At 37.6% G+C, this 61,347-nt stretch overlaps 2 protein-coding genes across 2 annotated transcripts; one reads left to right on the forward strand and one right to left on the reverse strand.

The window, feature by feature from the left end:
• The first annotated feature begins 33,021 nt into the window (after positions 1-33,021).
• On the forward strand, positions 33,022-53,186 carry LOC132276093 (uncharacterized). The gene is made up of 5 exons (XM_059777357.1): positions 33,022-33,135; positions 33,215-33,284; positions 33,451-35,021; positions 49,872-50,093; positions 52,048-53,186. Exons 3-5 carry the CDS (start codon positions 33,453-33,455, stop codon positions 52,963-52,965), a joined length of 2,709 nt encoding a protein of 902 aa, XP_059633340.1. The 5' UTR covers positions 33,022-33,135; positions 33,215-33,284; positions 33,451-33,452; the 3' UTR covers positions 52,966-53,186.
• A 693-nt stretch (positions 53,187-53,879) lies between these two features.
• Positions 53,880-60,147, reverse strand: LOC132276094 (uncharacterized). The gene is made up of 2 exons (XM_059777358.1): positions 58,787-60,147; positions 53,880-54,230 (listed from the first exon to the last, which is right to left on the reverse strand). The coding sequence occupies exons 1-2, from the start codon at positions 59,908-59,910 to the stop codon at positions 54,224-54,226; spliced, it is 1,131 nt and encodes a 376-aa protein (XP_059633341.1). The 5' UTR covers positions 59,911-60,147; the 3' UTR covers positions 53,880-54,223.
• Between the last annotated feature and the right edge of the window lie 1,200 nt (positions 60,148-61,347).

The raw sequence follows: 61,347 nt of genomic DNA on the forward strand, positions 1-61,347 counted from the left end.
AGGAGTTGAACAAGGTGACTATTTGTAATAAGTATCCTTTGCCAAGGATTGATGACTTGTTTGATCAGTTAAGGGGAGCCACATACTTCTCCAAGATTGATTTTCGTTCTGGGTATCATCAGTTGAGAGTTAGGGAGCAGGATGTCCTTAAGACAGCGTTTCTCACAAGATATAGTTCTTATGAGTTTCGTGTCATACCTTTTGGGACGACTAACGTACCAGCAGTGTTCATGGATTTAATGAACAAAGTCTTCAGGGCTTATTTAGATCAATTTGTCATTGTCTTCATAGATGACATTTTGATTTATTCTAAGTCGGAGGACAATCATGCTAGACATCTTCAGATTGTGTTACAGACGCTTCATGAACACCGGTTGTATGCCAAGTTCGAGAAATGTGAATTTTGGCAGCTGGAAGTGATGTTTCTGGGTCACGTGGTGTCAGAAAAGGGGATAGCGGTGGATCCGGCCAAGGTTTCAGCGGTGGTTGAGTGGGGATAGCCTACTTCACCTACTGAGATACGAAGTTTCCTCGGTTTGGCGAGATATTACAGGAGGTTCATCCAGGGGTTCTCAAAGATAGCGGGACCAGTCACTCATCTGACTAAGAAGGGTGTGCGGTTTATGTGGGATGAACATTGTCATAAAGCTTTTAATAAGCTGAAGACTAAGTTGACTTCTGCACCGGTTTTGTCTACCCCACAGAGTGGAATAGAGTATCTGGTTTACACGGATGCTTCTTTGCAGGGTCTTGGATGTGTTTTGATACAGGAGGAGCGATTGATTTCTTATGGATCTCGAAAGCTTAAGCCTCATGAGCTTAATTATCCAACGCATGATTTGGAGTTGGCAGCTGTGGTCTTTGCTTTACGTATTTGGAGGCATTATCTGTTGGGTGAGTCCTTCAGGTTATTTAGTGATCACAAGAGTCTGCAGTATTTGTTCACTCAGCGGGAACTAAAAATGAGACAGCACAGATGGTTGGAGTTTGTAAAGGACTATCACTTTTGTATACAGTATCATCCAGGGAAAGCGAATATGGTGGCAGATGCACTCAGTCGCCGACCTGTTGGTAGTTTTTATGCTTTATTCACCACCGAGTGGAATGCTTTGAAGAGTGTGGATGAGTTATCAGATGCTTTTATGGCTTGCATGGTGGTTACACCTTTCATCATTCGCAAGGTTCTGCAAGCACAACTCACTTATCAGCAGTGTATTAACAAATTTGCAGAGATAGCTGCTGGGGAAGTTCCATTTTACTATGTTGGGACTGATGGAGGCTTGAGGTACAAGGGACGCTTAGTGGTACCTTCTGTTGGCGATTTGAGGAAAGATGTGATGACTGAGACTCATCATTCTGAGTTTTCTATTCATCTAGGGGGAGACAAAATGTATCAGGATATGAAGCGACAGTTTTGGTGGGTAGGTATGAAACAGGACATTGCTATTTTTGTCTCGATGTGTAGTACCTATCAGATGGTTAAAGTTGATCATCAGAGGCCGCCAAGAGCTTTACAGCCACTACCAATACCGGAGTGGAAATGGGAAAGCATTTCTATGGATTTTGTGGAAGGATTGCCCATTTCTTTCAAGGGTCATAATTCCATTTGGGTCGTCGTGGACAGATTGACGGAATCAGCTAACTTCCTACCTATTCACACTGACTTCACTACAGAGCAGTTGGCGAGGCTTTACGTTTCAGAGATTGTAAAGCTGCATGGTATTCCAGTGTCTATTATATCGGATAGAGATTCGAGCTTTGTGTCAGGATTCTAGAAGAGTTTTCAGCAGGCTTTGGGTACAGAGTTGCACCTTAGCACTGTTTATCATCCTCAGACTGATGGACAGACTGAGAGGGTTAATCAGATTATGGAAGATATGCTTCGGTCGTGTGTGCTTGATTTCAAGGGCCACTGGGAAGATTACTTACCGCTTGTGGAGTTTGCTTATAACAATAGTTTTCAAAAGACTATTAGGATGGCACCATTTGAGGCGTTATACGGCCGACCATGTCGATCGCCTGTTTGTTGGATGGAGGTTGGAGAGAGCAGATTCTTGGGTCCTGAATTCATCAAGGATACTTCGGAGAAGATAACTCTTATTAGGGATCGCATGCGTACTGCCCAAAGTAGGCAGAAGAGTTATGCTGATCGTCGCACTCGTGCGTTAGAGTTTCAGGTTGGGGATCAGGTTCTACTCAAAGTGTCTCCTATGAGAGGAGTAATGCGCTTCGAGAAGAAAGGAAAGTTGTCACCACGGTTTGTCGGTCCTTTCATGATTACAGATCAAGTTGGGGCTATAGCTTATAGGTTGGCATTGCCGGATAATTTGGATCGCGTACACAATGTGTTCCATGTTGCGGAAATTTCTGCGAGATGAAGATCGGTATCCGCATATCAATGTTGGGGAGATAGAATTGCAACCGGATGCAACATATTTGGAGCCACCGAGTCATATTGTTGACCGTAGGGATCAAATCCTTCGTAATAGGGTTATTCCTTTGGTGCATTTTCAGTGGAGTCATCACAATGAGGCTGAGTCTACTTGGGAACGGGAAAATGTCATTCGCTTGCAGTTTCCTAAAATTTTGGAAAAAGGTAAGAGCGAATTCCGATGACGGAATTCCTTTTGTTAGGGGGGAAGAATGTGATACCCCTAATTTCAGAAGGACAAAACTGGTATTTAATTTATTGTTTTAATTGAATTTTTAATTATTTAGTTGCTTGTGTGTTGGACTTAATTGATTATTTGATTGTTAATCGATTACATGTTTGTTTGTCTTGTGTTGTTTAAATTACTTGTGGATTGGTTTATTTAAATGGTGTTTTATTTTCTTTTATTATTATGGTTTTAAGGGAATTATTTTAATTGGTTATTTAAATTGTATTTTGTTTTTTTAACTTAATTATATTCTAGCGTTTTAATTATTTATGTGGCTTTGTAATTTAAATGTAATTTAGCTGCTTCATTATTAGGGTTTTATGTTATACACTGTAGTTGGGTTAGAGCTGACTTGTTGTTGGTTTAGGATTTAATGTAGGGTTTAGATTGAAACCTATAAATACATAAGCATACGTCTGCTAAGGGTTACAAAACAAACCCTATTCAGCCTATTCACGAATACTGTGAAACGGAGAGTTACAGAGAGGAATACAGAGAGCAATAGAGAGGGAACTTTGAGTGTTTAATAGAGAGGCTCAAGGAGGAAGGAGTGGGCTGTTTCTGGGTTAGCCAAGAGTAACAGAGGCGTGGAACAAAGTTGGAAGTTCAGAGACGTGGATTAGAGTTTCAAATCTGAAACTCAAAGGCAAGTTTCTGTTCTTGCTCTTTCCCTTTAATTCGTGTTCTGCGCATACCTAGCTAGACTCCAGGGGTTTAAATACATGCTAAAATTGATTTAATCATGCATGCTTAACTGGATTAAAACAGAGGGTATACGTTTTTAGTTTCAGTTTCTTATTTTGAATGGTTATGGAAGCTTTGATGCATAATTGTTGTTTAAGATAAATCTTTGCATGTTAAAATACTTATAATAATTTAGTATGGACGTAAGGGACGTAGGTTGAAGCTTAGAGGCCTTAACAATAGAGTTCTGGGGCTTACAAGGGCTAAACGGACGAAGAAGACGGCTTCAGCATCAACTTAGCCGACTCAGTTGGGAACTGAGTCGACTAAGTTGGCAACTTAGCTTGCTCAGTTAGCAATTGAGCCGACTAAATTGGGCCGCGACTTGGATTTTAGTTTAAATTGCCCAGAATTGTGTTGGAACCTATTTTGATTAATCTAAATGGGTTAAATGGACTTTGGAGGGTTCTAGGAAGCATAATACACTTCTTATATTAAAGGAATTGGGCAATGTGGATTTATAAATAATTTTTATAAATTATTTAAGGGATAGTTTGTTGTTTAATTGTTTAACAGTTGTTTAAAATTGTTCTAAATGATGTATATTATTGTTTTAGACCTTTAAGATTATAGGTAAACAATGATTCATAAATGGATTAAGTTATGGACAGTGTACAATTAGGGGAGGATCCTACATGTTGAGCTTTGCAAATGCTAATCAGTTTACACTTTAGAACTTGGAGGATTATTATATATGAATTAATTTTAATTAATCATATTTGGATAGGATTATAAGTAACATGGATTACCTGAATTTAACCATGCTTGTGTTGGATCAAATTAATATTCACTTTGCTATTCAACTACATAAGTTTATGGATATTTTGGAGGATGTGAACGCTTATACTTGTTTAGCTGTTTACATCATTGGAATTGGATTTTTAGGCTCTCTAGTGACTGCCTAGTTTTGATATACATGTGTTAATTTATATTGATGCATGTTTTGAAGGATGGTTGTTGGATGTATATAATAGTGTCGTTTATTTAACTATGCTATCTGGAGGATTGTATGTATCGGTATAGGACGGTGACATACTAGGTATGGACTAGTTCAAATACTGTGTTCTACCTAACTTGGATTGAGTTATGGACTAACCATAAAGGTTAAGTACATCTCATATTTGAGTCATATCAATTGTGAATTGAATGACCTACTATGGTTTCAGGATGGATTTGTTATACATATATCAGACCACTATACAGATGGATGGTATTTTGTATTAGGAGGAGTACGGACTTTATATATATATTATATATGTGCCATGGTATGAGTCTGAGTCTCAGGACCATGGTTAGGGCGCGTATATCGCCTAGGATGGATAACTGGACATAGGTGTTGTTCCTTGGTAGGTCTAGGTACTCATGCCCACCTTAGGGTGCGTATTCGCATGTTGCCTTCTATTCAGGCTAAGACAGACCTATTGGACTAGCGAGCGTCCAATAGTGTGTACTGTATATTCATATATGGATTACTCTAGATATTGTTGAGTCTATCTAGGATGTATCTACGTATCGGATTCCTATTTGGATTGTAGTAGAATAGGACTTGCATGTGGGCCTGACCCACTCTTTTATTTTTCAGGTGTTCCTCAGTTCCAGGGTTAGAGCTTGGACGTGCAGAGCAGATATAGACACTCATTCCTATGACTATGTAGGAATACTCTCTATGTTTAGCTTTAGATTTTACTTCAGTTGTCTTAGTTTCAGTTTGGGATTTTAATAAGGGGTCCACTGGATGGATTCCCGAGTTGTATGGATTGGAGGTTTTGGGAAGTTGGATTTTATTATTATGATTTAAGAATTTTATTATTTAGTATTCGTTCGACGTTATTATTTATTTCTTTAATTCATTATTTTGTATTCCGTGTTCGTTATTAAAATATTAATTGTTTGATATTCCCTCGGGTTCGGGCTTAGGCCTGATTAACTCGTGTCTCAGATCCGAGGGGTATCATAGAAACCTCCGAGGAAATGTGTAGGGGAGAGTTAGAACAATCCAGAAAATATAGTTCCATGGGTGGAACAAGGCACACCAATTACTGCATTAAGGTCGTCCTCCAGAGTCTCCAAACCTACGCAGCGTTTCTTGCATTCTTTACACTATTTGTTGTTGTCTGATGGTGGTGAACCGGAGAGTTATGATGAAGCAGTACCGATTAGTGATTCAACCAAGTGGGAGTCAGCTATCCAGGATGAGATGGACTCACTCATGTCAAATCAGACATGGGAGTTAACTGAACTACCAAAGGGAAAGAAGGCTTTACATAACAAGTGGGTCTACAGAATCAAGGAAGTACATGATGGCAACAAGCATTACAAAGCCAGATTGGTTGTGAAGGGATTTCAGCAAAATCATGGTGTTGACTACACTGAGATTTTCTCCCTTGTTGTGAAGTTGACTACAATCAGATTGGTGCTTGGAATTGTGGCTGCAGAAAATTTACATTTAGAGTAGTTAGATGTGAAGACTATCTTTCTCCATCGTGATTTGGAGGAAGATATCTATATGAGACAACCACAGGGATTCACAGTGCCAGAAAATCAGTGTTTAGTATGCAAGATGAAAAATAGCTTGTATGGTTTGAAGTAGGCCCCCAGACAGTGGTACAAGAAGTTTGATGGATTCATGTGCAATAATGGTTTCACGAGATGCTATGTAGATCATTGTTGTTATGTTAAGAGGTTTGACAACAGCTACAATATCTTATATATTGATGATATGTTGGTTGCTGGGTCAAGTCTCGAGAAGATTAAAAATCTGAAGAAACAATTGTCTATGCATTTTGAAATGAAAGATTTGGGTGAAGCAAAACAGATTCTTGGTAGGAGAATTTGCAGAGACAGAGTGGGTGGTACACTGAAGCTGTCACAAACAGAGTATGTTAAAAAGGTTCTCAACAGGTTCAGCATGCAAGATGTAAAACCAGTGAACACCCCATTAGTTAGTCACTTTAAACTAACTAAGGAACAGTCGCCCAAGATAGATTAAGAACGAGCATACATGGAAAGAGTTCCATATGCCTCAGTTATTGGCAGCATAATGTATGCCATGGTTTGTACTAGACTGAACATAGCACATGCAGTGGGAGTTGTGAGCAGGTACATGAGTAATCCAGGCAAGCATTATTGGGAGGCGGTAAAATGGATCCTTAGATACTCGAAGAGTACCACAGAAACATCACTATGTTTTACTGGGAAAGGAGTTGCATTGCAAGGTTATGTTGATTCAGACTTGGCTGGTGATATGGATAATAGGAAGAGTACTACGGGGTATGTGTATACTTTGGGTGGTACAGCAGTGAGTTGGGACTCTCAGTTGCAGAAGATTGTAGCTTTATCAACCACAGAAGCTGAATATGTTGCAATTACAGAAGCTAGCAAGGATATGATTTGGTTGCAGGGTTTTTTGGAAGAATTGGGTAAAAAGCAAGAGAATAGTATTTTGTACAGTGATAGTCAGAGTGTTATTCATCTTGCTAAGAATCTGGTGTTCCATTCTAGAACAAAGCATATACATTTGAGGTACCATTTCATACGCTTACACTTAGAGGATAAAGTTTTATCACTTAAGAAGATCCATGGGAGTAAAAATCCAGCAGATATGTTAACTAAGGCAATGACAATTGAGAAACTGAAGCTTTGTTTAGCTTCAATTGGTGTTCAAGCTTGAGGACAAAGGAGTTTGTTGCTGTGGTATTTTGCTATGTATGAAGGCATGTGGGAGTTAACAGTTTGATGTTTATCAGTCTCCAAGTGGGAAATTGATGGGTAATGTGGAGCCTGATAGATACTGTACACCAAGGCCCAACTTATTTGGAGAGTATTTTGGTTATATCGCACTTGTTATGTTGCCCTAGTGCGAGGGTATTTATTCATACTGAACTCTCTGTATCTGTAACCGTTTTTTATCATCATAGTAAAATCCCTGCAACCCTTGGACGTAGCCCTGAATTTTGGGTGAACTAAGTAAAAATCTGTGTGTGTTCTTATTGTGTGTGTGTTTGATCTATTTCTTGTGTTTTTCTGTTTAATTTCGCAACATCGATAACCACCGTCCTATTCGGAGCTACAGCCCCAACGGTTTGCGATGTTGGAAGTTATGCTGGTTGACTCTAATATATTTGGTTTTTTCAGGTGTTGCTATAGAAATTTATTTAGGGATTTTATTTCAGAAGAATTGTTTGGTGGTCTCACAAGGCCTTGGCATGTTCTGCACACTGGTTTTTGGTCTTGAGCTCGGCAAGAACGGGGCGACTGTGGATTGAGATTGGTGATAGTGAGAAAAAAGAAAAAAAAAAAAGTAATGACAGGTTTAAAAGAAAAGAGAAACTACAACAATCGTTACCTATTAAAAAAAATGAGTAGTGCTACGCGCACCCTCTCTTTAGCCATATGATGTTTCTATCTCTCCTGACCCTCAACACAGTTTCTCTTCTCTCTCCTCTGTCGGCAAAACATATTCTCTCTCCTCCATATGTCTTTCAACAAACACACTGCTCTTTCTTCGTCTCTACAGATGACTCTCACTCTTATTTCTCCTCTTCTCTTCTGGGTCTCTCTTAAAAAAGAAAAAGAAAAAACTCCCTAAAATGGCAAACCCACTCGTAATCTACTACAAAACTTTTTTTTTTTCTCTGAAAAACCTCCCATCTCCAAAGCTGTTACTCGAGTTGAAGAAACATGGGTACGTGACTATAACTGTGGCATTAGTGAATAATGGTGATGTTGTGCAAAAATTAAAGGTTCAAAGGTTGGGGATGCTATATATGAAAAGTTGGTTAACAGAGCAAAGAGAAATTTGAGTAGGAGTGAGATACAATATAAAGATGGCTAATAAAATGGGTTTCCGAGATACAGTACAAACCTTCTCTCTAGATTTTCTCTCTCTGGCCTCTTCTCTTTCTAGCCTCTTCTCTCTCTCTGGCTTCTTCTCTCTATGGCCCAGTTCCAGGGTTTTCTCTATTTAATTTATGAATTGCATTTCATTCATTCATTTGATATATCTTTTCATGAATTGTACATAATATATATAAGCTTGATTCTAGACATAATCCCTAAAATCAAGCAACATAATCCCTAGAATATCTTCTATATATGGTCAAATATACAATCTTTGACATACCTAATTCAAACATTTGACATTCTAGAAATCTTTGAATTCCTTAATTCAACACTCCCCCTCAAGTTGGTGCATAGATGTCCCACATGCCCAACTTGTCTAAAAACTTTAAGAACACCCAATTTGACACTGCTTTGGTGAGGATGCTAGCCAACTGATCCTCTGATCGAATCTCAGGTAATTCCATAAGCTTTCCATCCAACTTTTCCTTAATGAAAAATCTGTCTACCTCAACGTCCTTTGTACGGTCATATTGAATTGGATTATGCGTGATATCACATGCTGCTTTATTATCATAAAATAGTCGGATATAGGTTGTTTAGATAGATAACCCAAATCCCGCAAGAGGTTTCTTAGCCATAATGCCTCACAAAGTACATTTGTCAAACCTCTGAATTCAGCTTCTACACTTGAGCGAGTTACAACATTTTGTTTCAGAGATTTCATATCCTCGTTCATAACTGTTTTCCATCTGGGGTCAGCTAAGGCTTCCTGCACACTGTTAGGAATAGATATAACAAATAATAGATTCACAAATGACATGTTTGATTCTGACAAACCATGGTTAGACACATAATGACCTATAGGGTATTTTACTTTACTAGAAAGTTCAGGTTCATATGTAGGTTTAGGAATACCTCTGGTGTGACGCTGTGGCAACTGTCTTTTGTGTGGCTCAGGAACATCTTCAGTAAGCGATTGCTGTGATATGTCGACCGGAGGTGGAGCCATATTTTCCAAGAACTCGGTTTCAGGCTGAGTTGGAGATAGATCTACTTCTTTGGTTATAGGGTGTTCATCACCACTTTGATCTAATGTCATACCACTTGAATCCATTTCCTAATTGTTTTCAATCTGTGAGTCATCACCACTGGAATCTAATGTTATACCACTTATATCCAAGTTGCCCATATCTTGATTATCACTTTCATTATAATCTAGAGTTTGAATTTCCTTTCTGGTACTCCCCCTGAAATTCAGGTTTGGAGAAGTACATTGTATCTTCATGGAAAACAACATCCATCGTGACAAATAATCATCGTGTTGGAGGATGGTAACACCGATATCCTTTTTGATGAGTGGCATATCCAACAAAGACACATAGCAATACTTGAGGAGTTAACTTGGTACGTTGATGCTTGTGTAAATGAACGAACACCGTACAGCCAAAGACATGAGGAGTTACATTTGAGATAGCTGGGGCAACAATTGCATCAGTAAGGGTTTGGAATGGAGTTTTGAAATTGATGGTGCTGGAGGGTACCCAATTGATTAAATAAACTGCAAAAATGAGCGCTTTTCCCCCAATAAGATAATGGCATATGGGCTTTGATTAACAAAGCTCTGACAACCGCCAACAAGTGTCGATTTTTTCGCTCGGCCACCCCGTTCTGTTAAGGTGTGTTGGAGCAACTTGTGTGATGAATCATTCCTCGTGCTTCAAATAACGTTGAAATTCAATACTCTGATATTCTCCACCATTGTCACTGCGAAGAACTTGAATCTTTCTATTGCATTGAGTTTCAACCCTTTTATAAAACTGTTAGAATATCGAGTTCACTTCACTTTTGGATTTCATCAGACAAAGCCATGTCATCCTGGTACAATCATCAATAAACGTTACAAACTAACGTGACCCACCCAAAGTAGTGACTTTAGATGGACCCCAGACATCAGAATGAATAATCATAAAAGGAAATGGACTTTTGTTTAATTGTAATGGAAACGAAATACGATGGTTTTTCGCAAGTTCACAAATATCACAATGAAAACTAGAAACATTAACTCTCACAAATAAACTGGGAAATAATTTTTTAAGATATCTAAAGGAAGCATGTCCAAATCGGCGATGCCGTAACCATATTTCTGTCCTTTTTGTATTTTCAGAACCACCCACTGTCAGAGCTTGTCGTAGACTTTCAGTACTCTTTGATTCCGAGTCCAAGTAATACAGCTTCCCCTGTCTAATACCACAACCAATCTTTTTCCTGGTTTTGATGTCCTTAAACACACAAAAATTAGGCCAAAAAATTACAACACAAGATAAGGTAGTGGTTATTTGTGAAACTGACAAAAGGTTAGAATCTAATGACAGAACAACTAAAACAGAATCTAAATTGAATGTATCATTTAGAAACAAAGATCCTTCCCCACTAACTAGGGTCGAAGTTCCTTTGCAGTAGAGATAAATTTTTGTGTGGAGGGATTGAGTGATGAGAACTTTATTCCTAAAGAAACAACATGGTAAGATCACTGCACTCATTGTATATGTGGATGACATGGTGGTTACAGGGAATGATCCTAAAGAAATGAAGGCCCTTAAGAATTACTTGTCCAGAGAATTTGAAATGAAAGATCTAGGTCATTTGAAATACTTTCTTGGGATCAAAGTATCTCGATCTAGTAAAGGGATCTTTCTATCTCAAAGAAAATATGCTTTAAATTTATTACAAGAGACAGGTATGACAGCATGTCAACCAGTTGATACACCAGTGGAAGTCATATGTCATGTGATCTGTTGAACCAGAATCAATTATCCATGCATTATTCAAAACAGGTGTAGAAATATTTAAAACCTTACCATTGTTTGCAGCTGTTACCAATGCCGAGGCTTTGCTAGCAACTTCATCTTCCGTCTTTGTTTGGACAACTGCTGCAGTGGAAGACTTTTGTTGATTTTTCTTTGCACGACTAGGATCCCACCATTTTGGATATCCCACTAACTCAAAACAACGACTTTTGATATGACCAGTCTTACTGCAATGAGTGCATTTGTAGGAAGACTTGTCAATACCATTGGTTGGTCTATCACTGTTGGGTTGTCTTCGATCTTGTTTACCCTAATTAGATATGTTGAGCCACCATGATACTGGATTCAGATGCTCTGGAATCACCGTTCAAAGTGGTAATTTATTTATTTATTTTTTAGAACTGGTTTATCACAGAACCAGTTTTCAAATCCTATTACAAAACTGGTTTAGTTTTGAACTAATCCAGAATTGTGTGTGTGTGTGTATATATATATATATATATATATATATATATATATGTTTTAAAAGAGAGAGGCTTCGCGGAAGAGAGGGACCGAGATCTAGTTCGGCTTTGGTGGAAGCGGCAGTGAGCTTGAAGAGCTCGGCTGTGCACGGTCCTTCTATGAACTGTGGTAGAACGAACCGGTGAGGCACGGGCTCGACCTGACAGACCGATGGCAACGACGGCTTTTGGAATGGCGACAGCGGATGGCAGAGAGCAGTGAGATCTATATGTGACAGAAAAGATCAGCGGGACCTGCGATCAGAATCGATCTCGGCAGATGGCGACAGAGATCGTCTTCGTCTTGGGATGAGATCGGCTTGGGCCAAGATGGAGATCCGTCGATGTCAATGAATTTACTGGTGAACAGATCCAGCTGCGGCGAGCACGGATCTGGCGGTAAAAATGGGTCGCCAGAGAACGAGTCACCGGATTTGGCGGAGATAACTGACTCGCTTTGATGAAACAGGGTTTTGATATTTTGTATGGTATGGGTTTTGAAATTCTGTGGATTTTGTATTTTGATAAAGAGCAAATATGAAATATTTGACAGGAAGTGAGAGGGTAAAGATCAGAGACATGACTCTGATACCATGTTTAATTTATGGATTGCATTTCATTCATTCATTTGATATTAGGGCTGCAAGTTGGGCTGGTGTGATACCCCTCGGATCAAAGACACAGGTTGATCAAGCCCAGGCCCAAACCCAAGGGATATCAAACAATTAAATCGAACACAGAATAGAAAATTAAGAATTTAAATAAAGAAAACTAAAAGAAATATAAATAAAATCCTCCAACAATAAATAATATTAATTCAATCCTCCAAAACCTTCAAGGTTACAACTTGGGAATCCAAATAATGAACCCCTAAAGAAAAATCTCAACTGAACTGGAACTGAAGACATCAAACTAGAATCATCGAGAGAAGTCCTCATAAGTAGATGAATGAGAGACTGTCCTCGATAAGCACGATCAAGCTCTAAGGCTAGAACCGTCCTGCACTTGAAAAGAATAATAGAAGAGTGGGGTCAGGCCCACGAGCAAGTTCTAATCTAACTGCAATCCATACAGTGACCCGATATACAGATACACTGTAGACACCTCACAATACCTATCTAGTCTATACATATAAATATATCCACACTAAGGGACATTCACTAGTCTATAACAGGGGTCTCAACCTGAATAGAAGGCAACATGCGAAAACGCACCTAAAGGTGGGCATGAGTACCTAGACCTAACAGGGTACACCTCAACTTATTATAACCAGCTACGCATCCACTACATATACGCACCCTAACCAATGAGTATGAGACTCAAGCTAATCTCGTGGTACCATAAACATATATATAAAGTCCGTCCAAAACCAGGGTATGTAGTTCAAATATTTATTGAACTGTCATACAATAAACAAACTAGTTAGTCTCTCAACTTATTTAGTTGATATGACTTAACTACCATCCATTAATCCAGGAAGCCATTCAACTTAGTCGCAGTTGATCTGACTTAGTCACAATTAGGATTTAATATTTTTCAATCCATCCTTTAATCCATTAGGGTAGGTTTAAGCGTTTTGAGCTAAACTGTCCCCAGTATGTCACCGTCCCATACCCGTGCATAGAATCCTCCATATCCATGTAAATTACAAAACATAAATAATAAGCTAGTAATTTATAGTCCAAAACCAATATCCAAATCATTGCAGAAAAGTGTTTAAAGTTTCAGCAATTTAAATCCAAGAATTAAACCATGTAATTGCTGGAAACGGTTTAATAATTCACAACTAGCATCCAGAGCAAGAATAGATCAAATCTAATATATCAATGACTCTATCATGCATTTAAAATGAATTCTACAATCATATTATAGTCCAATAAATTGCTAAATTAATTTAAACAACTTAATTCTTTCTATCCGGTAACAGCGTACTAAGTTGTGCACTAGTATTCTGTTTTATCTTTTAAAACAGAGCCATACACTATGCTACAAGTCCAATTTTTTAATTAAAAGACTTCACCATGCATTTAAAACAAGTTTTATAAACACATTAAATCCCATTTAATTGCTGTAATTTAATTAAGCAATTATCTTGTCTTCCATCCGTTAATAGCATAGAACATTAATTAACTGTATACTGTTAATCCCAAAAATTTAGAATTAAACTTTAATTAATTTAGGGTCTTAATAACACCCAAAAACAACTTCTTAGTCCCTCTGTGAAGACCCAGACCCATTAGGAACAGTTTCCATGCTTAACAGTACAAACAGTTCGTAAAAACAAATAACAGAATGGATAAACTGAAGGGAGCCTGCTCTAATTTTTGAAGAGCAAGCTCTTTTGAGCCTAGAGCCGGCTCTAGAAGTCTTAGAGCCGGCTCTAGAAGTCTTAGAGCCGGCTCTACTTGTGTGGGAGCCGGCTCCCACTTCTATGGAGTCGGCTCTCACCTCTTTTGAGAGCCTTCAGTCCCCGGTGCTTCGTTTCAGCTTCTCTGCTCCTTCTTCGGCTTATTCCTATCACTCTGTTGGTTTTTAAAACTGATCTTAGGAGTTTTATTTAAGCCTAGAATTATCCCCAAGATGTGTTTACAATAATTTGAAATCAATTACAGAGATTAAACAAAGCCATTAAACTAGCATGCTTGAAAAACAACACTGAAACTAATTTAAGAAATTTCAGTTCTATTCCAACCCCTCTGTTCCTCATCACCACTGAACCTAAGGATCTTATCTCATCCCAGTAACATTCCCATGGTTCATTTCCAGTAGTTGAAATCAATTACAAAGTCTAAAGTTACAACAGAGTTAACATGCTTACAGAAAAACAACTGGAATGAGACATGTAGAAATTGTAACAGTTTTGATTTTAACACAACCAGATCATTAATATAACATATATTAAACATGTAAATTCCAGTTACTGATTGATTAAACCCTAGAGATTATCTAGGTGCACAGAACACGAGCCAAAGAGAAAGAGAAAGAGAAGAACTTGCCTGTAGTTTTGGTTTCAAAACTGTATTGCCGTCTTCCTAATTTCCAGCAACCCCTGACCACCTTCAAACCTCCTATGGTTTTGGTTTAATCCACCACTACTCACCCTTGGTCCTCTCTGTTCTCCTCCTAAGTCTTGTTCTGTTTTCTATCGTTCAGTTCTCTCACAAGTCTCTGTTACCTCTATGCCTCCACACAGAAACTTACGTTTTTGTTTTGTTGTTTCTTTAAACCCTAAAGCACCGTAATACACCTATTTATAAACTTAGACATTAAACCCTAATCCATGTATAATTCGGCCCATAGGCAAACCTAGGTAAAACAATGTCGGCTGCCTATGAAAACTATATATGTGCAACCAACCCTACAGTCACGTTAAATTAGCAACCAATTACATTTAATTAAATTCTTCAAATAAAATTCAGGTAATGAAAACATTAAATGCCACAAAATAATTAATTCAATTTATTTATATCATTAAACAAGTAATCACATTAATCCAACAAATAAATCAAATAATGCAATTAAATTACAAATAAATCACATAACACTAATTAATGCAATTAAACAATCAAATAATGCAAGTAAAAGAATTAATGAAATTCCAGAACTATCCTTTGTAAATTTAGGGGTATTACAGCTGGCCCAACCTAGCCCAGTCCCCACCCAACCTCAACCCAAATCGGGTTGGGTTGGGCCAACCCGAATTGTACCCAACATGGGTTATGGTCAAAACCCAGCCCAAATTTTTTCAGGCCGATCGAGTCGGGTTGACGGGTTAAGTTTTTTAAAAAAATAATTTTATTTTTTTCAAATATATATATATATATATATATATTATATATTATATATATTTGATTATATTACTATTAAAAAATAAAAAAAATTCTTGGGCAAATCGTTTCAACCTCCCAAATTACCTCTAGGATTCTTAACTCTCTCTCTTTCTCTGCAACTGCAAACTACAAAATCTACAAGAATCAGAAGTTCAAAACCCATATATTTCAGATCTGTCTACAAGAATCAAAAGTTCAAAACCCATATATTTCAGATCTGTCTGCAAGAATCAAAAGTTCAAAACCCATATATTTCAGATCTGTCTGCAAGAATCAAAAGTTCAAAACCCATATCGGCATATCATTTCAGATTGTTCAAAAAATCAGATCTGTCTGTAAACGAAGCATGAGATCGGGTTCGTGTATGACGGTGAAAGGGATAGGTGAAATGGTGAAGTATAAAGGGACACAGATGAGAGAGCAACAGTTGACGGAGATGATAGAGAAAAAAGTGATGGAGGCTAAGGAGGTTTGTGGTGGTGAACCGACCTTCGACGAGTGCAAGGGAGGGCGAGGGACGATGACTGAGGGCGAGGGACGATGGCGGCGGCAGTGGATCAGCGGCAGCAGTGGCGGGGACGGCGGCTGAGAAAGAAAGAAAGAAGAGAGAGAGAGAGAGAGAGAAAGAAGGGAGAGGAGAGAAAAAGGAGAAATATTTATTTATTTATTTTTTTAATTTTGGGTTTCGGGTTGAGCCCGAGACCAACCCAAATATGTCTGGGTTTTGACAAAACCCAACCCGAACATGAGCCCGATTTGTGAATTGTATATCCAACTTTCAAAATCTCTGGGTTGGGGTTGGGCTGGGCTGGGTTAGCCCGCCCAAGTTGCATCCCTATTTGATATATCTTTTTATGAATTGTACAGAGTATTTATAAGCTTGATTCTATACATAATCCCTAGAATCAAACAACACAATCCCTAAAATATCTTATATATATGGTCAAATATACAATCTTTGACACACCTAATTCAAACATTTGACATTCTAGAAATCTTTGAATTCCTTAATTCAACACTCTCTGGTTCTTCAAAGTCAGTATTGTTCACCATTTTCAAGACCCACTTAACAGTGCTCTCTCTATCAAGCTACAGACCGCCATTCTGAAAGTTAATTTACTTACCGATTCAATTCCTCGCCGGTAAATCCTTACTCGCCGGTAAAGTTAATTGGCGCCTTGGCTCTTCTATCTCAAGCTGCAGGTTCAAATCCTTGCTTGCCGGCTCACAGTTCCGACCACGCCATCGTGGACCTCTCTGCAATTCCTCGCTGGTAAGTGAGATACCCCTCAGATCTGAGACACGGGTTGATCAGGCCCAAGCCTAAATCCGAGGGAATATCAAACAATTAATATTTAACGAACACATAATACAAAGAGAATACTAAGAAATAAATAATAAAGCGAAAAAAAATTCTAATTGAAAAATCCTCAAAAAATATAATTGTTAAAATCCAAAAATCCAAAACCTCCATTAAGTTAACAACTCGGGAATCCATCCTGTGGACCCCTAATAATATCCCAAACTGAAACTGAAACAACTGAAATAAAATCTAAAACCAAACATGGAAAGTAGTCCTACGTAGTCGAAAGAATGAGTGTCTGTATTTGCTCTGCACGACCAAGCTCTAACCCTGGAACTGACGAGCACTTAAAAAATAAGAAAGTGGGTCAGGCCCACATGCAAATCCTATTCTACTACGATTCATACAGAAACCCGATACACAGATACATCCTAGATAGCTCAACAATAGCTAGAGTAGTCCATCCATGTATAAGTACACACTATAGGATGCTCACTAGTCCAATAGGTCTGTCTCAACCTGAGTAGAGATACCAAGCAAATCATAAATAATGTGGTCATGTGTACCTAGACCCACCAGGGAACAACACCTCTATCCATTTATCCATCCTAGGCGATATACGCACCCTAACCATGGTCCTGAGACTCAAGCTCATACTATGGCACCATTGTGATTACCCTCGATTCTAGAGCCACGGGTGATTAAGTCCGGCCACAGATCTGAGGGATACCAAACAATCAATATGTAAACAAGCAAGAGTAAAAAAGAATTTTAAATAAAATAATACACAGAACAGAAATCTAAATATAAAAATCCTCCAATAATAAAAGTCTAGTAAATTTTAAACCTCCAAATCTGTACAACTCAGGAATCCAACTAATGGACCCCTAATTATCCCGTACTATAAATAAATTTACAAAATTAAAATCCAAAACTAGAATAAGAAAGGAAATCCTGTGTAGTCGGAAGAGTGAGTGACTGTATCTGCATCACTACGATCAAGCTCTAAGCCTGGTACTCACGAATACCTGAAAAATAAGGGTGGGTCAGAACCACATGCAAGTTCTATGCTACTACAATCCATACATAAACCCGATACGCAGATACATCTTAGAGAGCTCAGCAATAGCTAAAATAGTCCGTATAGATATAGATACACACTATAGGATACTCACTAACCTATAGTCATCACACCTGAGTAGAAGGTAACAAGCAAAACGCTGTAGCGTAGTCATGCACACTTAGACCTACTAGGGAACGTCATTAGGTCCAGTTATCCATCCAAGCGATATACGCACCCTAACCGTGATCAGGAGACTCAAGCTCGTATCACGGTACCATAGGTATACATATAAATTCTTTCCTAATGCAAAAAGATAAAACAGACATCCGTTATGTCGTTCAAACTATTTTAGTTGACAGGACATGCATCCATGTAGGATTTAACTGTTTTTGTTAATCCATTCCGTATGTATGAAGAGATAGGACTTAGCTTTTTTATCTAAATCATCTCTGATTTGCCACCGTCCCATTCCGGTGCATATAATGCATATGATCCAATAATGATGCACACTCACATGAACACCAAGTAAATCCAGAAACCAACATAATAGAAACCAAATATTAATAAGATTCTATCATGCATCCAGTATATGATTATAATCATAAAAACTCCTTTTAAACTGTTAGAGTACTGATAAACATTTTAAATTATCTATATCCATCCAATTGACAATACAGAAATTAAAACAGTTCATCAATTAACATTCATAGCATTGTATAATGATTATCAGAATTATGAACTGAGGACATTATACTAGAAATCCCAAACCATACTCTCATACTAGTTCATTTAAATCACTGAAACAAAGATTAGTAATGAAATCCTCCACAATCCTTGACAGCATGTAAATTAATATCTAAATTTCATGACGTTCCTTTCCAGATCACACACCCACATTCCTGGGTCTTATATATGCGTTATATATCTTTGATATAACATCCTTAAAACATCTTTCATTTCAGTCCATTCAATTGGCTAAACAAACTAGAAATTTAAGTCTTCCTCCTTCCTGGACAACATGAACATTAATCTTTAAAAATTCTTGATGTCCATTAATATTAACACACTAGCATATACTAACTAATTTAAGGTTTTAATAGGTTAATTTTAAACATTTAAAACCCCATATCACTTTCCAGAAATTTCATTTAAGCCCTTGTAATAAAAAAAAAAAACAGCAAAACGCACTTACTGTGCATTTACAAAAGAGGAGCCGGCTACACAAAAGTTTGGAGCCTGCTCCATCCTCTTGGAGCCGCCTCTACAATAGTGTGGAGCCTACTCCATTACAATGGAGCCTGCTCCATTGAAGGGTGGAGCCTCCTCCATTCTCTCAGCTTCCATTTTTCCTTCTCCGTTTCCTCTGTTTGCCTTCTCTGCTTCCGGCAAAGCTTCAGTCCTCTGTCCCACTTTTGTTAAAGATTTTTAAGGTTCAATTTAAGTCCTAACAATCCTAGAAACTTCTCCAATTCCAGTATGAAATAATTGACAAAAAACATAAACCATAATCGAAACAGTTTATGCTTCCTCTATTTGCCTTCTCCGCTTCCGGCAAAGTTCAACCCTCTGCTCTAGAATTTTTTTAAAATTCTTAGGGTTCAATTAAGTCCCAATCATCCTAAAGACTCCTCAAATATCAACAAGCATTGCTTGACAAAAAATTAAAACCGAACAAAACAGTTTATGCAAGGAACACAATTTCAGTTCACCTAAACATACAAACAGTTTAAAGTCTGTTACCATGCATCAAAATTCCATTTTAAAGTTTAATTAACTTCCTGGAGACTATATAGAATGCACAGAACACAAGTTTACAGAAAGGAGATAAAATGAAACTTGCCTTTAGGTTTCGGTTTGAAACCTTAAAACGTCGTCTCTATAATCCGGCAACTCCAAGACTATTCCTTCATCCTCTGTCCACTGCTCTCTACCTAGGTTGCTCCTTGGCTCAACCCACGAGCAATTCCCTTTATTAATCTCCTAAGACCCTCTTTGTTTATTCTCAAAACCATTCCAGAGCCTCTGTTTTCCCTTCTCCAGATAATACGTGAATAGGGTTTCTCAAACCCTTGCAGACACATATATTGGTATATATATATAGATTTTTATTAACCTCACATATAATAACAAAACACATTTAAAAGTCGGCTAACCTACTTCGTACAAGAAACCCTAATCTTAAACCCAGCCTACTTATCCGTCGGCTACCCTAATTACATAAAATAAAACCCTAAACTCAAAACATGCGCAAACACAGCATTAAATAATTACATTCATTACAATTAAATAAATAAATAATTAATGACATTTAAAACCAATAAACAAAGGAAAATATAATACCCCTAAAATTAAAAAGGATATAATTGGGATTTTACTATTTATTTTAAGTGTTTTATGTGTTTATGTGTATATGTGTTTAGGTTTAATTGATTAAATTATTTGTTCGTTTTTTATTTGATTTAATTGTTTAGTCTTTAATTGATTTAATTGTCATTTGGGTTGTTTTTGAATTGTTTTGTTGGTTAATTATTTTATGTAATTTAATTGTGGTTTTAATTGATTGGTTAATTGGCTTTTTTTATTTTATTTAATTAAATAGGTTAAATTATTAGGGTTTTGTCTCTTTACCGTCACATTTGAATAAAGCCGCCTAGTTTAATTAAGCCGCCTTAGAGATGTAAGGAATTGTTGATTTCCGTCTCTACGATTAAAGTAGAATTAGGGTTAATATCTTTTCCTAAGCCTATAAATAAAACAATAAGGGTCTACTTAGGGTTGTAAGCACAAACCTTATTCACGAATAGTGAAAATACAGAGAGTGAAACAGAGAGTTTAAGGGAAAAACTAAAAAAGAAGAAGGTAGGGTTTAAGCCAAGGATTGTAAGCCGAACTAAGGAGGAAGCTTGAGAGCTGTTTGAGGGTTAGAATTGGAGCAGAGGAATCCTTGACGGCGGTCATGATCGCCGGAAAGTCTAGGAAGAAGACGACGTTGAAAGGTTTCAAACCGAAACCGAAAGGCAAGTTCTTTTCTTCCTCCTTCCCTTTGGCTTGTGTTCTGTGCACCTAGATAGTCTATAGGGTTTAATTAATTAGGAACTGGAATTTACATGGATAATATATGCTATATTGATGGTCTGTTTGTTGTTGAAATTAAATCTGTTACAATTCGTGCAAGTCTGTTTTAGTTTTGTTTTCTTAAAGCGTGTAAATTCTGTTGGAATTTTAGTTACTGTATTTTCTTTCAACAACTGTAAACAAATGATTGGGATGCTACTGGGATTAGATAAGACTCCTAAGTTCAGTAGTGAAGAGGAACAGAGGGGATTGGAATGGAACTGATATTGCAAAATAGTTTCAGTTTTGTTCCTAAAGCATGTTTTGTTTCGGTAGCAAGTTTAGTTTTAATTTGATTTCAACTTCTGTAAACGAATCATGGGAATGTTACTAGGGTGTTATAAGACTCTTAAGATGAGTTTTAGAAATCAACAGAGTGGTAGGAATGGTCCAGAGACAGCAAACGGACTGAAATGAAGCAGAAACGGACTGAAGCTCTTAGAGGGGGAAGAATTCGGCTTTCCCATGAGTAGAGCCAGCTCTAGAAAGAGTAGAGCAGGCTCTACCTCAACAAGAGCAGGCTCTAAACTCCTCTGAGCCGGCTCTAGGCTGATTAGAGCCTGCTCTAATTTTCCAAGAGCAAGCTCTACCCAATTTAATGCGTACTGTGACTTTTTAAGCTACTTTTTGGGCACTTGGGGTTTCTAAACAGTTTTAAAACTTTAATGGGGTTTTCAAAACATTATTTTAACATGTAATCAAGGTCTTGAAGTGCATAAAATACCCCTTTGTTTTAATAGAATTAAAAGTGCGCTAATTAACAATTTTGCCTACGGTTAACGGTTGGAAGGAAATAAATTGTCTAATTTTAATATGACAATTTAGGGTGCTATAACATGATTCTAAATTAAATTTTAGATGCATGAGGGAGTCTTTTAATTAACAAATTGGACTCATAACATAGTTTATGGCTCGGTGCAAGAACAATAAAACAGTATACAAGTATGCAACCTAGCTTGCTTTTGACGGATAAAAGGAACTGAATTGCTAGAAGTAATTTAGAATTAAGTTTAGCAAATTTTTGGACAATATTATGATTTTAAAACTTTTTAAATTGCATGATAGAGTTGTTAATTTACTAAAACTGATCTATTCATGCTCTGGATGCTAGTTGATAAACTGTGAAACAATACATGGGTTAACTCTTGGATTTAAATTGCTGAAATACTAAATACTCTTCTGCAATTATTTGGATTTTGGGTTTAGATTGTAAATTGCTAAACTGTTATGTATCGGTTGTAATTTACATGGTTTTGGATTTAAATTACTGAAATATTAAATACTCTTCTGCAATTATTTGGAATGGTTTTAGACTGTAAATTACTTGCTTATTATTTATATGTTGTAATTTACATGGATATGGGGGATTGTATGCACCGGTATGGGACGGTGACATACTAGGTATGGTTTAGCTCAAAACGTTAATTCCTACCGTATGGATTTTAATTGGTGAACAGTTTTACCTGTTCAATCAATTATATGGATTTTGTGGATTGTATGCACCGGTATGGGATGGTGGCATACTAGGGACAGACTGATTCAACATACTCAGTCCTACTTATTTTGGAATAAGGGTACGAATTATAAAAACATAATTCTCCTTATATTTAAGTCTATGCAGTTGAATAAGCTGAACGACTTATTGGATCTTTTATTTAAGTCTGTGTAGTTGAATAAGCTGAACGACTTATTGGATCTCTTATATAAGTCTGTGCGGTTGAATAAGCCAAACGATTTATGGGATTTCCTATGGATGGATATGAATGGATTTTAAATATATTTTTATGGTACCACGAGATGAGCTTGAGTCTCAGACTCGTTGGCTAGGGTGCGTATATGCAGTAGGATGCGTAGCTAAATATGTTGGTTGAGGTATACCCTGTTAGGCTTAGGTAGTCATGCCTACTCAGGTGCGTATTGCATGTTGCCTTCTATTCATGTTGAGACCCTCAGCATAGTTTAGTGAGAGTCCTGTAGTGTGGATATATATTTTTCTATTACGGACTATATAGATATTGTTGAGATATCTAGGGTGTATCTGCGTATTGGGTCACTGTTTGGATTGCAGTTAGAGAAGAATTTACATGTGAGCCTAACCCACTCTTATTTTTACAGGTGTTCGTCAGTTTCAGGCCTAGAGCTGGATCGTACTGAGCAGATACAGTTATTCACTTCACTGATGACATAGGATTTTATTTCATGTTGTGGACTTGAGTTTTATTTCTAGTCTTTTGAGTTCAGTGGGATATTTTTAGGGGTCCACTAGATGGATTCCCGAGTTGTATAAATTGGAGAACGATTTGTATTTATGGAGGATCAGTTGTATTAGAATAGTTTTATTTATCAATGGAAATTTTTATTTTGAGGTTTCAATTATTGGTTTATTGTTTTAGTTCTTTCAGCATTTTTAATCATTTTTGTTAATCATATTTTTTATTATGTGTTCGTTAATTGCTAATTGATTTGATATCCTCGGGTAATCGGGCGTGGGCCTGGCTAACCCGCATCCGGAGATCCGGGGGTATCACAGTTGGTATCAGAGCACTCCAGGTTCTAGTGTCCTTAGGAGTGTTTTCATTATAAGACTTCCGCGTTGCGTCTCTTAAAAACTTATATCCATATTAGGATTCGTTGTACTCTATTTGCGGTTCGTTAGGAGAAGTTGATGTCAATTGAATTTTGTAGAAACAGAATGGTTGACACTAGGAGGAGGATGAGGTTCACGGCGAAAACGATACGGACCCAACGGCGTAAAGGAGTACGTTGTCGAGTTCTTTGCCAGGAGTAGAACCTGGGATCGAAGGTAGTTTCGAGGTATACATTACTTAGGAAGTATACGCCAAGAACGGATTAAGGTGTAGGTGTTATGTCACCATATAACGGGGCCAACACAACTTCAGATGATCTCAAAAAGGAGACAAGTGAAGAGTAGGATTCTGAAGAGGGTCCTAAGGGAGGAAATATCAGCGTCTCCTAGAAAGAGGATATTGAAGCTTGAAGATGAAGGATCGCACGAGGGTGCTCTCATTCACCTGCAGTATAGTGAAAGATACTGGTAGCGTTGGTGTGAACCAATCTACAGATGGATGAATTTTCGTATCATGTCTTAAAGAGTTAATTGAGAAGTATTTTTTTTTTTTTTTAGGAGTTTGGGAATCGGATGGAGTTCTTATCAGAACAATGATGTAATTTTATCTCACGTTCAGGAAAGTATGGGGATTAGGCTGTGACATTATAAGTTGTTTTGCAAAGCCGCGATAGACAGTTTGCATTCCACGTATGAGGAGGATAAGGGGTAAGCCTTTGGTATTTGCTTAGGCAAAAGAATGTTACTTTTAAACTATGGTTATAGATAGGTTTCAAGGTTGGATGATTACCAATGAAACTAAGAAATGAACTTTTGTGACATAATTTGGGAACTTGAGTTCAAAGGAGGTTTTCGTCTCTGGAATGGAGGATGTTTTAAGTAGAAATTATATTTTGGTTGTTTTATTGTATGTGTGTATCTATGTGTTTGTTTTTTTTTGTTATTTTGTGTTGCATTTTGTTGTTACGTGTTTCATTTTTGTTAATTGGTTCAGGATTTGGATTGGGGTTTAGTTGGGGCACAAGTATGTTAGCCAACTATTATTGTAATAACATGGAGTAATAGCGCTATATGCGCTAGGATTTGGGGATATAGGGCCATAGGATTGGGTAGAGATATTAACTTCTAGCCAACCTATTGGACTTGGATATGCATCAATATGGTATGCTACTTGGGAAGGGATAGTTAAACTACCAATACGAGTCCAATAATTTACAATAATTAGTTGGATATGCTCTACGCTAGGTAGGGGTTTGTTTTTACAATGCTATAAGAATGGTGGTTGTGAATGTCTTAGGGGATTCGTGAGGTTGTGGTAGGTAAAGATCACTGTAATGCCACTATGGTTCGAACGGAGGATTTCGGGCTGGTAGGTACTTATTGGAATGACGCCGACTGAGGATAGTGGACTGATTTGAGCTATATCAGTCTATTCGTAATTCAAACATTATTTTACGAGGGTGTCATTTGGAGGGATTGCTAGTGTTGCACTTGGAGGAGGAACCAAAGTTTCTACACTATATAAAATGTGGGAAATTTTTTTTTTTACGGTCATAATTTGCAACAATTAGTTGTTGCTAGAACATTGATGACTATATGGATGATGGAAAAAGTTTCATAAGTGTTAGAAGCGGCACAAGGAGTTAACTTGACACTTACCTATAATAGAGAAATAGGGTGTGTTAAGGACGGGAAGGTGAGACCGAACACCTATATAAGGAAGCGGTGCACGGTGTGTGTGCAAAATTCATACTAAGTTGATTTTTCAATGGCTGGAATCTCTGGTTGATTTTATGATCGGTAAGTTTTTTACTAATTGGTACTGCATCGATTCAGCTGCGGGGTTAGCTTTTGACGATGCTCCAAATTAAGTATTGGGTGTAGATGGAAGTTGGTGGTACCAGACTAATGGTACTTTTGGTAGACAGATTTGGGAGGAGGATGCTGGGACTGAGAGTCACAACACTTAGTTCTTTCTTCATTTTAGCAGATAATATGATGCACTTACGGTCTGGAGCAATTTTTGAGGGTCAGGAGGAGGGACAAAGTGGTTTTCTTCCAGTCTAATAAAATTAGATGGTCGAGATGGATCATCAGAGATCACTAAATCCTTGCAATCATTTTTCTGTACTGAGGTGGAAAGGATAGAGCATCATTATAGATTTAGTTGAGGGTTGATTTCTAAATTAAATCAGCTCAGATCTTGTTTATTTCGAATTAGTGAAATATCAGTTCACATGAATAGAGGGGATTACAAGACGACTTAGATGCATCAACGTGGTGATGCGCACTTTGCGTTAAGTTCTGTTTGGTGGAAGGGAACATGGATGAGGACGCTTGCAACAACTGATAGGAGTTTTCGGTTAGTTGTTACATTAGGAGTTGGGGTCTTAAATTATATACTAATGACACTTGCTTTTACCAAGGAAATTAAGGGGGTCAAATTCAAATATCGGAGCTGACCCTGGAGGCGGTGTTACCTTACTCAGAAACAGTATACGGTACTAGAGGAGGATTCGTTGATTCGGTGAATGTTGTCAGAGTGACTAAGATGTAAATTTGTAGAAATTTTCTCTATACATTCGGATGGTTATAAGGGACATCAAGACATCAAATTTTAGTTCTAGTGAACAGGTTTGGGAAAAGACGTGTAAATAAACGTCTATACGAGTAACACCTGTTAGAAAAGAAGAGTAGGCTTAGTCAGGAATGGATAGTTGGTCGAGATTATCAACATTTACTGGAATTTTAATTTCATAGGATTAAGAGTGGTGGATTGCGCAAGTTTGCTAAGGGACATTAATTCTCGTAATGTTCACTTTTGGACTTCGCATCAGTTCTACATTGCATTGATAACGGAGGTATAGTTATGGTTCATATCTCGACGGAAATTTGGATCGAGAGTGTCAATTGATCAGTTGATTTGGAATGTTTTCCATATCGGGAGCAAGGTGTGTTGTCGGGGAAGTTGTTATGTATTCAATTGTTTTCATGGATAGTGTTACTAAAACACTAGGATGGATACATAGACGTTTTGCAAATCTATGCTATGGAATTTGGAGGAATGTGGATCTTTCCCCTGTATAAACAAATTTGGGTAAGAGTGAGTAGTTGCTAAATCTAACTTATATGTCGAATAATTTTTATGTTTTCTTTTACATCGGACTCATAAATTGTTGCTGGAAGTTTTGGAATTCAGTGGAGCTCCTACTCAAAGGCAGCGTCCACAATGGAACGTTAATGAATTGTTGCTAGAAGTTTCGTGAATTCCGAGGACGGAATTTCGTTTGTTAGGGGGGGAGAATGTAATACCCCTAAAATTAAAAAGGATATAATTGGGATTTTACTATTTATTTTAAGTGTTTTATGTGTTTATGTGGATATGTGTTTAGGTTTAATTGATTAAATTATTTGTTCGTTCTTCATTTGATTTAATTGTTTAGTCTTTAATTGATTTAATTGTCATTTGGGTTGTTTTTGAATTGTTTTGTTGGTTAATTATTTTATGTAATTTAATTGTGGTTTTAATTGATTGGTTAATTGGTTTTTTTTATTTTATTTAATTAAATAGGTTAAATTATTAGGGTTTTGTCTCTTTACCATCACGTTTGAATAAAACCGCCTTGTTTAATTAAGCCGCCTTAGAGATGTAAGGAATTATTGATTTCCGTCTCTATGATTAAAGTAGAATTAGGGTTAATATCTTTTCCTAAGCCTATAAATAAAACAATAAGGGTCTGCTTAGGATTGTAAGCACAAACCTTATTCACGAATAGTGAAAATACAGAGAGTGATACAGAGAGTTTAAGGGAAAAACTAAAGGAGAGGAAGGTAGGGTTTGAGCCAAGGATTGTAAGCCAAACTAAAGAGGAAGCTTGAGAGCTGTTTGAGGGTTAGAACCGGAGCAGAGGAATCCTTGACGGCGGTCACGATCGCCGGAAAGTTTAGGAAGAAGACGACGTTGAAAGGTTTCAAACCGAAACTGAAAGGCAAGTTCTTTTCTTCTTCCTTCCCTTTGGCTTGTGTTCTGTGCACCTAGATAGTCTCTAGGGTTTAATTAAGAACTGAAATTTACATGGATAATATATGCTATATTGATGGTCTGTTTGTTGTTGAAATTAAATCTGTTACAATTCGTCCAAGTCTGTTTTAGTTTTGTTTTCTTAAAGCGTGTAAATTCTGTTAGAATTTTAGTTACTGTATTTTCTTTCAACAACTGTAAACGAATGATTGGGATGCTACTGGGATTAGATAAGACTCCTAAGTTCAGCAGTGAAGAGGAACAGAGGGGATTGGAATGGAACTGATTTTGCAAAATAGTTTCAGTTTTGTTCCTAAAGCATGTTTTGTTTCGGTAACAAATTCTGTAAACGAATCATGGGAATGTTACTAGGGTGTTATAAGACACTTAAGATGAGTTTTAGAAATCAACAGAGTGGTAAGAATGGTCCAGAGACAGAGCAAACAGACTGAAATGAAGCGGAAACGGACTGAAGCTCTCAGAGGGGGAGGAATTCGGCTTTCCCATTAGTAGAGACAGCTCTAGAAAGAGTAGAGCAGGCTCTACCTCAACAAGAGCAGGCTCTAAACTCCTCTGAGCCGGCTCTAGGCTGATTAGAGCCTGCTCTAATTTTCCAAGAGCAGGCTCTACCTAATTAAATGCGTACTGTGACTTTTTAAGCTACTTTTTGGGCACTTGGGGTCTCTAAACAGTTTTAAAACTTTAATGGGGTTTTCAAAACATTATTTTAACATGTAATCAAGGTCTTGAATTGCATAAAATACCCCTTTGTTTTAATAGAATTAAAAGTGCGCTAATTAACAATTTTGCCTACGGTTAACGACTGGAAGGAAATAAATTGTCTAATTTTAATTTGACAATTTCGGGTGCTATAACATGATTCTAAATTAAATTTTAGATGCATGAGGGAGTCTTTTAATTAACAAATTGGACTCATAGCATAGTTTATGGCTCGGTGCAAGAACAATAAAACAGTATACAAGTATGCAACCTAGCTTGCTTTTGACGGATAAAAGGAACTGAATTGCTAGAAGTAATTTAGAATTAAGTTTAGCAAATTCTTGGACAATATTATGATTTTAAAACTTTTTAAATTGCATGATAGAGTTGTTGATTTACTAAAACTAATCTATTCATGCTCTAGATGCTAGTTGATAAACTGTTAAACAATACATGGGTTAACTCTTGGATTTAAATTGTCGAAATAATAAATACTCTTCTGCAATTATTAAGATTTTGGTTTAGGATTGTAAATTGCTAAACTGCTATGTATCGGTTATAATTTACATGGTTTTGGATTTAAATTGCTGAAATATTAAATACTCTTCTGCAATTATTTGGAATGGTTTTGGACTGTAAATTACTTGCTTATTATTTATATGTTATAATTTACATGGATATGGAGGATTGTATGTATCGGTATGGGACGGTGACATACTAGGTATGGTTTAGCTCAAAACGCTAATTCTTACCTTATGGATTTTAATTGGTGAACAGTTTTACCTGTTCAATCAATTATATGGATTTTGTGGATTGTATGCATCGGTATGGGACGGTGGCATACTGGGGACAGACTGATTCAACATACTCAGTCCTACCTATTTTGGAATAAGGGTACGAATTATAAAAACATAATTCTCCTTATATTTAAGTCTGTGCAGTTGAATAAGCTGAACGACTTATTGGATCTCTTATTTAAGTCTGTGCAGTTGAATAAGCTGAACGACTTATTGGATCTCTTATATAAGTCTGTGCGGTTGAATAAGCCGAACGATTTATGAGATTTCCTATGGATGGATATGAATGGATTTTAAATATATTTTTATGGTACCACGAGATGAGCTTGAGTCTCAGACTCGTTGGTTAGGGTGCATATATACAGTAAGATACGTAGCTAAATATGTTGGTTTAGGTATACCCTGTTAAGCTTAGGTAGTCATGCCCACTCAGGTGCATATTGCATGTTGCCTTCTATTCATGTTGAGACCCTCAGCATAGTTTAGTGAGAGTTCTGTAGTGTGGATATATATTTATCTATTACGGACTATATAGATATTGTTGAAATATCTAGGGTGTATCTGCGTATCGAGTCACTATTTGGATTGCAGTTAGAGAAGAATTTGCATGTGGGCCTGACCCACTCTTATTTTTACAGGTTTTCGTCAGTTCCAAGCCTAGAGCTGGATCGTACTAAGCAGATACAGTTATTCACTCCATCGATGGATTCCCGAGTTGTATAAATTGGAAAACGATTTGTATTCGTGGAGGATCAATTGTATCAGAATAGTTTTATTTATCAATGGAAATTTTTATTTTGAGGTTTCAATTATTGGTTTATTGTTTTAGTTCTTTCAGCGTTTTTAATCATTCTTGTTAATCATATTTTTTATTCTGTGTTTGTTAGTTGCTAATTGATTTGATATCCTCGGGTAATCGGGCATGGGCCTGGCCAACCCGCATCCGGAGATCCGGGGGTATCACAGAAAATAACTAAATAAATATAATTAACTAAATCATTCAAAACACATAAACAATTAAATTAAAACAATAATAATTAAAATTAAAACAATTTTTAATTAACAATTAATTTAAATACACACAAATAATCAATTAAGCCACTACACATAAAACAAATTCACCATTAATCAAGTCACCTAATTTAAATACAAATGCACATAAAATCATAATTAAATTTCCATTTTATCCTTTTGAAAACTAGGGGTATTACAACCATATCATTAATATATAAAGTCCGTGTCCTCCTAATAAAAAATATTATCCATCTGGTATAGTGGCCTAATATATGTATAACAATCCATCCCGAAAGCCAAATTATGTCATTCAATTATTTATTGACCTGACACCAATATGAGTTGGACTTAACCTTTATGGTTAATCCATACCTCAATCCAGATTAGGTAGAACTTAGTATTTGAACTAATCCATACCTAGTATGCTACCGTCCCATACCGGTGCATACAATCCTCCAGCTAACATAGTTGACAAAACAGTATAAATATTCATCAACCACATCCCAAAATAAGCATGAATATAGTCTAACATGTGTATAACCAAATTAGGCATCTAATACAAGATTTAGAAATCCTACTCCAGTCCTTTGAATTGATAAAGTAAGACTAAGGAATTAACTCCTCCAAACAATACTATAACTGATGCAATATACAGCAGATTTAAAACATCAGTTAATTCCATCTAAGCATACATATATTTAAACAATTATATGCTTATAACACAACTGAGACATGATTAACAATTCTAATTCATGCAGAGAAACCAAATTGCTAAAACAATAAGCAATTAAAATTTATTTATCCAACCTTCCACATACAGGTTCTTTGTTTAACCTTAGGTTAATTCAATCCTCAATATCTTAATAGAACTATGCTTCCCAACATTTTTATAAGTCTCTAGCAATTAATTACACCATTCAGTACCATTTACACAGCCTTAGAAAACCCAGTTCAGCCCAAACAGACCTTAAAAACCTGTTTTAATACGTTTTAAGGAGAGAGCAGGCTCTCAAAACTTGAGAGCCTACTCCAGAACAAGGAGAGCCGGCTCTTGCTTTGTTGGAGCTGGCTCCTTCCCTTTTTGGAGCCTGCTCTCACACCCTTAAGAGCCGTCGTCCGTTTTCTGTTGTCTTCCTCGCCTCCGGCAATCCTTGGAGTCTCTGTATTAATTTTATTGCATGTTCTAAGGTCCCATCCTAGTTCCAGATTGATCATAAGACAGTATTATATAACCAAGACTTGAATTGAACACAAGTTTTTAAGTAACGACGGCAAGATTTCAGATAGAACTTTTAAGCAAACTCTGAACAGATTAATTCAATGAAATTACATATTGTTTAAACATGCATAAAAGATGTGTTTAAGCTTTAGTTTAATCCCTAGAGCCTACCTAGGCATGCACAGAACACAAGTTAGACTTGCCTTAAGTTTCAGTTTTGAAACTCTAAACCACTGTCTCTAAATTTTCCGACGAAATCCCCAACTGTTGTTCCTCCTCTGTTGCTTTTGGTTTCACCTACGAACAACCACCCCTTCCTCCTCCTTGGTCCAACTTTAGTCTAGATGAAACCCTAGCCTTCCTACCTCTATTTTTCTCTCAAAACTCTCTCTGCCTCTCAATATGCTCTGCTCGTGGTTTTAGTCATAAACCCTAGACATAACCCATATGATAGTATATATACACAGACATCTCTAAATCCTAGACCACTTAGAATTAGAGATTACAAGCCCTAACCCAATTCTAATCGGCACAACGTGAAACATAAAACCCTAAATAATCCCATTAACTTAATTATATACCTAAACAAGTATAATAATTAAAGACCCCTATTAACAACTAAAATCAGTAATTTAATTAATACAAATAAGTCAAATAGTTACACGTCATTAAAGCCATTAATTCAATAATTCAGATAATTAAACAAATAAAACAATAATTAAGCAAATAAACAATTAACCCCTTTAAGAATTCAAATAATCAAACAAATAAACAAGTAAATAAATAAAAATGCAATTTAAACAATTAAATTAATATCAGGACTATCCTTGTATTACAGTAAGCTTCTTGCTCTTCGAGGGTGCCAGGCACTCGAGTTTCAGATTTTGCACTCCAGTTCTCAGCTTGTGCCGACACCTCTGTTGTTCCCCATTCCGTCCCTTTTCACAAGGATCTTCTCTTATGGATGAAATTTGGGTCTAATATGAACGGTGTGACTGGAGGATCTGGAGAGAGAAAAAGGAAAAGGGAGAGAAAAAAATGTTTTTGGGTCTGCAGATAGAACGAAGGGGAAGAATAGGAAATTTGGATGTATAGGGGTTTTCTTCCACTATTTTGCCCTCGCTACCTGGACCAAATGAAGGAGAAAATGAGCAAACCGAGTATGGTGAGGAGAGGGCCGGTGGCTTGTACGACAGTTTCGCGATCGTGACTTCGACGTAGAGATAGATAGAGCGAAGAGAGAGAAGAAGACTCCACGCAGAAAAAAAAATAATAAAAAATTAACTAAAGTGACGTAGGTGAAAGTTGGGTTAAACGTCGTAAGAAGACAGAGAAACGGAGCCATAACGAAGTGGGATGAGAGACCCGAATATGAAGGAGGACACATCCTACGGCTAAAAAAGGGGTGCGCGTGAGTACTGTTGCGAGTTCTGCACACTGGTGTTTGGTCTTGAGCTGGGCAAGAACGGGGCTACTGTGGACTAAGATTGGTGATGATAAGAAAAGGGGCCAAAAAAAAAAAAAAAAAAAAGAAAGAAAGAAAGAAAGAATTGATGACAGGTTTAAAAGAAAAGAGAAACTACAATAACCGTTAAAAAATAAAAAATAAAAAAAAAAATAAATAAATAAATAAAAAGGACTCAAAACTATATTTCAAGCTAGAAAAGAGATAAATAAAAGCACAACCACCAAGGTTTAATTTGACCAATCAAATTACGGACGCGTGTGCTAGCAAACCTCTATTTTTTTTTATAAAAAGTGTGTCACTAAAGTAGCTTTCTTGTGAAAGCCAAAAGAAAGAAAAAGAAATAAAGATGGCAGTGCATAGCTTCAACTCTGCAAATACCAATATGTACTTCAGAAGCAGATGTTGAAGTCTTTTACAGGGATTTTCATGTCAATCTTTTTACGGTCTCTCAGTGTTCTCTCTCCGATCTTTGATTTGATTCAATCTCGTCGTCAAAGAGTTAAATTTATCTGAATTCCTCAGGTTTCCTCAGCCGTCCGATTCCCACAACTCAAGAAGATTTTGGTTTTCTGTTGGCCTCTAATAACCTTAGGTGACCCCTCTCTCTCTCTGCCTTTCAATTCAATCCTTCTACATTTCTATATACACATGTATGTATGATCAATGTATGCACGAACCATAATATTGCAGGTTTGTTCAAATATGTCTGATTCTTTCGTTTATTTATTTATTTAAATTTTTTATTTTTTTGTCATTAGAAATGTCTTTCTTTCTTGATGTCTTGCGATCGATTTTTGGCGGGAAAAACGACAAAGATGTTCAAGAAGCTACTAGTACAAATCGGAAGATCAACTCTCAGAGTAACCTATCAGATACACAGACCGGGTATGGAAGCTGTCGTTCATTTTATTCAAGCAACGGCCAATACGATCCGCAGTTTACACCCACATCGGTCACTCGGGTTCACACCAGTAGAGGGATTGGTAACACTAACAATAAATCCCCATCTTTTGTTTCTCAATGCAAGGCCTCAAACCCTCTAATCACTAAACCAAGCGAGCAAGGTTTAAAACGAAATTCGTCTCAACCATCTTCATCTTCCACTAAACCATCCTCATCTTTGTCTAAGCCCTCTGCTTATTCCTCCAAACAATCGCCATCTTTGTCTGGGTCTGGACTACACCAATCACTCCCCGAACCAACTCTAACATCATCCTCAATTTCTTCAGAGACAATTTCATCTTCATTGAAACCCCCTCCACCATCCACCAAGACAAGTATATCTCTGGCTTCGCCTAATCCGAATAATCAACAAACAAAGTCCAATTTCTTTTGGGAAGAAAAGGGTGCATCCCAGTCAACTTCTCTGGGGACACCTTCCATGAAACCCCCTCCACCATCCACCAGGCCAACTCTGTCCCTGGATTCGTCTAATCTGAATAATCAGCAGACAATGTCCAACTACTTTTGGGAAGAAAAGGGTGCATCCCTGTTAACTTCTTCGGAGACACCTTCATCTCCCTGGAAACCACCTCCACCATCCACCAAGCCAACTCTGTCTCCGGCTTCGTCTAATCCGAATAATCAACAGACAAAGACCAACTCCTTTTGGGTCGAAAAGGGTGCATCGTCTTCAACTTCTTCGGAGACACCTTCATCTTCCTTGAAACCCCCTCCACTATCCACCAAGCCAACTCTGTCTCCGGTTTCGCCTAATCAGAATAATCAGCAGACAAAGACCAACTACTTTTGGGAAGAAAAGGGTGCATCCCTGTTAACTTCTTCGGGGACACCTTCATCTCCCTTGAAACCACCCCCACCATCCACCAAGCCAACTCTGTCTCCGGCTTCGCCTAATCCGAATAATCAACAGACAAAGACCAATTCCTTTTGGGTCGAAAAGGGTGCATCGCCTTCAACTTCTTCGGAGACACCTTCGTCTTCCTTGAAACCCCCTCCACTATCCACCAAGCCAACTCTGTCTCCGGCTTTGCCTAATCAGAATAATCAGCAGACAAAGGCCAATTACATTTGGGTTGAAAAGGGTGCATCGCCTTCAACTTATTCGGGGACACCTTCATCTCCCTTGAAACCCCCTCCACTATCCACCAAGCCAACTCTGTCTCTGGCTTCGCCTAATCAGAATAATCAGCAGACCAATTACATTTGGGTTGAAAAGGGTGCATCGCGGATTGATGTGATTCCTGAGGACATCAAATGTTTGATTGAGGATGACATTGTGCCTGGAATTCTCGAGAAGCCTTTGTCTGCATCCACATACAAGGATTACTTCAATGCTCTGCTTTATGCTGAGGACTACTACTTTGAGGTAATGGAAGCAGTATGCACACGCACATTTTATAATTATCATCAACTCTACCATAAACCCAATATGTGCCTCTGTATACTGTAAACTGAAAGGCTGAATATGAAACCATGCAACTATATTTTAACTCATGGGGACATTTGATGTGAATCAATCTTCAGTTGACAATAAATATGGTCCAATTGGTTTCAGTATAGATGGTCCATGGATTCAGATTAAACCTACTTGGGTAACAGAAATCTTTTTAAATATGAATTAACTGTCACTTTACCTTAGGTGCTGTAGGCTATACTGTCTTTACACACCTGTATGCGCAAGAAATTGATCCTAAACCACCAAAAAAAAAAAAAGACAGTTGTTCTATGCAGAAATCTTTAAATGCTTTCGAAAAAGTGGAGAAAGACCTTAACAATGAAAGCCTATTTGAAGTAAGAAATTGAGGTATGGTACAAGTATAAATCAAACAATGGTCAGCTTGTGGTTTTGGTTTGGGGAATTGTTCATTTGAGTTGACGATGTCATGTTGGCAAGGCTGATAAATATTACTTTGGAGAAACATAATGACTTATATAGTTTTTTGTAGTTAGAATAATGGGCAAGTTTGATATTTGATCACATAAGTGATGCTTTGCAAAACAAGTGCTACAAGTTCTTTTAGCTAATTGTAAGTTTGTTACATAAGTAAAATAAGAAGAATCTCCACATGTGCACATTAATTTCTTTTGGGTGTGTCACCTTTTATATTTTTGACACCAGAACTAAATTGTGTTTTTAGTGATTATTCCCAGACTAACTTACCTTTCATAGCATGTTTAACTTCTAGTCGTGGGGTTCTTGTATTACTAGGTCCTGTTAGTTGTTGCTAGAGTGGTTTTAGGTTGGAGTTTCTTGGGTTAATTATTGTTTATGCTGATTAAGCACTCCCTGGATCCGATATTTTATTCAATGGGATTAAGATTTTGATCTGAAACCTGCTGCTCAGAAAATAAATTCTAACTACCTGTTTAAATTGTTTATTCCCATTACTTGTAATTTTGGATGGATGTCTCCTGTAAAATGATAATTTTGAAGAGAACAATGATGCACATCCAGAAATCTTATGGAAATCAAATAATTCTAACGCCTTTTCATGAACTCAAAATGTGTCCTTTCAATTCTTCTGCAATGACATAGATGGGATTGATATTTGGATTTCATTATAGAACATCATTAAGGTTATATGTAATGGGCGCTCCACTTTTTTTGGCTTCACCTTGTAGGATTGATATCTTCTTTCAGGATGTTTGCGGACATGCCTCTGTTCAATATTATTGGGATGCCATGTCTTTTGGAAATTCAGTCAATGAATTTTTGCATGGTTATTGTAGACACTAAAATTTAGTGGGCTTTGGTTTTAACGAATGGACCCATTAAATATAGGCTTAATATTTAAATAAATTATTTAATTTACCAGGCTTGGTCCACTTAAATTATTTAATTAGCCCGGCCCAGATAATTAAATGAAACGATAATTATTCCTAATAAAATATATTTTGAATAATTATCTTTAAGGATAATTATCACAATATAACCGGCCCGGCCCAGTTATAGTTTTATCCTTATCAGGAGATGACACGTGTCATCATCCTATTAATCCAAGAAGCTTATAAATAGAGGCCTGGAGGAAGAAAGGGGAGAGGATTCAGAATTCAGAAGTCTACAAATTCAGACACAAATTCAGAATTCAGAAATTCAGAGACTCAGAATTCAGACACAAATTCAGAATCGAAACCCAAAAGCGAAGAACATCAAGCACATCCAACAACGTGCCGTTCTTCATCAAATTCCACAGTGATTCAAGAATAAGCTCGTGCAGCCCTTAGATCCAACCAACCAAAAATTCATAAATTAATAAAATTCTATTTTTGCTCCATATTTTGTTTCTATTGCAGACTTACAAAATTTGTGTGTACAAATTTGTGGCACGCCCGGTGGGACAACCTTTGCCTCTCATCTCTTTCTCCTACCATCAAGTTTCTTCTCTATCAGATTCTATGGCTCCCCCTAAGATTCAGACAGACAAGAAAGCCCAAAAGAACATCGCTATTGCAAAGGTCGACGCTAAAGCCACCATGAAAAGTGGCACGAAGACCAAATTAAGCGATGGAAGTACCTTGACGGGCCCTGTGACACGTAGCAAGTCCCAGGCGATGGCGTCATTCAAACTTCAGCAAGATGTGGTGAAAACTAATCCTGCAACACCGGCAAACGTGAAAACTCAACATGTCAAAAACCTTGACATTGTTCCAGAGGAGGCTCCACCACCAGATTCACTTCGTTCTATCTATGATGCTCACTCTAGTGTCGGTTCACCCCCAGAGTCACCACGTCAGACTTCGGAACAATCAATCACTTCAAGGAACGTGGATTCTCAAGGCCTATCATACTCAGATGTGGTTGCTGCTATGATAACTGGAGCTGCTACGGTGGAGGAACAACTAGCAACTATGGCTCATTCCATTGAGAACCTCACAAAGACTATTAAAGAAAAGGACTTGCAAATCGCTACACTAATGAATAAATTAGAAGTTCAGACCTTCGGTGAAACACCGATGCCATCCGGGAATCGTGCAACTTTCACACCACCACCGTCTGGGAAACCTACATCTTCCACAGCAATACTAACGGAGAATCCTAATTCTACAGCACAAGGTACTCACAGAGAGAATCCCAAACAGACGCCGGTGACAGAACAAGCGACCAGTCAAAACCAGACGCCGGGGATAGAACAGGCGACTGGTTAAACCAATCATACCTCTTCTTCAGTCTCTTCATTATCTATCGAACAATTGCAAGATATGATAACGAATACAATCCGAGCTCAATATGGTGGTGTCTCACAGAGCACTCTCATGTACTCAAAGCCCTATACAAGGAGAATCGACAGTATGAGAATGCATGTAGGATACCAACCTTCGAAGATTCAGCAATTTGACGGAAAAGGTAACCCCAAGCAACACATTGCCCATTTTGTCGAGACTTGTAACAATGCCGGAACAGAGGGGGACTTACTAGTCAAATAGTTTGTCCGGTCCCTTAAAGGAAACGCGTTCGAGTGGTACACTGACCTAAAGTCAGAATCAATTGATAGTTGGGACCAGATGGAACGAGAATTCTTGAACAGGTTCTATAGCACTTGTCGTACTGTTAGTATGATAGAGTTGACTAACACGAAGCAATGGAAGGATGAGCCTGTAATCGACTACATTAATCAGTGGAGAGCCCTCAGTCTTGACTGCAAGGACCGTTTGTCAGAAGTATCTGCTGTGGAGATGTGTATGCAGGGAATGCATTGGGGCCTGCTCTACATTCTGCAAGGCATAAAACCTCGCACATTTGAGGAATTGGCTACGCGTGCCCATGACATGGAGATCAGTATGAAATCCCATGACGGCAAAAGTCCCATGACTATAGAACCACGCAAAGATAAGAAGGACTGGAAGAAGGGCGACAAGTCATCAAAAAATGCGGCTAAAGATTCAATGGCTATCTCAACCACCCCAATTAAGATATCTGTTAAAGATGACAAGAAGGATGATAAAAAGCCTCGCCAGTTTCAAGAGAGGGAAAGACAGCGTCCTACGCTAAAGGAGTTAGAGAAGAAAGAATACCCCTTCCCCGATTCCGATGTTCCTGGCATCTTGGAATGTTTACTTGAAAGTAAAGTTATAGAACTCCCTGAATGCAAACGTCCTCCAGAGATGGGACGTATCAACGATCCAAAATACTGCAAATATCATCGCATTATCAGTCATCCAATTGAGAAGTGTTTTATTTTCAAGGAGGTGGTGATGAATCTGGCAAAACAAGGAAAAATCTTGTTGGATACAGACGAAGTTGTAACTTCAAATCATACTACTGCTACTTTGACAACCTCTGTCGTGGTGAGTGCTCATTCTCAACCTTTAACTTCGGAGGTATCTTGCACAACTATCCAGTTTGGTTCATTGAAACCAATCCCAATCTATATTGGCCAAGGGAGTGTACGTGACATTTCAACATTTGGAAGGGTTTTTCCTCAGGATGATGAAGAAGGATGGACTCTGGTGACAAGAAAGAAACCACGGAAGCAACGAGCTAATATTTTTCAGACTAATTATTCTGACAGAGGGCAAAGGAAGAAGAAACCCCAATATCACCATAAACAGTCTGGCCATAACAGAAAATGGGTCAAGAAGACACAGTCAACTAAACACACCTCTATAAGCAAAAAGAGTCAGAAGCCTATTACTTTGCAAGAGTTCTTTCCAAAAGGATACCTAAATGACGAAGTTGTAACAACTTACATGGTTTCAACTAAGAAAACAAGCCTTAATGATGAGAAGAACGAGGATCAAGATGAAGTCCAGACTGTAGAGAACCATAATACAGCCATCATTGAAAAATTTGATGATGATGAAGTGGTCAGAGGTACGCTTGAGTCATGTTGTGCACCAATTGTTTTCACGGACGAAGATCTTCAGTTGGGTTCGAAGCCGCACAATTGTCCTCTCTTCGTCTCCGGTTACATAAAAGAACGAAGAGTGACTCGTATTCTTATTGATGGTGGCTCGGCGGTGAATCTAATGCCAAAATTTACGATGAAAAATCTTGGCATCACAATTGACGAGTTATCGCGTAGCCGTCTTATTATTCAAGGTTTTAACCAAGGAGGACAGAGAACTATCGGCATGATTCGGGCAAAGCTAACTATTGGCGAGCTCCAAGCAGAAACCTTATTCCATGTGATTGATGCAAAGACGTCCTACAATTTGTTGTTGGGAAGGCCTTAGATACATAGTAATGGCGTCATTCCATCGACTCTTCATCAGTGCTTCAAATTCTACAAAAATGGCGTACAAATGATTGTGGCGGACCATAAGCCATTTACAGAGGCAGAATCTCATTTTGCCGATACCAAGTTCTATATCGATCATGATACACCTTCGGAAGTGCCCATCCCAAGCCTTCCGTCTACACAAGAGATTCAATCTACAAAAGCAAAAGAAGCATTAAGTGATCCACTAGACATTTCAGTGACAGACATTGTAAAGGTAGCTAAAACGCGAGGGGTCTTGATAAAAGCACATCGGACGAAACCTATTTTAAAGTATGTTCCAAAATCTCAGCGACAAGAAGGGCAGGCACCTGTTATCGAGATAATTGAAACTAAGGAATTTAAATTAAAGATGTCACAAACCAAGGAAAAAGAAGATATGCAAAAGCTTAAAGGAGAGTTAACTCTTCCTCTCCCTAAGATTCAGAAGTCTTCGCCTTCCAAGTCTCCGTTAAAAGGGTTTGTGCGGCCTTCTCAATCTATGGTTGATCATTTATCACTTCCAAAACAAAGGACCGACGAAGGGCTCGATCCTAAAGCATACCAACTCTTGGCTAAGTCGGGGTATGATTTTACAAATCCTGCAAGCCTTGGAAAACTGAATGCTGAGGTCACCGGTGAGAAGGTGCACTGCCTCAATGAGACACGGAAGAAGTTGAAAGATCAAGGGCATAAAATCATTTCACCTAAGTCTGGTCTCGGTTTCGTAGCTTCTGAGCCACTTCGAATTCAAATCACAAAGAGGGATAAGAAGTCAAGCACCTCATACATTAGGTTTGAAGAAGTTGAGGATGAACAAGATCAGTAGACTGGGCATCAAAAATCAGTCTTTGACCGTATAAGAGCTCCATGCGATCGAACATCTGTATTCAACAGGTTGTCAAGCCAAGAATCAAATGTTTCAAGTTCTCATATCAGCAATTTGCCTCGTAACTCTGTTTTTAACAGAGTGAGCTTTCATGACCAAGGAAGAAAATCTGCACAACCTCAATCTCGAAAGTCAGTATTTTCTCGAATTGGTACTATCCATGATGCACCACTAAAAAACAGCAAGATTGTGAAGTCAGAAGAAGCTAACATCGACGTGGTGAATAATAGTGAGGTTCAGAGCCTAGTGCCTTCGCGAATGAAACGTAAGACAGAGATAGATGTCACCAATGATGTTACATTGAAAGCTCGAAGGCGAACCATTGTATTTACTAATCAATCAGTAGAAGTGGATAGAATAGAAGGCACTGGCGAATCGTCTTGTGTTACTTAATACCACATCACTGTTGAAGAGGAACCTGACTGTGAACAACCAGATGATATCGAGAAAGCTCTACCAACACTAGAAGACGGGGGGCAGGCTACTATTGATCAACTCAAAGAAATCAACTTAGGAACTGACGATCAACCCAAACCAGTTTTTGTTAGTGCATTCCTAAACCCCTCAGAAGAAAATGATTACTTTCAATTATTGTCTGAGTACAAGGATGTCTTTGCTTGGACATACAAAGAGATGCCCGGTCTTGATCCTAAAATTGCAGTGCACAATATCGCTGTCAAACGTGGGACACGTCCGATTAAGCAGTCTCAACGTTTCTTCCGTCCAGAGCTAGTTCCTAGGATAGAGGAAGAACTCAACAAATTGATTGAAGTAGGGTTTGTCCGTGAGGTCAAATATCCAACATGGATTTCGAGCATTGTTCCAGTGAAGAAGAAAAATGGACAGATTCGAATCTGTGTGGACTTTCGTGATTTGAATGAGGCATGCCCAAAAGATGATTTTCCTCTTCCCATCCCTGAGCTCACTGTAGATGCAACCACTGGACATGAAGCTCTCTCTTTTATGGATTGTTACTCTGGGTACAATCAGATAAGAATGACTCCAAGGGACGAGGAGTTAATTGCCTTTCGCACTCCTAAAGGCATATATTGTTACAAAGTTATGCCCTTTGGACTAAAAAATGCGGGAGCAACATACCAGCGCGCTATGCAAAGGATCTTCGACGACATACTCCACAAGATTGTTGAATGTTATGTTGATGACTTGGTGGTTAAGACAAAAGAACGAAGAAATCATTTACAGGATTTACGTACTGTCTTTAATCGCCTTCGAAAATATCAACTTAAGATGAATCCCCTTAAATGTGCATTTGGTGTGACTTCAGGGAAATCCCTGGGATACGTCATACGTCATCGTGGTATTGAGATTGATCCTAATAAAATTGAGGCCATTCAAAAGATGCCGCCACCAAAGAATTTACGTGAACTTAGAAGTTTACAAGGTCAACTTGCGTTCATTCGTCGGTTCATCTCAAATTTAGCGGGTCGTTGTCAGCCTTTTAACCGACTCCTAAAAAAAGATGTTCCATTTAATTGGGACTAATCATGCCAAAATGCTTTTGATAGCATCAAAAAGTACCTTCTCAATTCTCCGGTATTGGGAGCACCGGTACCTGGAAAGCCACTCATACTTTACATTGCTGCGCAAGAAGAATCGCTGGGTGCCTTACTTGCTCAGAATAATGAAGAACATAAAGAGAAGGCATTGTATTATTTAAGTCGCAGACTCACCCCGACGGAGCGAAATTATCCTCCAATTGAAAAAACATGCCTCGCACTTGTCTTCGCTTCTAAGAAATTGAGGCATTATTTCTTGGCTCATACGATACATCTTGTTGCAAGGACAGATCCTCTCAAATATGTCATGTCTAAGCCGGTCCTTTCCGGACGATTGGCGAGGTGGTCAATTTTGTTCAACGAATTTGAAATTATTTATGTACCACGAAAAGCAGTAAAAGGACAATTCTTAGCTGACCATCCTATTCTAGCCGATTGGGAAATTTCTGAAGATTTTCCTGATGAAGAAGTCTTCCTTGTGGACATCCTCCCTCCATGGATGATGTTTTTCGATGGGGCAGCACGATCAGATGGGGCTGGAGCAGGTGTAGTTTTTGTTTCTCCAAAGAGACATGTCATTCCATACTCTTTTGCACTTGCTGAAAACTGCTCAAATAATGTAGCTGAGTATCAAGCCTTGATTATCGGCCTTCAAATGGCGAATAAGATGAACATCACGGACCTCGAAATATATGGAGACTCTAAGTTGGTGATCAACCAACTTCTTAAAGAATATGAGGTTAAGAAAGATGATCTAGTACCGTACCATCGTTACGCCTCTCATTTGTTGGAACGGTTTGATAGCGTCATACTAGAGCACATTCCAAGAAAAGAAAATCGGATAGCTGATGCTTTGGGAAATTTGGCTACAACATTGGCGTTAACTGATGAAGACCTGGTTGATGTTCCTGTATGTCAAAGATGGGTCTTGCCACAAGTTTTGGAGGATAAATTTGAAGAAAGTAATGTGGTTTCTTGTTGGACACAAGAGGAAGAAGACTGGAGAATCCCTATCATTGATTATCTGGAACATGGAAAGCTTCCCGAAGACCTACGCCATAAGACTGAAACACGAAGGCGAGCACCTCGTTTCATCTATTACAACGATACATTGTATAGGCGTTCCTATGAGGGCCTTTTCCTTCGCTGCCTTGGAAATGATGAAGTAACGCATGCAATGAAGGAGGCACATTCTGGGATTTGTGGAGCTCATCAATCTGGTCCAAAGCTGCACTTTCGCGTCAAAAGAATGGGTTATTATTGGCCCACCATGGTCAAAGATTGCTTGGAGTATGCAAAAAGGTGTCAAGCCTGTCAATTCTATGCCAACTTCATACACCAACCACCGGAACCATTACACCCTACTGTGACGTCATGGCCGTTCGATGCATGGGAATTAGATGTAGTTGGTCCTTTAAAAAAGTCTTCAAAAGGCCACTTGTATATCTTGGCTGCAACTGATTATTTTTCAAAATGGGCGGAAGCTGCACCCTATAAACATGTGAAAAAGGAAACAGTGGTTGACTTCATCAAGTCCAACATTATTTATCGATATGGTGTCCCTCGATACATCATCACTGATAACGGGACGAATTTTAAAAACAGTTGGGTAACTGACCTTTGTGAGAAATTTGGATTCAAACAACATAAATCCTCCATGTACAATACCCCTGCAAATGGTCTCGCAGAAGCATTCAATAAGACTCTATGTGAGCTATTGAAGAAAATAGTCAACCAAACAAAGCGAGATTGGTATGAGCGAATGGAAGAAGCTTATAGGCATACCGCACTATGCATCGGACACCTACTCAAGCAACTCCATATTCTCTGGTCTGTGGCGTAGAAGCAGTTCTTCCATTGGAACAACAAATCCCTTCATTAAGGATAGCCATACAAGAAGGTCTTACAAGTGAAGAAAATGCCATCTTACGTCTTCAAGAACTGGAAGCATTGGATGGAAAGAGATTAGAAGCTCAACAACAGCTAGAGTGTTATCAAGCTCGACTTTCTAAAGCGTTCAATAAGAGAGTTCGACCTCGGTCATTTCAAGTTCGAGACTTAGTATTAGCTGTTCGTAGACCGATTGTCATAAATCGCAAGGGAAATAAATTTATATCCAAATGGGATGGACCGTATGTTGTTCGCGAAGTTTATACTAACGGCGCATATCTCATTATTGATGAAGACGGAGTAAGAGTGAGGCCCATTAATGGCAAATTCCTGAAGCGCTACTACCCATGAAGGCAATGCTCCTGATCGTACGAGCTTAAACTGCACTATGCTCCTGGCCTACATGAGTTAAAACTGTGATTGCAAAAAAAAAAAAAAAAAAACCCTTATCCCTATTGAACTACATGATGACTTGATCCCTCTTTTGAGGGTACGTAGGCAGCTTAGACTTTCATTCTAAGTTCAGTGCGCCCAAAAAAAAAAAAAAACAAAAAATCTTTATAAACTCCTGGCCCGCAAGAGTATAAACTGTGAATGGTGAAACAAATAAATAATGATAACATCTTTGTTAATAAAATGGAGATAATAAATCATTTGTTTTATTGCTAAAATTCAAAGTTACTACTTTTTTTGGAATGATCAATACTAAAATTCCATAGCGATAATTTCGTCACGTTCTTGCCATAATATCTCTTCCAGTTGCTTCACTACTTCAAGATCGCGATTCGAGATGACGTTAGCTTCTTCTATTGATTTTTGATCTTCCCAAAGTTTGGTGATGGCTTCCTTCTTCTGAGATAACTGTGCATCCGTTGTCGATATGAGGACTTTAAGCCCTTGAGTCTCTTCCCTGGCTTCTTGCAATTCTTTCACTAATCTAGCTTCTTTAAATTCAGCTTCACTCAAACTAGATTGAAGTGATTCTATATGCTTAGCACCATCATCTTCTATAGACCTAGCGTTGGTGAGCTGTGCATCAATACTGGCCAATCGTTGAGATTGAGAGTCTAAAGTCATCATACAGGCATATAAAGAAGATGTAGTAATATAATTGGCCGCATTATTGGTATATGAGTCAATTCGCCTCTTCAAAGCTGAATGGTCTCCAGGGAGTTTTGCGAGTCCTTCATAAAGTGTTTGAAGTTTAGGTGCTCGAGACGGTATTTTATCGGTAGGAGTATCGCGTATGATATTCTTTATGAAATCAATAAAGAATAAAGCAGCACGACGATGAACATCAAGAATGATCTCTTCCGCATTGAAAATTGACATTTCAGAAGGGGCAACACGATGCAAGGGTGGACCCTGTTCTCTTAAAATCAAAGAAAGGATAACTACATGATCTTTACCAATATTTTCAACCACCTCCATAGCTTGACTAGTCACTTCAGCAACCCCCAAAACATCCGAGTGTTAACTAACTCTGCTTCTTTGTAGTGAAATCTCTGTACCTTTTCCTATCGCAGTGGCCAACTCTAAGGAAGACGGTCCATAAATAGATTCTTCACTACATGTTGGGTTAGCAACAATGACAACATCTTCCCCAAGAAATCCCTTGCTGTTTTTTATCTATTAAAAAAAATAATAATAATAAATAATGGTAATTTGCAGTACAAAAAAAAATATATATATATATATATATATAAAATAACAGTTACCTGTATAGGTTGTGAACTAGGTACCCCAGTAAAAAATTGATCAAGAGAAGTGGCAACACATTCCTGTACTGAATCAAGTCTCACTTTGTCGGTGACATGCTTCCAGTTACGATCCTCATTATAAGCTTTCACATCCTCATCTAACTCCATTGACAACTGACGACGGCGACGGTTATTGATTAGTGGTGGGACATTTTCTGCTGTTTGGTGATGGCTACTAGATCCTCCAACAACGTCACAATCATTATGAGATTTGATGGTTAACTTTGGCACTGGCTTAGATGGGAGATTTGACTTCAGCCCCTTAATTAAAACCTTCCTGATTTTAGTTGGTTTCTCTGGTGGGGAAATCGTGCGTTTAAATTGCTTTGAGGTAGTTTCTTTCTGTGTAAATGGATCAATATATACGCTGGACCACCATTTGGCATATGCTCTGGTAACTGAGGATTTTTGGTGGTTGAAGGTTGAAGGAAGCAACGCATCACAACCAGAAGAATAATGAACGGATAAGTTCCAATGCTTTAAAAATTCCTCTAAGGTGCAAGTACGAAAGTCATTTTTTAATTTTCCAGGAATATCTTGATGGTACCCAAATTGTCGGCTAAATCTGTGTGGACTATACGGCTCAATGATAAGACGGTCATTTTGGCGCAATGTCAAATAACATGATCGAAGATTGATTAGGGTGTCAAAGTCAGCCTTTTTCATCTCGCCATTATCTACAATAAGTCGCTCTTTTGAAGATCTTTTAGCCATTCGAGTTAAGTTTATTCCTTTACATGATCTGAATAAATTTTGGGCTTCAAAATGGTCAAAGTGTCTTGCTCCTCCTTTGCCTGCATATAATGTCATTCTAGGCCAATAGTTGGTATTAGGAATGGTGAAATTAGTTCTGAAATATTCACTCAACCATCCGAATACATAGTGAATAGGAAATATCGCAGACAGCTTCCAGGATCTGGTGTGGAAACAATCTCGTTCAAGCCTCTGTAAATACTGGCCAGAACCGGGATGGAAAGACAAATGTTGCAGCCATCTACTAACATGCTTGCGACCTTGAAAGTCCCAAGACGAATTAGGTTGCCAGGGTGTGCAGGTAAGGCAAATTTGCAGAGCCAACAGGCTAAAGAAGCAGCTAGATAAGTGGTGTCTCTCGATGTTTCATCTACACCAAGGTTGATAAATACTTCTTTCTCTTTAGTGGACATCGACCGGACTGGAGGGATCACACCAGACGGATTTTGAGTCCTCATAGGGCGGTGAACTTTATTTTTTGTTGATTTCTTTGAAGGTTTGGCATGTCTTGATGCACCTTTAAACCAGAAATTAATCCAGTCAGATATCTTCACATTCTGATCTCCTTTATACTTCTTGGAAAGTCTGTGGAAGGCCAAAAATAGGTGTTGACAACTCAAAGGGATAGAATTTTTGTTGTTGCCAGCTCTTGATAGTTCATCTGCACAAGGAATAACTTCACCATAAATTGTTCCTTGGTGAGGGAGACCACCTAGCATATATAGATCTCGAAGAGAAATTGATAGCTCGCCAATAGAACAATGAAGTGTATTAGTGGCTGGGCACCAACATTCAAGGAATGCTTTGAATACATCTTCATGACGATCATAGGAAAATAGGGAGGCGAATAAAGCACCATATAGTTGTTGTTTTGATAGAAAGTCGTGGAAACGTGCCAAGACATCTTCTAACCACTCCCAATATAGTTCGGTGTATAGCAATTCAGCAGGAAGTTTATAGGGAATACTCCATGATATTTCATTCGCCTGAACATTAAGACCCAATAGTGAAAACTGGTTTTCTTCAACAACTCTCTCATGAAGTGAAGAATTTAGTATCAAGGCTTTAGAGACAATAGATTCTTCATTAATCTGATCAGGACCAAAGTCGGTGAGTTCGCATGTGGCCGTGCATGTCCAATGAGATGAACAATGTTTATTGTTAGAATCAGGCACTTGAATAGCATTGCGACCAAAAAGTGAGTCATATACACTTAATGTCGTTCCTTGGACTCGTTGACTATTTTCGCTCTCTAAGATAGTCAGCTTTTGCTTTGCGAAATACTTGAACACCACCATGATGGATAACAAAGCTCAAATCGGTGTTGCCTAGAAGGAGGACTCAATTTCTGCTACGGTTGACACAAATCAAGTTGTTATACTCAATCAAGCCCTGCAAAGAAAAAAAGGGGGTTAGGAAAAAAAAAAAAAAAAAAAAAAAAAATTGTGCTCCTACATGCGTGGAGGGAAAAAAAAATTAAAATAAATAAATAAATAAATAAATTTCCTACATGCGTGGAGAGAGAAAAAAAAAAAAAAAAAAAAAAAAAAAAAAAAAAAAAAAAGAAGAAGAAGAAGAAAAAAAAACACACGTACCAATTATTTGTGATCTGACAAGTCTTCAGAGATTTTTGGAATTGATATCAAACCCTACAATATTGAGGGTATATATAGGCAACAAGATACCTCCAAGTTGTATTGGGATTTGGACAATTCAATTTAAATAGGAAAGTACAATTAAGATGGAAAAAAAAAAAAAAAAAAGGAAACTTCAAGTCCCACTTGGAAAAAGAGACAAGTCTTGTCAAAATTGGGACTTGAAGTGGGGGCAATTTGTAGACACTAAAATTTAATGGGCTTTGGTTTTAACGAATGGACCCATTAAATATAGGCCTAATGTTTAAATAAATTATTTAATTTACCAGACTTGGTCCACTTTAATTATTTAATTAGCCCAGCCCAGATAATTAAATGAAACGATAATTATTCCTAATAAAATATATTTTGAGTAATTATCTTTAAGGATAATTATCACAATATAACTGGCCCGGCCTAGTTATAGTTTTATCCTTATCAGGAGATGACACGTGTCATCATCCTATTAATCCAAGAAGCCTATAAATAGAGGCCTGGAGGAAGAAAGGGGAGAGGATTCAGAATTCAGAAGTCTACAAATTCAGACACAAATTCAGAATTCAGAAATTCAGAGACTCACACAAATTCAGAATCGAAACCCAAAAGCGAAGAACATCAAGCACATCCAACAACGTGCCGTTCTTCATCAAATTCCGCAGTGATTCAAGAATAAGCTCGTGCAACCCTTGGATCCAACCAACCAAAAATAAGGAGATCGAATCAGAGGACCATTCTTTTTTTGTAAAAGATATTACAAAGGACTGTACTCCACATTCATAAATTAATAAAATTCTATTTTGCTCCATATTTTGTTTCTATTGCAGACTTACAAAATTTGTGTGTACAGTTATATTTAGGGTATTCATCATGTGGATGAGGCAATTTTAAAAGTAGGTTCATCACGTTAGCACTTTAATGACTTAGTGTTGGCAAATTTTTGTTTTCAAAACTCTTGCGTTTTAGTTTTCCTTTTTCATGAACCTAAGTGTCTTGTGAATTAGAATGTCAAAGTGAAGACGTTCATGCCATTGAAGATGCCTTGGTGAGCTAAGTTGGTTTTAAACAATGATTTGTACTCACAGTTAGGACACATGCCTAAGCATGCATAAAAATGTTTCTAAAACATATTTTTATATGTTTAAAGAATAATAATTAAGGTGATTTTGACTCCTAAAAAGCTCTGGGTGAAAGGAAATGATCCTATTATTCTTAGAGATGGATCCTTATTGGAATGAAGACCACAATTCAATGTTTTATTTTATTTTGTTTTGTTTTTGGGGATATGGTTGGGGATGGAGGTGGGCTGCCGGAGGTAGATCCACTCTCGATGATCGTATATAGCCGACAATAAAAGAATAAGAGATTTACCATATATTTTGGAATGTCTATCTTTGTTTTTCTTACTTGCAATACAACATCATCTCTTTTCTTTATATATAATACTTCTACACTTGCATGGAATCTTTAGTTTCAGAAATGGCGTGGATATATTGCAATGGGTGCAACACTATTAATTCTTGTAGTTTTATGCTTTGGTATGGTGGTACGAAATAAAACATGCTTTTATTTGGAACAGAAATGGGACGGATTCGAGATGGAGAATGTGACTCTGAAATTGGACAAAGCATCAATTTATACTAAGAAAGGCAACCACAACGACTTGAATAAGTTTGATGAGAAGGATGATAAAGTCTTCATAGCGTTTGAGATTGACTCCATTCCTGAGAGGCGGCCATTCCTTTTATCTAGGGACTTTGCCTCTGTGAGGCCTTCAGGCAGCAAAGTCAAGCCATTTCAGGTTAGCTTCCTGAACTTCTCCACCAACTTTTGAGGATATACCACAGTTTAGATTACAGATGAAGCACATGGGTATCTGCAGAAGGATCGACCTTTGAGTTTCTATCGGTATGATATCAATTTACTTTCTTTGGTTGAAGTTTAGAGATGACTGGAGTCATCATAACATTCATGTTTTGTATTTTAATCTTATTAACCCATAGCAGAAGGCATTTGCATTGAGTGTCTGATATTTAATTATCGCTCCTTCGCGACAAAACTTAGAAAAATATGATAGTCTTTTCAGAAGAAGCCAACTTGTCATGAAATTGTCCTATTGTCATGTCTGAATGTTTCACATCAGAAATTTCAATGGTTGCTTCACCTGACCAGAGTTCATGAAGAGTGAACATTCACATCTGTTTTCTACTCGACATGCATGATGGGCTGCTATGTGAGCACATAATTGCTTCCACATGGAACTGTGCTTCACTGAGCCATAGATTAAAGATGAAGTATTCAGTCACTTGAAGAACTTCTTATGAGAAATCAATGATCCCAATACGAATAGTGATTTTTTTTTTTTTTTTTTTTTTTTTTTTTTTTTTTTTTTTGGAAAAAAACTCAAAACCCATATTATTGCTTGTTTGGTTTAGTTTTTTGAAGAAAATTTTCATGAATTCAAAAGCAATTTTCTGATAACTACAAAAAACAGTTCTCTTAATTGAGGTATTACTGTAACCAGTTTTCATCCCAACTAAACAAATTTAAAACTATTCTTAGAAAAGTGAACCAGGTAGGTGATGGGGAACGGGATATGATTCAAATACATGAGTTACACATGCTTCAACATTACTTTTGAAGAAGAGGGAAAGAGAAATAAACTTGGGGATTTTAGTGATTTAGGGTTTTATTTATGCTTATTGTTATTTTGATAATGTTTGAATTTTAGGGTTACTTTGGTGTTTTTATGTTTTAGGGCTTGCTTAATAATTTGCCTATTTAAAGGCCCCTTTGCAATTTGAGAACTTAGTTTTGGATAATATTGATTATCGTTTTCTTTGAGTCTCTCTCTGTGTTCTATTGTTTCTCTCATTTCTGTTCTTGTTTTTCTCACCCATTCAGTCTATCCTGCCTATCTATTCATTCTGTTCTCACCCCCTTTCATCTATTTTCTCATCCTCTTCTTCTAGTCTATCTATTCATCTAATTTCTCATCCCCTTCTTTCTTTCTGGTTATTTGTCTTGCGTCAGTGGGTCTTTTATTTTTTGTTCAAGTAATGGGGTTTTCTGAAATAAACAAATTAAAAGGATTTATTTTTTTTGGTGGAATCTATGGGTGGCCTTGGCGCAATGGTAAGGTTTCTCCATTGTGACCTGGAGGTCATGCATTCGAAACCAGAAACAACCACTCCATGTAGAGTTAAGGCTTCGGACATTTGGTCCTCCCCAAACCCCTTCAATGGCGGGAGTCTCGTGCACTGGGCTAGCCCATCCGATTTCAACTTCTATGAATGGTATCATATATTAGAAGGTTTAATATATAGTGAAAGTTTGTATAATTACATTATAGATTTACAATTAGAGTTAGCTTGAATCTTATTGTTCATCTTATTCAAATTCTACTTAAATGCAAAAGAGGGTATTTTCTATCCTGTAGGGATGGTACTCTTTTATCAATTGAGTTTGAGGAAGATTTTCATTTTCATTCTTAGCAGAACTCAATCCCAAATTCTATGTTTTTGAATTTTGATTAAACACATGAGGGCTTTCTGATATGAACTACTAAAAAAAATAAAAATTTGTTGAATTTGAATGTCTTCCTACTTAGGACTTCTATCACATACTGAAAGATATATTGAATGATGGAAGATAGTATAGCCCTGTTATTATTTTTCATAATTTAGATATTCAATTTGCTTGTGTTTGAATCTCATTTTCTCACTACTCACTTTGTCATTGAACTTTTTAAATAGGGTATTATCTATCGTGTGGTGAAGAGTAATCGAGTATTAGTTGAATTTGAAGAAGATTTTCATTCACAGCATGACTCAGCCTGCAAATATGATGTGAGTTTCTCCTTCAACAGGGTCTGTTTAAAACGGGCTTACCAAGCAATTGCAGCTGCATCAGATCCTTTGTTCCAGAACTTCCTCTTCCCTACTGTACCTAGAAAGAGCTCATATGCAGTTCAAGTTCTTCCTATCAATCACATGCTTGACAGGGAGCAACTTTCTGCCGTTCAGCAGATTTTAAGCTTTGACGCCACCCCACCTTATCTAGTGGAGGGCTCGCTTTTTGTAGCTGGTTCAGAACAATTATCAAGAACTGGAATGGTTGTTCAAGAAGCTGTAATCCAAATTTATAGAACATTCCCATCTTGTCGGATTCTTATATGTGCGCCTATAAATAGGACATGTGATGTGCTTATGAGAGGCTTGAAGAAGGAGATTCCAGAGTCTAATATGTTCAGAGCCAATGCTGCATTCCGAGAGTTGGATGGAGTACCTTATGACATCCTCCCCTCCTGTCTCTACAAAGGGGAGTGTTTTTCTTGTCCTTCGCTTCAGGAGCTCCGGAAATTCAAGGTGATTCTATCCACTTTCATGAGTAGCTTTCGGCTGCACAATGAAGGCATTGTGGCTGGACATTTTAGTCATATTTTTCTGGTGGATGCCTCCTTTGCCACCGAACCAGAGACTATGGTAGCTCTAGCTAATCTGGCAAATGAGAAGACTGCTGTCGTAATAACTGGTGCACAGGGGAATCATTCACGTTGGATCCGCTCGAATATTGCCAGGAAAAATGGTGGTTTAAGGACTTCGTACTTTGAGAGGCTCTGTGGGAGCATGCCGTACAAGAGTCTCGATCCCAAGTTAATAACACGACTGTAAGACACAAAACCAGATGATTCTGATACCTTTATGACATTTTAGGTTCTGGAGTCCTTGCTAGCAAGCTACTCTGAACAAAAGATGTGTTACTGGTATATCCTGTTATCAGTCTCTTTAAGTTATTAGCTTCTTGTGTTCTTCTGTATACTGGATTTCTGATTTGCTCCATCCCATATTATTATAGTTCGTGTTTAAATATAATACTATATAGTATTTAATTACGCCTTTTCTGGACCATAGTTGCCCGTTATTGATCGTTATCCAGAAAAATAAATCATTTCCATACTGTTGGTGGAGAAGGAAGAATATAGTACTAGTTCTTAATGGCCGATTAGGGAGCATTTGAAGTCTCCAGCTGTTGATTGGAACCTGGAAGTACAAATAACCTGTGAAATGGATCGAAATACAGTGCAAATCTCTCTTTATGTTTTTGATTCTGCCAATCTATGGAATATATGTTTAAAGAAGATATTCAGAGTGCTGATGTTTTAGTTAGTGAAGGATGTACTCCAGTTGATTTCGTATGTGATCCAGTTTGTAGTTTGGACATACTAAATGTTGATACCTCTGCTAAAATGATGTTCTGTTAATTTCTGTTTGTCACAAAAGAGAGAAAAAGTAACCGCCTTTGATGGCTTCTGTCTTCATCCTCATTGGCTGATGTTTTGTTATAACAAAACAGTGGAGATGAGATGAACTGGGGCTGGAAGGATAAGAAAATCATGGTGCAAGGAGTTGGCAAGCCTTTCTTTTCCCTCCAAATCCTTTCATTTTTCTTACAAAACACGAGCTTTTATTTCATTTCCCTGCCTTTCTCCTCCTTCCAATTTACAGCACGGAACTAACATATCTACTGAAGTCCACGCTTTATAAGAGGACCGGGAGTTAAACAACAAATGTGTCCTAGCCCATCGGAAACTAAATAGTGAAGCAAAATGTATATCAACTCGTTACTTATAGGAATACATCAAATATAATAAATGGGTAATTTCAAACTATCGTTACCGAACTTCCATTAATCTAAAACTGGAAAAATAGAAAAAAATATATAAAATAAATTTTCCTCACCAAGCATGAGTCTGCATAGGCAAATGAAAACAGCGGGACACATTTGTTGCGATACAACTTAATTGACACATACCACAAAAAGTAACTTCTACGTGCATTACTTTCCACTGACAATCACTATATATCGAGTCCAGAGGAGAACCTCTTCAAATTGTTCCACATCTCACCTAAAAAAAAGGTGATACACCAGCTAGTCCCTGAAAGAGGAGAAACAAAAAATCAATCAATTTTCTTCAAAACAGCAGCAGAGGAAAAGTAACTATAACATTAACTTTTGGCATTACAGTACGATAAACCAGGAATTGCAGATACGAACTAACCTAGGCTAAGTAGTATGTTTAGTTACATAAAAATAATAATAATAATAATAAAAACCCTCTATATATATACTTGTATGTATAGAAGTACCAAGCAAGAACTCTTCGCCTAATGATATCTCCTCTTCGTTCCATTATGAAAATAGCAACATGGACGGAGTTATACGGGATGAGTGGGTGGATCCGCCCCTACTGAATTTATTTTATTTTTATATTAAATACCTAGAATTTTGTTATAATTCTGACAACGCCCCCACTGAATTAATTTTATTTTTATATTAAATACCTAGAATTTTGTTATAATTCTAACAACGCCCCCACTGGATTTTTAGTAAACTCCTTTGCATTATTTTTTTTTTATTTTTTATTTTTTATCTTATTGATGAACTTGTATAATAATAGCAACTTCCCTATTGAGAATTATAGCATAAAAAGTTCATTAAACCTTAAACAAAATAACAAAAGGTAGTTACATAAGACACTTGGAGCAAGAGCTCCAGAAAATATGATTGAAAGGTCACACATTATAATTACAAAACAATAAATTTTGAGGATATTGATGTATCAAACTATTGTCAAAATATTTTCGAGGTGAATATACAGGTTTTCCTGAAGGATTTAGCACACAATCTCCGAGGATGGGGTGAAACCCTATCTTGCAAATCCGAGTCACAACAAAGCACTTGAAGACAGAAAAAGGGACTTAAAAACTTGGGAAATTTTAAAAATTGACTACTTAATTATTGGTAATTACCAATCTACCAACTCTCAAAAACTATCTAGGTTGACTGACAACTTTTCCAAACTAACTAGAAGACCAACAAATTTCACTGCACACAAAATTTTTCGTCAAAAATGGCCCTCAATACTTTCTGAGTCAATTACCTTCCACCTTCCAATTTACCAAAATGCCCCAACCCACCCAACACAAAAGCCATGTAACAACTGAATTACCCTCTATTTATAAAATTACAAAAATAACCTCAATGTCTTAAAAAAAGAAAGCGGCCTAAATCAAAAGCTCTTTCTCTCGTTCAAGAACTTTCCCACACATAGTGTTCTTGATATCTCATTTCTTTTCTTTATCCTCCTACTTATCTAAATGGATCCTCAGTGCCCCAAGTGCAGGAGACTTTGATTAATTGAAGGATCAATCGCACCTCATTGGCCTGGGTTTCATCTATCCTAAACCTCTAATTGATTGAATAGGTCAGCTAGGTAGTTTCCAAAATGGTTTCAAACACCTACACCCTATTTTTTTTCTAGCCTCAAACTCCTATATAAAGGTCCCTATGTTTTTAGAAAATTATATGAGCATACACGAACCATTATAGGGCATAATAGACATACTGCATCATAGAATCAAAATGCTAGAATTTGTCTCTCTCAATTCATCATCAATCATCTAGATGGTGAGCATATGAGTGCTGATCATTATTAGTCCTAGTACATCATGGAGTTCAACACAACAAATTCCACACAATCTACAAGGATTTGCATCTAGCAGAGGAAATCAAAACACAATTTGGAAAGCAGACACACTGATAGACAGTAGCTGAGTTCGTGGAGAAACATCTAGCATGAATCAGATTCAGAAGTAACTTAGGTGATTCTAGGGTTTTAAATCTAATATATAGATTTGTAAACCTTTCTTCTATAGTGGATTTGATCTCCCCAAACTAAGTTTGCTGAATTTTCCTGGTAAAGATTGACATTCTTGTGTGGATGCTTTTATGCTCTATATAATTTTTTGCACTATGTTGAGTTTTACGTGCTTGTTTTGTTACGATTTGAATTTCAATTATTCAAGTTAAAATTGCTAGTGATAATTAGTTTTGTTTTTAGACCTATTCACTACCCTCTAGGCATAGTTTGAAGCTTAGTGTACTCTGACAGTCAGAACCTAGGGTGCCATTCCTATCCTCATATGGCATCCTTAAATGAGGTAGAACTTATTTTGGGAAAGAATATGCAAAACTCCACCAGATCTAGGCTGGGAATAGACAGATCTATATCAACCCGTCCTAAACGCAAACCGCATGCCACTACATACAGAAGTTTAAAGGAAATACAATCATTCCTTACTTTGTTCCGGTTCACTTGGACAAGAGGTGCGAAAACCTTGAGAAATAAGATACCCATGCCACTGATTTGCTGCTGCCATACAGCCCACTGAAACTAGAATAACTCCTGCTTGCCAGAATGAAGTTTCTCTTGGATAACTTTGTTTTCAAATATAATCAGTCTATAATTAGTACATCACTTAGAAACTTGGATGCAATAGATTTTATTATTAATACAATTATTATTTATCAAATAAGTTGTTTGAAAAAATTATAATTGGGCAAATTATCCTCACACCCCCTGAGGTTTGCTCTAATTACACGTAGGGGTCTAGAATGACCTTTATTACAATGACCTCCCTTGGTGAGGTTAACAAGCCTACAGGCATCCAACATTTAGTGGAAATTTCATTTGCACCCTTGACATTATAACATAACTGCAATAAAAGATCTGGTGCACTAAATTACTATATTGCCTCTTTTATAAAATGCTATATAACATCCATCTTATTTTCTAAATATTATTTATTGAATTTAATAAAATATAAATCTCAACCCCAACTCTATCTCTGCATGTGCCCGTCACGAGTTGATCAATTTTCCAACTAGCATCAGCAATGCAATCCATTGTTCTCTTGTATAAAAAATAGACAGACATGGCTTGCAACAATACGTAGATGGACGGGATTAGATTTTGTTTTGAACAATCGACTGAGCATGTGAATGGATTACAGAGAGATTGATGTTTGAAAAAAAGGAGAGAATTCAAACTGAAACCAAATACTCTCTCCCCCTATATATATATATATATGTCGTGGGTATATTCTGGTTCTATACAATTTCTCCATCTAACAACTTTTCTCCACGTGTTTTTTCCCCTTTTTCACACGTTTCTCTCTCTAGAAACGATTCATCGGAACAACCTTTCCCGGCCGAAATCCTACAAATCCCTGTTTCATTTTTCCAGTAGATGCAGTGCCTTACAAAATTCCTGATAGTTACTCACTTTGGCAGATAAATGATGAGCCAACTTATTATATCAGGGAACAAAGCAATCATTAAGGACTGCAATCAACAAAATAAACAATAAAAGATAGATTATGTCACAAATTGCAATCAGCAATGTAATGCAGAAACTATAGAACAAAAATCCAAGGAATTGAAGCGGTCATTCGTAACTTAATCATGCCCCTTTCCGCCTAATGTATTCCACAATCTGCACACTGGCAGATGCACCAAAAATCACGTGCGGTGATAAAGATCCAAATAAGCACAAAATTGCATTAAGGATCAACTCTGAAACCTTCATCTACATACATATATATAACACATAAATATAAGCCTTTGAACCTCTAATAAGATGGAAAGTCCAAGATCTCCCATGATGTCTATATAAGTTTGTAGGTTTGAACAGGATTTAGTGGTATTTTTCATGGTGGTTGGAGAGAAAATAAAAATGAGATGAGGGATATACGGTAAGGTTAATAGTGGTGATGGAATTGACAAAAGAACAAGAGTGTGAGAGAGAAGAAACAATGTTTTACATACTTATATATAAATATATACAAATAACTTGAGTATTATTGTAATTTTATGAATCTCACAAAGCTATTGATGCCTTTTCAATCAAAAGAAGGGCAAATTCTCAATCACATTAAAAAGTTATGACGGTTCTATCAGCAAGTTAACGTCAGGGGTGTCATGGTTACCACGCGTGAAACCTTAGGGAGGTCAATGTAATTAAGGACATTCTCAACCGCCATGTGTAGTTAGTGCGAACCCCAGTGGGTGTGTGTTATTTACCCATTATTATTTTGTTTGAAGGCCAGGGCATCATCCATTAAAAAGTCTAGCAAGTATATCTCCACATGTTGTCACCATGTTGCTATTAACAAGGCTGACGACAAACGCCTACAATGGTGATAATTATAATAGAGCAACAAAGATTATAAAAAACACCGATGTTGATGAGCACATATGACTGTTGTTCGCCTTCTTAATTAAAATAGGTAGTGGTTTTATCTGTAAATTTATTAGGTAAGGAAATAACTCTGCGGTACGCTAAAAGCAATCCAGGTGAATAGCATTAAAAGCATTTCCAACTACATGTTGATGTTGTGCTTGTCCAAAAGTAACTTCGGAGTTGGAAAATGTAACATAAACAGTGCCAACTGATAGATGACTAACATGCAACTACTATAACAACGTGAAAAATTTACTCCTCTACTGCATAACCATTTTGAGTTTTAGTCTCGACATGACTTGAAGATCCCAAACTTTCCCAAATTTTTCACCAACATATCCATATGCATGCATTTTCCATCAAAGGCTCAATATCCATATGACAAATAAGGATCAGAGACAAAGACATACCATTTGATGAGCGAACCAAACAGGAAATGCTGCATTATAGGAACCTTCTCCAATACCTCCGCCTTGTACATCTTCAGCAACCCACTATTCACCTTGTTCCAATTAGGCACACCACTGATATCATCCAACATCGGCGAATGCTCCGCAAACAGCCCCTTCTTCACCTTCTTCACAAAGGCAATGCAAGAAAGATACAGATACTCACTAGAGAAATTCTCAAGTATATCCTCATTATGAATCGACTTGGGTTTCATGTACTTGTGACCGATCAACTGCGATGACCCGAATATGAACGGCAAGAAATGATAGTCATCGAGTCCCCACACGCCGTGCGAACCTGCGGGCTCAAGACAGTAAACCAATTGTAATTTCCTCATCAATTCAAGGTACTTAACGAAAACCCTAGACACAACAGCATGGTAATCCTCCTCTCTGATAAGTCCTAATCTCACGAGACAATACAACCAAGCAGCGAAATTGGTCTCGTGACCAGTACCGTAATCGATGCGGTTCCAATTGCCGAAACTGTCGGCGAAGTAAGGGACGAGTTCGACGGTTGCGGACCGAAGATCGTCCGGGAGGAATCGGAACATGAACGAGTCGGCATTGTCGGTCATGCGAGTGTGCCAAGTTCTGTAGGACAAATTGCCATATCGGGCGGATTGGGGGCCCGGTGGGATGTCGTCAACGTACTGAATTAGGGTTTCGATGACGGAGACGATGGAGGTGGTGGTGGGGGACTGGTGGCAGGAATCGGAGAGCTTGTGGCCTCGGATGGATTCGCTGAGGGCGACGACGAAGCCGAGGAAGTTGGTGGCGGAGCCGGAGAGGTGGAGCCGGTGGATGTCGTCAGGGGAGTGGATTTGCTTGGTGGGGGTTTGGAAATGATAGGGAGGAGAAAGAATGGGGACTTTCTGGGATTGTGGAACAGGGGCGAGGATTATCGCTTGCTGGGGATTGGCGTCGGGTGGGAGATTGATGGCGGGGGCGCGGATGGGGCGGTAAGTGGGCGGCGGAGAACATGACGGAGGTGGCGGGAAGCCGGTGGGGCCGCCGCACTTGCAACATGTTGTGGCGGCGCTATGTGGTGGTGATTTGTCTCTACAATTGGGTACTTCTTCCATTTGGCGGAGATGAGAGAGATCAGTGGGCGTTCACAATGCAGAATAAAATGGTTTGTAAGCGTTGAACATGATTTTTTATTTTTTATTTATTTTTTTATGAATGGTATTGGAACATGAGTTTGAAAGTCTTAAGAGAGAGAGACGAGTACTTGCGTTTTTGTGTTCTTAACTTTCAATTTGGAGGAACTCCCAAATTTCAAAAGAGAGAGACAAGTACTTGCGTTTTTGTGTTCTCAACTTTCAATTTGGTCAAGGAAATCCCAAATTTCAATAGAGAGAGACGAGCACTTGCGTTTTTGCAAATTTCAAAATTATTTTGTAACGTCTCAAAATATATATTTTATTATAAAATAAATATTTTATTTTTTATAATATTTTTAAATTTTCTAAATAATGCACTATAAATTTTAAAATATTCTTTTATCTTTTAATAAGAATAAATTTATTCTTATAAATATAGTAAAAATATATAAAAAAATTATTACCATTAGAACATTTTTTTTTTTTCTCGGAGTTAAATTACACTTGCCTCCTTAATAATTAAGATTTATTACACTTTCCTCTCTCTGTATTTTGAATTATTACAATTATTTCTCTCCTAGTTTCCCGATCTAACAAATAACACTAATGTGACATTTTTTTTCCTTCATATAACAAATATGCCCAACAATACTTCCTTTTTTCCTTTTCTCAGAAGTCTTGAATTAACTTTCGCTCAATTTAATAAGTTTGATGGTACACATGCCTACCTTCATTACACAATCAATAAAAATTTATATAAAGAACCATTAACAATAAATCACACGCCCTAGTCAAACGTTTTTTTAGGATTTCTTTATGATAGGTACTTCTAGTTTATAATTTGTGTTTTTTAAAATCTTGCAGCTGCTTAAAAAAGTGGAAGCAAAAAATTTAAAAAATCATCTAAAATAATTCTTAAAAATTAGATAATGTAAAAGAGACACCAGCCACAACTAAAAATCACCAACTCCTATTCATTTCCCTCAAAATCCATCCTTCCTCATTTTTAAACCAATTCACAATATCAGATTTATTTTCATGTACTTTCGCATACCTCGACTACTCAATCCAAGCGCACTTCAAAACGCCTAACCAAACAAAACTAAAATCTCATCCCAGACTCTTAAATTGTGCAATAAAATTGTGTAAAATAATATGAGAATAAAAAACACATTGAATCAAACCATAACTCAATAAGCAATATAACACCAACTAAATCTTATGATGCTCGGGATTTACTAATGTACATCCCATAGCTATTAGGTTTAACCAAACCATAAATACCCTGTTCACAACAAAAAAACAAGCACATGTCAAAACCGAACACGCAGAAACCATCCAACTGGAATTGGCCAGCAACTTTTAAAAAATCATGCAGCAAAATAATTGAACATTAGTTCCAATTAGAAGTATCAT

This window comes from Cornus florida, unplaced genomic scaffold (assembly GCF_030987335.1).
Source record: "Cornus florida cultivar Cherokee Brave unplaced genomic scaffold, ASM3098733v1 CherokeeBrave_3.0.0_Hap2_Chr10, whole genome shotgun sequence".
NCBI lineage: Eukaryota > Viridiplantae > Streptophyta > Magnoliopsida > Cornales > Cornaceae > Cornus > Cornus florida.

Coding starts and splice junctions, on each gene's coding strand:
- LOC132276093 (XM_059777357.1), top strand. CDS start 33,453: ATGTCTTTCTTTCTTGATGTCTTGCGATCGATTTTTGGCGGGAAAAAC. Junction 35,022..49,871: donor CTGAGGACTACTACTTTGAG/GTAATGGAAGCA, acceptor TATTTGGAACAG/AAATGGGACGGATTCGAGAT. Junction 50,094..52,047: donor GCAAAGTCAAGCCATTTCAG/GTTAGCTTCCTG, acceptor CTTTTTAAATAG/GGTATTATCTATCGTGTGGT.
- LOC132276094 (XM_059777358.1), bottom strand. CDS start 59,910: ATGGAAGAAGTACCCAATTGTAGAGACAAATCACCACCACATAGCGCC.